The following is a 72,089-nucleotide window of genomic DNA, read 5'->3' on the forward strand; positions in this document are numbered from 1 at the left end:
TCTTTATTTTTTTATTATTTTTTACATAAATAATCAATATAAACTTTAAGTTAAATGATAATTTTTATAAATAAATAGTTAAAAGTAAGAACAATATAAAAAAATATTTTAAGAATAATTTCTGAATATATTAATATATTAAATTATATTGTGTTTTTTATATTATAAATATATATAAATAATATTTTATATATATTTAAAAAAAAAAGTTTTATATTAATTTAATAATAATTATTTGTTATTAAATTTTTTATTTTTTTTTCAGTTTATGTAAAATATATCTATTAAATATTCTTTTTTATATAAAATAAAAAATATTAATTTAATTATTTGTACTTCGTATAATTTTATTTTTTTTAATATATAATATATTAAAATTATAAATCATACAATTTTTATGATGAAATATAGTAATTAATTAAATTTATTTTAATACATATTATTTATATCTTAATATAAATAATTATATAAATATATATATTATTACGATTTCGAATAATGATAATTAACATAATTCGAAAAAAACTATATTAAAAGTATAAACTATAATTGTTGAATAATAGAAATATATTTTATATAATAAAAAATATTTAAAAATAAATAAATGAATAATGAACTTAACAAATAAATAAACAAAATGCCAATAATTTCTAAATAAATCTTTAAAAAAAAAAAGAAAACAGCTAAATTATAAATTAATAGTTAAACTTTAAATTAAGATTTATAAATATATTAGAATTACTTTTTAATCCCAAATGTAAAAAAAATAAAACAATATTTTTTTATAAAATGTGTATAATACTTATTAAGAAAATAAACTTATTATATCAACTAAATATAGGATTTGGTTATTTTTGATAAACTCTCAGACTATCCATAATAAGAATTAAATTAGGAAAATAACTTAGATAAATTAAGAATCCACTCAATATTGTAAAACTTTAAAATTATAGATAGCATTTCTACTAGCTAAAATAATGTTTCTTTTTATTTAAATAATATATAAAATGATAATAGAATTTTTTGGTAAAAATTATATTTATTATATATATATTTTATATTAGTTTTTATAAAGTAAACAAGGTACCTAACTAATTCAAAACTCAATTAACAGCTTATCAAAATAAGTACAAGAAATAAAAAAAAATATGTCAAATAACACAGGAAAAAAGGTACTAAATAAAAATAAGAATAAATATTTAATTTAAAATGTAAAAATTAAAAATAATAAACATAAAACTCTTAAATTAAAAAAAATAAAATAAGTAACCTGATCATTTCCAAATAAATTAGATATAAACTTAAAACGAAATTGATAATCTTTATAAAACTAGGTTCTAAAATAAGTAAGTAATAACTTATCACTTTTAAAGAAATAAAGATAAAATATAAGCATATTAGTATTAGATAATATCTGTTCATTATAGTAAAGAAATGATTTAATTACTAAATTATAGTATAGACGAGTTTATTTAAGAGAATATATAAAAAAGATTAATAAAGTACATTTTTTATTTAACAAAAATTATATTATTTTTGCTTTTTTTCTTAAAAAAAATAGTATTTATACAAATAAATACTATGTTAATACATTCTTAAAGATATTTGAAAATATAATTTAATTATCGAATAGTAATGGAGAAAATGATATACATTTAAACTTAGACTTAGACTAAGAATATATTGCAAAATATGGAGAAGTAAACAATCATTTTGTTTTAGAAAAAATAATGATTTTTATATTTTAGATTATTAAAAGTAAAATAAATGTAACAAATTGTTTGAAAGATAATAGACTATACTTAAATATGGAAGTAATATAAGTCTTTGATAAAAAACAAAATAATAAAATAATAGATGAAGTTAAGGTAAAATAGTAATAATAAATCTTATAAAGATTTTAATATAATTAAGAGATATTTAAATAATGAAAAATAATAATTAAATATCTATTTTATTAATTTATTTATTAAATAGCAAAATTATTGATTTTATTTAAAAGAATATATATATATATATATATATATATATATAAAAATATATATATATATATATATATATTTATATTTATTTATATTTATTTATATACAATATATATAATTTTAAATATAATATTTTTTAATTTTTCATATATATTTTCATAAAGCCTATTATTTTTAATATTAATGAAGATGATAAAAATCTTATTCTTAAGCTAAATGATAAAGTTTTATTAAATAAATTATTTTAGAGATAAAAAAATTAAATAAAGATTTGTGGATATAAAAAATTAGTAAAATGATAATCATAATTTGAAAATAAAAAAATTATTTAATGTTTCTTTATTTTATTATAAATTAACATTAAACAAAAATTATATAATATACAATTGTTTAATATTATCATTATTTATATATTTTTAATTTCATAAATAAGTTTTTAATATTTTTTTATATATATATAAAGTAAAATTTTATTTTTTAATATTTATTTTAATAAAACTTACTTTTTTATATTATATAAAGAGTTTTTTATATTTTTAATATAAATTAATAAATCAAAATAATTAACAAATATATAGAATATCATTTTAATAAATAATTATCACCGAATAGCTAATTTTTTTATTTTTAATATTTCTATTTATAATTATAGAATTTTATAATATTTTAAAATAAGTATTAATTAATTTTTTTGGATATAATTTCACAAAAGTATTTATTTTTTAAAAATAATAAGAAAATAGTTATACATATGAAAATCATCTTATCTTTAAAATATTAAAAACTTATATCATTATATTAAAAAGTTTATATAATTTCAAATTATTATTATTGCTTTTTATAAAATTAATGAAAAAATATTTTCAATTACAATATTAAAATATATAATTTATATATTAATAAAAAAAATTCTGCCTTTATTATTTTATAATATAAAATTTTATTAATTATTGAATATTCTTTTAATATTAACTCATTTATAGATAAAATATATTTTAAATTAATTATAAATAAAATAAAATAAGAAAAATGAAACATATATTTTTTGTAGTTGTAAAGTAATATATTTAAAAGAATAATTAATAAAAGAAGTTTAATTATTATTATATAAAATACATTAAAATTAGCTGAATATTAATAAATAAAACTATTTTATTCTTATAACTCTAGAAGCGAAATTTTATTTATTAAGATAATTATATTATTATAATATATATTTTTATTTATATATTTAAAATATTTTTAAAATATTAAAAAAGCTATATATTTTATTATATATTATATATTAATTATTATTATAGTAATAAGACATAATTGTCCTGTTTTAAATATTTGTAAATTGTTTTATTGAATAGTCTAAATCAAAATGTTTTTTTAATTATATTTTTTGTAAAATTCATTATTTGAGCTTATATTTGTTATAAATAATATAAAAATAAATTATATTGATTTATTTTATTTTTATTATTAATTAAAAAAATAATAATAATATCTCTTTAGTTTAAAAAAAAAATCTAAAAATAAATAATTTTTTTTTTATATATATAATAATATAATTATTTATATATATAATATTTTTAAAAAATAAAAAATTCTTATTATAAAAAAAAAATTTTTAATAATTTAATTCTATTATATTCACTTTTTTAAATTTTAAACATGACTATTTTTATGTTATTATTTTAATAAATTTAAATAACAAATATGAAAAAATAAATAAAGAATTCATAATATTTAATCATCTATTAATATTTAATTAATAAAAAATATATATATATATATATAGAAAAATATAAAATATATAATATATATATATATATATTTATATATATATAATTAGTTCTATCTAAATATTTAAATTATATTATAATATATTATAACTAGTATATATTATTCATTAAAATATATTTTATCTTAAGACTTATTATATTAAATTCTATATTTATATCAATAAATTAAAAAAACTAAATATTAAAAATAAAAATCATATTTATATTTACTTTATATATTAAAAATATAAAAAATGTAATAAATTTCTTAAAAAATATCAATAAAAGATTACTAACTCCCTGAATAATTATCATCAACTGCACACACTTAAGTATATAAATGTAAAAAAGACGAAAACTACTACGCAATAAAAATAATACTTACTAAAGAGGCAAAAAAGCGTGCCATTAAGGAAATAAATGTCTTAAAAAAATTAAAAGGTAAATTATTTATAATTTAATACATTGAACATTTCGAATATAACGACAATATATGCTTTATAACGGAATATTTTCCTAGTATAACCTTATTATAATACTTGGTAAAATAAAAATAATGCCGCCTATAGTCACAGGAAGCTCTTTTTATATTTAGAAACATTTTAGATGGTTTAAGAACTATTCACACAAACAATTTGATCCACAGAAATATAAAACTAGACAATATACTAATAAACGAAATAGAAAAAATACCCTAAATTTGCGGTTTTGGAATATCTAAAGCCCTAAATATGAATGAATTAACCTGGTCTTTATTCGGATCTTTAAGTTTTACATCTGTAGAGATATTATTTGGTATATAATTATATATAAATATAAAAATTAATATATATATATATATATATATATATATATATATATATACTATATATATATTTATATTTATTTATATAGATACTATATATATATTTATATTTATTTATTTTTAGATACTCCCTATAATTATAAAACAGATATATGGTCTTTAGGTGTGGTTTTATTTGCTCTAACATGCGGATAATTACCTTTTGGATCGGAAATGACTAAACAAAATCAATTAAAGAATTTAAAAAAAGTCTGCACACCCCTTTTTTTATTCAAGAATGTTAAAAATATATGCGAAAACCTCAATATGTTGATTTTGGTGATTAGAATGAATAATGGTAACTACTTTTTTAAAGCTTTTTTGAGTTCGATCCTTCTAAAAGGATCAACTATTCGAGTATTTTGGAAAATAGGATTCTTTATCCGGAATTAGGAGTTGATTTTCCTTAAATATAAAAAGTAGATTTGTAAAGATTAGACAATTTATTAACAAGTATTGTCAAAAAGAATTAAAGAAATAAAAAAAAAGTGGAACTATTAGAAACAATAAAAGAAGAGGAGATAAAAAAGAAGAAAATTAAATTAAAAATGAAGAAAATTCAATATAATATGAATAAAATTCAATTTAAAATGAATAAATATTAATAAATAATAGTATTTTATTTAAATTAGATGAATAAAATGAGCATTTTTAATCTCAATTAGATATTTATTATTTCGAAAACGAGCGAATTCTAGTCTTAATAGATAATTTGGAATATATAAAAGGCTAAAATTGCCTAAAATAGTTATTTTTAGAGGCTTATGGGAAAGAAAAAGGTAATTTTATGCTTGAATTATTAAAATTTTTCTTAGTTTAAAATATATCTTATTTATATTTGTGGTTAGAATTCATTTTAATTAAAAAAAAAAACGTTTTTAATATATAAAATTTCGAAAATTTCGAAAAAATTAAACAATACCAAAATATCTAGCAAAATGTGCAAAAAGGACTCTAAATATATAATAAAGAATACATTGAATTATATTAACATTTAAATGAACAAAAAGAATTTTTGGATAGTTTATAAAAAGAGTTTTTAGTACCTATTTAAGAGTATATTTTTATAGAATTTGGAAATTCTTAATATAATAAATTGCCTGATTTCTTTAAATTACCCTTTAGAGGGGTAATTATGAATGCCTTTAAACTTGTTTATATATAAAGTTTGAAGTTTTTTACTTTTAAAGCGCCATTAGAGTTCAAAAAAGGGACTGATAATAACTATATTGTCGAATAATACCTGAAATAAGGGACTATTAGACTTAGGTTGGCATTAAGATTGTTGATTTGTAGTTTGATTGGAAGGATTTTAGAAAAAAAAGAAGAAATTTAACTAAAATATGTTGAATTTAAAAATAAAAAAGGTAATTTTGATGTTTAAGTATTAGGAAATTCATTAAACTAAATAAACGAGAGATAATGCAGATTTTAAATAGAGGAAATTTTTAAAAATTTCCTTCCAAAATTAAATTTAAAAGATATAGAACAAAATAAATTTTTATGAAAAAAAAAATTATGTTTATTATCACATATATAAATCCCAAATTAAAATATTTCCATCTTTTCCGCCAGAAATAATCTTATATACATATATAAATTAATATATTTGAAATATAATATATAAATATAATAAATATACATATATTAATAAATTATAATATAAAATTTATTTTATTTTAATTTACAATTTAATATAATTATAAATATATTTTAAATATATAATTTTATTGTATTTTTATAACAATTTTGTATTTGATTAAATATAGCTTTAATAAAATAAAACTATTATAAATAAAATTGATAAATATAAATAAAAATATATATATATAAATATATATAAAAATATATATAAAATATATATATATATTTATATTTTTCTATATATATTTCTATCTATATATCTATGTATATATTTTTGTATATATATATATTAAGATTACCTATTTATCATTATCAGATATTTAGACAATATTAATTGTAGATGAATGTCCTCCTTTTCCTTCAAAAAGTAAACTTCCGTTTACTATATTCCATACTTTTACAGATTTTTCAGTGCCTCCTGTAACAAAAAAAGTTCCACTTTTTGATACACATAAAGACATACATTCATCTTAATAACTTTTAAAAGACGATGTGTCAACACTTTTAATTAATTTATTCCCATTTGTAAAATTAATTTTTTTATCTTAACCAACAATTATACAAAAATCATTATTAAGTACATCAAAACTATTTATACCTCCCATTTTTTAAACATAAGCTCCTATTCTTTTTTAATTTTATAAATCCCATTTTAATACTTAATAATTAGAAATAAATAAAAATAAATAAATTTTATATTATACATGATTTATCTTTAGAACTTGTCATTAATATTTCTTCGTTTTTACCTATTAATTTCATTTTAGTTATTTTTTAAGTATGCTCTTTTAAATGTCCTATTGATTTTTTACTTCTCATTTCCCAAATCCTTGCTTCTCCTTCATATCCTCCTGAACATAAAATTTTAAATTACTACTTAAACATATACATTATACTCCCCCTCTATGTGCATTATCTATTTACCATAAAATATTTCCATCTTAGACATTAAAAGCTCTTATTTTTCCATCTTACCATCCCGAAAATAAAATTTCATCATTTAAATTAATACATATTGGATTTCCACCATTATTTACATACAAAAGTCTAATAACTTTATATTAATTGTTTATTTTTTCCCATAATCTAATACTATTATCCTCACTACAACTCGCAAAATTATTTATTTTTCCTTAACTTTAATATTAAATATCCAAAACAGCTCCTGTATGATTTTCCGAAACCAGTATTTTTTACAAATTAGTATTGTTAACCTTATATATAAGTCCTCTATCAGTTGCACAAATAGACTCTAAAGGACCTGATGTAATACTATTGATATTCCCACTCAAATTAATCTAAGAAACCAAATTAATGCCGTTCTAATTGAGCTAATAGTTCCCTAAAAAGCCATTACCGCACCCTACTAGTATTTAACTAGGCGATATTGCTGAAATACTTTAAACTCCAAGGGCTGAGACTGTAATTAATACTAATAGTGATTTTGTTTTTGTTTAAAAACATAAAAAATCACCCGAAGAAGTTCCAGCAAACAACATATCTTCCCTATTTTTCGAAAATTCAACACATTTATATTCCCTAATAACACTTCCTGTATTGATATTTTCTGAAAAAATCTTCCCTTCTTTCCCATCGATTTTCCATAAAGAAACACTTTTCTAAGATGCACACGCGAATTAATATTTTAAGTATCTCTTAATTTTATGTCTTTTTCAAAACCACCCCATTTCATCGCTACAATTTTTTCGTTTTAAATTTGGCAAGAACTTACTATATATCCATTTGAAACGTCCCAAATAAATATCTTTCGGTCTTAATCATTCCCACAAGAAAATAATAAACGATCATCATGTGAAAATTATACTATTTATACCTCATAATCATGTTCACTTAGCCTATATTTTATCCTTTTTTGATCATAATCCCATATTATGACATCAGAATTATCACCTTGTTAACCTGAAGCTATGTATTTGCCATTATTTGATATGGTAACGCAGGTAATTTGGTTATCGTGGCCTTTTAAAAAGTGTTAAGGGGTTGATGTGGGGTTTAAGTTCGTGATTATTAGTTAATTTCCGGATATACAAATATATTCTTTTGAGTTAGGATGAAAATGGACACTACGAGACATTTTACCACTAAAACCAATGGCATAGTGGAGTTAAAGAAGTGATTATTACATTTTTTAATTTTTATAATAAAAAGTTTTTTTTATATATATTTATAACGATATGATTTTTATTTTATTTTTGTTTTTATATTTAATCTATATTTTTTTGTTTAAACTATAATATTTATAAAATTATTTTTTTTATTTTTTTTTGTAAATAATATTAATTTTTAAATAAATTATTTTTGTATATATATAAGAAAAAAAAAAAAATAATAAAGAAAAAATAGTAGTTGTTAAGAAATTAAAAAATAAATAATTATTATAATATTTTATATTTAATTCTAGAGAATAAAATAATGTAAAAATTCAAAATTTATTATTAAATAAAATAAAAAGACATAAAATAAGAAAAAATATATCTTAAAAGTCATATAATTAATAATATATATATATTTTAAATATATATTAATATTATAAATACAATTTTTTTAAGGGTCTTTTAACTTTAAAAAAAAAAAAAAATTAAGAGCAAAAAAAAAATATAAAAAAACCTTTAAATAAATAAATAAAAAAATTAAAATAAAATAATGTCAAATAAACCAAATAAAAAGTTAAGTAATTCAATAAAATCAAGAGGTGAATTATTAGAATATGAAAATGAATATTACGATAATTTAAGCAAAAAGATAATGCGTTCTCGCCGGACTAAAATAATAGCAACAGTGAATTAAAATAACTATAAATCATATGAATAACTCCGAGAAATATACAAAGCCGGATTAAATTCTTTTTTAGTAAACATGGCCTATTGTTCTACAAAATTCGTCTCAAATGTATCCTAATGGCGTCAGAGATTAGAAGATGAATTTAAAACAAAAGTTCCTATAATATGTGTATTAAAAGGTAATTTAATAAGAATAGGATAATTAAAACAGCCAGAAATATATTTAAAATAAGTATTAATAAAAATAAAAAAATTATTTATAAAGAAATATAAAAAATAATAAGGGATAAGAATATAGATTTATAATAAAGAAAAAAATAATAGGTGATAGTAATATATGTACAATAAGTGATTAAAATATAATGAAGAAAATCGGAATAGGTGCTAAAATAATAATAGATTATGGCCAAGTAGCTTTGACAGTATTGAAATAGGAAAAAAGTGACAAAACATTATAAATTTTATAATAAAAATATGGATATGGCGAAGAATTTCCAAAAGAATAATAATCCAAAAATAAATCATAAAATTTAATAGTTTAATAAATGTATTTAAATTCATGTTCTTCTACATCTGAATCTGAAATCTATACATAAAAATAGGTCAATTTATCATAAGAAGATGTCGAAACGGAAAATAAATTTGCAGAAAAATTTAAATAATTAAGAAAAAATTCTAAAGAAAAAACTTATGAGGTTATAGTCTGTTAAGTAGATGGTGATTGTATTATTAAATCTTACAAGCCTATTTTTATCTATAAAAATAGAGATGAAACTGAATAATTATTTTATGAAGAAAAAAGAAAAAGAACATAAAATAATAATAAAATGTTTAAATCAATAGATTATCAAAATTTATAAGTTGATAAATAAAGTGAAGAATATGATGATTTCTTTGAATAAATTATTTAACCAAAAGACATTTATGATATAAACAATGCTCTAAATAACGAACTGGATTGCATATGTGTATCAAATGTGTAAACAGCAGAAGATATAATAAATGTAAAAAACATTATAGGATCTAAATCTATAAAAGTAATTGCAAAAATACAAAACTTAGAAGGTAAAAATAAACAAAAAAATATAAAAAAATAAATATATATATATATATATATATATATATTATATATATTTTATATATATTTATATATATATCTATACTTATATTTATATTTTAATTTATTAGCTATATAAAATTTTGATGAAATAATGCATGTTTGTGATGGAATTCTAATTGCTCGTGGTTATTTAACAATTCATATTCCTGTAGAAAAATTACATTTTATTTAAAAATAAATGATTTAGAAATGTAACTCTAAATTAAAGCCTGTTTTAGTTTCTTGTAATATTCTTGATTCTATGGTTTCTTCATTATTACCTTCTACATGTGAAGTAAGTGAAATTTCTAATTTAGTTTCCGATCATATAGACGGTTTTATTTTGAGTGGCGAAACTAGTTACGGAATGTACCCTATATAGACTATTCAAACACTTTCTAGAACCTGTATGGAAACTGAGGCTAGATAAATTTCAAAAAATAACTTCTAAATGAATAATTTGTTTTCAGGAATTCCGCCTACATTAATTAATTGTATTGTTAAATGTACTTTATAAGCTGCTTATAATATTTAAGCTAGTCTTATTATGGTTTTCACAAGTTCAGGAAGTACTGCTCTTAAAATATCTAAACTTAGGCCTCCTTGCCCAATTATTGCAGTCACTATTAATAATAAAGTTGCTAGATATATTAATTTGGTATCTTCTATTAGAAGCTTTACGTTTAATTCTTTGGAAGGTACCTTAAATCTTATCGATTAAATATTGGATGATTTTAAGGAATAAGAAACTATTAAAATAGGAGATTTTATTATTATTACTTCAGGAGAAGTTGAAAATCTATCGGGAACTACAAATAATTTAAAAATTTTGTAAATTTAATGATTTTTTTTTTTTTTTCATTAATAGGCGTTTTGTTTTATTTATATAAAATATTTAATTTTTTAATATATATATAATTTTTGTTAAAATAAAATTAGATTTTTTATTTTTTTTAATGGATATTTTAAATTTATTATTTTCCATATTTTAATTTGTAGTTGCTATATTACTAATAATATGTATTTTATTATTCAGTTTATATTATTTCTAAAATAATATCCTCTATTTACCTGGTTTTCAAAATTATCCAAATACATCATATATATAAAAAATATACTTTTCAGTAATATAAGGGTTACCAAAATCATAAGACGAAAATCCAGAAGGAAGTAGAAACCCAAAAGATGTGTAAAAAAAATTAATATATAAAATAAATTTATTAATTTTAAATTAAAGTAATATAGATTATGAAGATATAAACATTTAAGCAAGTGATGGAATTAAACTACATGGGTTATCATATTTTATTTTTTTAAAGACTGTTATTTTATTTTTATTATTTTAAATTATATATTCTTAGATGGATTTGTAAAAAATAGAACAGTTTATAACATCCTACAGTTGTATATTTTCATGAAAACGCTGGAAGTAAAATTTGAGAATAAAATAAATATAAAATATATAGATATTGGAACAAGAATATATTATTTGTAAAAGTATTATGAATTGGCTGATATAAATATAATTTTAATAGCATATAGGGGGTATAAATAAAAAATATATAAAAACATAATTAAAATAAATACATAAAAATAAAATAAAGTTATAGTAAAAGTCAAGGAACTCCAAATGAAGAGGGAATAAAAAAGGATTCAAAAGCTATTTTGGAACATGTTTTTAGTAGAAAAGATTTAGATACAAAAAGAATTTTTATTCACGGAAGATCATTAGGAGGAGCTGTTTCTATATATGCGGCATCATAATTAAATTATAATGTAATAACTCTCTTTTTATTTATTATTTAGAAAATAAAAAAAAAAAAAGATAAAAGGTATAATTCTAGAAAATACATTTACTTCTATTGCTGATATGGTAGATTGTATATTTCCTTTCTTAAAATATATAAAATAATTAAAATATCGTTTAATTAAAAATAAATGGGAAAGTATTAAATTGATTGATTAAATAAAAAATCCTATTCTTTTTATTTCTTCTATGAAAGATTAAATTGTTCCTCCTTTCTAAATGTCAATTTTATATGAAAAATGCAAAACCAAAGCAAAATATATTGTAAAACACATAACATTTTTATATTAATTAATTTTTTTATAGTATAAAATTGAAGAAGGAGATCATAATGACAATTGGACAATAGACCCTTATAGTTATTTTTAAGAAATATAATAATTTATGAAAAAATGTAATAATTGAAAAGATATTTGATTAATTTTTATTTTTTGAATAAACATAAATAACTAAAAGTTAATAAAACAAAAAAATAATATATTCTTATTCATTAAATATTTTTATATCCACAAATTTTAATTTTTTTTTAAATATTAGTATTTTTAAAGTTTTTATTTTAGCAAGCAATCTAATCTTCATATTCTTCCATATCTTCAACAATAGGCTAATATTTATATTTTTTTTATTTCTTAAAAATTAAGAAAAAATATTTACATTTACATTAGCATTATTCGTATTTTTAAAGCTCAATTTTTTTTTTTTAAATTATTTTATTTAAAATAGTAAAAAAAATCTATTTTTTTTCAATACTTTTGTACATGTAAGTTTTGCATCAATAAGCTCATTTTTATATATAAAATAACTAAAACAATTTAAAATAATTATACTTCATCTTATCTAGATATATATTATCCGTCATGATATGTAGGATCAACAATAATATAATCCGTATTTTATTGGACTGCTTTTTCAAATATTTATTCTTTATTATTTATTTAATTGGTTTATTAATTATTTTATTTATTTAAATCTTCAATATTTTCTTTATTAGATTATTAATTTATTTATTATTACTGCATTTATTAACCCATCTTTTCAAACATATTTATAGTGTTTTATGCATGATATTTTTAACTATATATTCTTTATATTTTTACATAATTTAATAAATATATGTTTTTTATTACTCTACTAATCCTTTTTTTAAATTTTCTTAAATAAAACTATTAATATTATGACCTAATAACTGTATAATTTCCTCACTATAATGAATTGATGTTAATTAGAAAATATTTGGATTTTATTAATCTATTTCAAATTAATAAGAAAACCAAATACTATCTTTTAGATATTTTTCATATATTTATTCCATGTCTTTTTATACATTTTATTATTCATATTGTAAATTTATAACATATTCCTTTTTTAAAATTAAAAATATATATTTGATTAATTGTAAATTGATTATTTTTTAAAAAATGAAAAATTTAAATATTTAAATTAATGCTTAATAATTTTTTTTTTTTTTAATAATATATTATTTATTTTTTTACATTAAAATAAGTTTAGTAATTTGATAACTATCCTATTATATCTGCTAATTTTTTAAAATATTCATGTCCAAAACTCAAAAATCTAGCTTACACATATTAACTTTAAAATAAATTAAATAATTATATCGTTAAAATATCAAATATTAATTTATATATTAAATTGTGATATTGATAATTATTTTATCGTATTATATTTTTTTATAATTACCATGAAATTCTATGTTCATTTTATAAATTATACAAATAAATAGAAACTATTTTGCTTAATTAGTTATAATAAACACAATTTACTCCTTTAAATAACTTCATAGCTTAATGAAAACTAAATTAATTATAATAAAAATCCTCATCATTTAACTATTGATAAATTTCGCTTCTAACTAAATCTTCAATTATAAGGAAATCCTTTTATTTTGTAAATATAACAAACAAATATTATTAATTTTCCTGTATTTTTATTATAAAAATACATTAAATATTATATAATATTTCCATGGATTAATAATTTTTTAAGGACTTTCGAAGATTAACTATATGCATTACGCATTTTTTTTTTTTAATTGTTTGACTTTTAAAATAGATTTTTATATTTTATTAATTTATAATGAATTATTCATTTTATTTATAAAATAATTATTTTTCTCAATCTTTATATAAAAGAAAATTGTAATAATACTTATAGAATATGTCTATTTTTTTATTATATATATTTTAAAAATTTCTTTCATATATTAAAATTATTATTATTATAAAAATATTTAATTTAATATTTTTGTAATAATATAGATTTAAAAATAAATATTATAAAAATAATGTATAAGTAAAATTAATTATTAATTTTTAAAAAAAATATAAAATTAAAAAATATTTTTTATAATTTTAAATGAAAATATTTTTTCTTATATTAAAAAGATATTTTTACATCTATTTTATTTATAATAAATTATGATTTTATAGAAAAAATAAAATATTTTAAAATAAATTTTTATTTAAAATATTATAATATTTAAATTTTATTAATTTATATTTTTACAATATATATAATTGGATTTTTTATAAAAATATAAATGTTAACGAATGACTATTTTTTTTTAATATAATATATATTAATTGTTTTTAGAATTATTATTTTTTATACATTTTTTTTTAAACAAAAAGTAAAAAAAAAAGTACTTTTCCAATTTTTTTTAATATATTTTTTAGTTAATTAATTGCTTTTTAAAATAAAATTACAGATATAAAAAATATCTTTTTTAAAATAAAATCGATTAAAAAAATAAACAATTTAAATGTGAAATATTTTAATAATATTATAAAAAATAAAATATTTAGATATATAAAAATAAATAATATAATTATTACAAAAATTATATTATTTATAAAACACTCTATATAAAATATTATTTAATATATAACTTATTATTCAACAAATTATATATTCTTCTTATTTAATTAATATTTTTTTTTTTTTTCAAATTTATCCTTCATTTTTTTTTAAATTCTCATATAACTAAACAAACATTTTTTTTATTGAATAAATATTAACTTCATCTTTTTTTTATTTTATGAAAATTTATACACAGCACATATCAATAATATCATAAATAGTTTAAAATTTTCCTTCTATATAATTCATACAATTAGGGTAATACTCTCTATGATAAGTTAATGGGTTAGTTTTTTCCGGATCTTATAGGATTTGTATATAAATATTTTTAAGTTCATCTTTTTTTACAAAACCCCAAGGTTATTACCCAGTAAAGAGTTCCAAAAGGATACACCCAAAACTATAAATATCAAACCTAGGTGATAATTCATGATTAATAATAGCCGCAGGATGTGCATACTTAACTGTAGTCCCCAACATATTGAAAGCCTCCGTTTATTTTTCTTCAAAAACTTTTGACATAGAAAGATCAGAAACAATAATATCATCATTCTAATCAAGCAAAATATTTTAAGGCTTAAGATCCATATGCTATATTTTTTATTCATAAAATAATTCCAAACATTCTACTAACTGTAAAGACCAAACAATTTTTTGATAATAAGTTATATCCAAGAAGTTATTTTTAATAAGCTATTTTAAATTAAATTTACATAAAGGCATCCAATAGCCAATTAAAACATTCTATCTTTGCATATCTACTTAAAAGGATATTCCTTTCAAAGGCATGATTCTCATGTTTTTAAAAAGCATAAATTTTTGCATATTCTCAGCTTCTGAGAAAATTATCTAAAACCTATTTAATGCTGAATCATCATTCATTTAAATTTTGCAAATTTTCAAAGCACATAGTTCGTTTTCTAATTAAATTTTATATACAATTCCGAAATTTCCTTTATCCAATTATACACGTTATTTCGTTTACATTTTCTCATGTGGAATAATTCTTATATATTTTTAAGATTGTTCTTATAATAATTAAGGCTTTTTTATTAATCTAGTATTTATTTTACATTCTTCTTATTCAGTATTATTATCTTGTATTATTGAACTTTCTTTAAAATTTTTTTTTTATTCACTACTTTTTAAAAGACTTTCTTGTAATTTTTTAAGTATTTGGAGTTATTCATCAACTGAATTTTTATTTACGTTTATTTTTTTATTTAATATTAAGTTCATTAAGTCCGGTATTCTTTTTTTTTATTTAGAAGATACTTATGTATAGTTAATTTGTAATTGTTAACATTATTATTGTAAAAAATTTAGTTCTAATTGATTTTATTCTATATCAGATTTACAACTTACTATAATACACTATATTTATTTCAAAGGATTAGCTTTTACATAAGAAAATATTATTTCTAAAAAAGAATCTTGTTAATTTTTTAATTATGATTTCATTGATATATCTACACATAAAAGAATTGTCTCGAATTCATTTATCTATGATTTGTTTAAACGGAAATATTCAGGATCACTCTTTGTTAATCTTTAAAAATTCACTACCTTGTTTTAATATTTTACCTTAGCTTAGTTTATTCCAAAAACTTAGCCTACGGATAATAAAGCTTCTATTAAATAGGCTTTTCCTACTTTACTTTCTCCTATTAATAAGACGTTTTGTTCGTTTTATGCTTTACGATCGTTTTGATTTTCCTAGATTTCTTGAGTATAGCAAAATAAAAAAAATTTAAAACGAGATTTTTATGGATTTTCAATCATATTTTTAAATAAAATTGATTTTTTTATAAGTAATTTGTTTTATTAATAAAGTAAATAATATTTTTTAATTTCTTTTATTATTTATAAATTAAATTTTTTCATATAAAAACTTTTTAGATAATAAATTTGTGAAATTGATATTTTTTTTAAAAAAATTGGTTATTATATATTTTATTTATTTATGATAATTTTTATATATTCATTAATTATATATTTTTATTATTTTAATATGATTATATTCTAATTTTTTATTAATTGAATTAATTTAAAAAATACTTAATACAAAATAAAAATAATTTTTTTAAAATACATTTGATGATTTTTCCAATTATTTTATTTAAAAATAATCATAATATTAAAATTTAGAAAAATATAAATAATTAAATAAATATGTCAGAGAAATGAATATTAACAAGAATTTTTATATATATAAATAATAAATATTTAAAAAATTATTTTTATATATTAAAATATATATAAATACACCTATTTGTAATTTATTATTACAAAAATATATTTTTAAATTAAAATAATTTTAATATTATTTCTAAAATATTAAATAAATAAATGCAAATAAAAAAAATAAAAAACAAATCAATTTTTTTTTTATAAAATAAAAAAAGGATTTACAAAAAGAAAAACAAATAATAAATAAGGAAAAAAAAAAAAAACAAAAACAAAAACAAAACAAAAATACAAAAGGAAAAAATAAAATAAAAATATATATATTAAATAAATTAAAAATAAAAAAATGTCATTAGAAAAATAACCTTAATAAACATTTGCATATGATGTTCTTGGTAAAATAAAAAAACCATTAAAAAATGTCCTAAAAAAAAAAAAGGAACTAATTATCCATACATTAATGTAAAGTAAGATAGTTAAAGTTAATTATTGGCCGACTTCCGTAGATCAATATCTTCCATAAATCCATTTGCATTGAGATAAGTACCTTCTGAGGACAGACATGCTTTCGGATATAGATGGGGTAACTAATTTTTCACACCAAATCCATATCCAAATAACATACATTTTGACAGATTATTCCCCACTCGTAAAAAAATCAAAAAAAAAAAAATCTAAAAAAACAAAATAAAAAATAAAAAAGATTATGATCCTTTATCAGAATCAGCAAAATCAAACGACTCTTTATAACTAATGAAATCTGCCCCAAATACTTATTCTAAATTAGTATTTTCATCCGATAAATTCCCCAGACCATGCATTAGAACAATTTAATATTATCAAAGATGTAAAATGGTAAATGATAAAACTAAATGTGAATAAGAAAAAAATGATATTTTGAGTATTTGCCCTAATTGGGCACTTGATTCTATGAAAGAAAAAAAAAGATAATAATTAAAAAAACATGCTATTGATAGATAAGTCTATGAAAATGCGATGAAAGTAGAAGATTATAATTAAGGAAAATCTGTTTCTTAGATTTCTAATAAAACATGGGTATAAAAATTTATTTATTCTTTTTATATAATTTATTTTTTAAAGAAAAATGGTACTAGACATTATTTAAGACCTGATACTATGTGGCCCGATGATAGATATTCTGAAATCACTCAATAAGAGGTTAATGAAGCTAAACAAAGAATGGCTGAAAGAACAAGAAGATAAGAAGGTAAAGCTGAAAAAAAATAAGCTTCAGCAGGACCTTAACCCAATAACGACAATATTGGAGAATAACCTGTTAAATTGCCTAAATCTTTATATCCTTGAGAAGAGGCTTTTTTATTTATTTGTTTTTTTTTTTTTTTGCATTATTTTTTTTTTAAAAAAAAGTTATTATTAATAGGTTTTTTTTTTATTATTTAACATTTTTTTTTTTGTAAAAAAAAAAAAAAAAAATTAATTAAAAAAAAACAATATAGAAAAATAAATTTATTGAGCTTTTTTTTTTTATATAATATAAAAAAATAATAAATAATTATTTTTTTAAAAAATAAATACATTTAAATATTAAATTAATAAAATAAAAAAATAACTTTTTTTAATTTTATTAATAAAAAAAAATAATTTCCAATAAAAATGTCACTTTACGGAGTTGGATTAAATACTAATTTACAAAGAATAAATATAGAATTCCGTTTATATTTATCAAAATACAATGGAAAATTAAACATAAGAAATTTAATAAGATTATTTTAATAATTAGATGTTCATAATGTTCATAGACTTAACTTAGAATTAATCCAAAAAGGCTTAAATTAATTCGGATTTTTCCTTCCAAAGGTGGATTATTAATGCTTACTAAAATATTATGATAGAAATAATGAGGGATTAATAAATTATTATGAATTAGTAGATGGAATAAGGTAAATAAACAAATTATTCTAAAAATAAAATAAAATAAAATAATAGAGAAAGAATAAATGAAAGAAGATTAAGTTTAATCGAACAATTATTTGATTATGTAGATTCAGAAAAATCAGGAGCGATATGTCCTAAAAAATTAGGTAAAAAGAATTCGATTTATAATTCATTATTTTTAAATAAAAAAAGGTGAAAAATTAGATGTTTCAAAAAACAAAGATTTTTAATTGGAAAAAAAAACTAGGGATTAAATTGTTTATGAATTTTTAAGTTGTTTTAATTTAAATGAAAACGGATTAATAACAAAATAAGAATTCATCTCCTTTTATGAAGATTTAAGTCAAGGAATTACTTCTGATTAATACTTTTTGACACTTCTAGAATAAAACTGGGGGCTTTTTGAAAAAGATGAATAAGAAATTTCAAAAGAAGAAGTCAAAAGTCTTGTTAAAGCTTTAAGATTTAAACTTATTTAAATGACTTAAGGTACTAACGACGAATTCTTATTAAGAAAACTATTTAAGGAATTCGACAATAATAAAAGTGGTTATCTAACATTAGAAGATCTTCAAGCTATGCTCATTAAATTGGAAATTCCAATCTAAAAAAGATACTTATAAGCTTTGCTTTAGAAGTTTGATGTAAATAAATCTGGATTTATTGAATTCGAAGAATTTGTAGTTTACTTAGTTAATGATCCTTATCCATGATTTTTATTTTTTTAATAAAATAAAAAAAAAAAACATAAAAGTTATATTTTCTTTATTTTAAATTTTTTTTTATTATTATTATTAAAAATATTTTTTTTAATATTTAATATATATACTGATATAAAAAATATATTTATAATTAAAGAATTTTACGTGTTAATTTGATAATATTATTTTAAATTTAATTTTTAAGAATACTATATAATAATATCATTGTTTATTTTTAAAAAATGTAATTTTAATATATAAGATTACATAATGAATATAATATAAAAAATAAATATTTAAAAATATATATATTTTATTTTAAATTATAATTTATTAAACTACATATTTCTATTTTTTTTATTATTCGCAATTTTTTTTAAATAAATTAATCATAAAATATAATATTTAACTCTGTTATTTTACGAAAATAAATAAAAAAATAAAATATAATTTAAATGTCAATAGTTGAATTAATAAAAGAAGTTACTAAAAAGTAAATATATTAATTAAAAAAATTATATTAAACTTAAAATAAATCAACATAATTGAATACAATATTTGTAGTAGCGAACTCAGTGGTCGGTTAGTGTATACTTAGTTATTCATTTAGCAAAATTGAAAATTAAAAAAATAATATAATTTATAATTTTTAATAAAGTCAAAGACTAGTAATAATTTGATTATAATTTCATTTAAAACATGTTCTTTAAACATAAAACATAAAAGGGAAAATTTATATATCAGATGTATAATTGAAAAGAAAAATTAGAAAATAAATAAAATAGATAATAAAACGAATTTTTGAAAATAATTTGTCTGTTGTCATTATTTTGTGCATGTAGTATTGTTTTATGTTATTTCTAATTGTAATAGGGTTACTATTCTCCATTTCTATTTAAAAAATAATAGCAAAATTAGCCCATAATGTTTTTTTTATTTCGCTGTATTATTTTATGTGTTGCATTTATTAATAATATATATATGAATCCAAAGTTTATACATGTAATCTCCATAAAAAAATTAATAAAGTAAATTATTTATCGATTTATTATGCTGTAATATCAGGAACTTTCGCCATATCATTTATAAAGATATTTATTTATTGAATTGAATGATTTTTTTAATTTATATTTCTTGTTTTCAATTTTATTTGCTTTGTATTTTTTTATTTTTAAATTCTTATTTATTATCAATATATAAAAGAAAGCATTTTACATTTTTTTTTTTTTTTTAAATTAATTTTTTTTTAAAAAAAGGTTAAAAAATAAAGTTATTTTTTTTTTTAATGAATTAATTTTATCCAATAGATAAAATAATAAATGAAATTAAAATAGTGGAAAATATGTTTAATAAATAATTGATTATTATTATTATTATTTTAATAAAATAAGAATATTTAAAAAAAAAAAATTAAATAGAAAAAATTCCCATTTTATTATCGAAAAAATAAAAATATTTTAACAACCCTAAAATAAATAAATGTTTAAAGAATTCACAAATTTAATAAAATCATAATCAGATCATCGTGAATATAAATTAATAAAGTTAAAAGAAAACGAAATAGAGATATTATTAATATCAGACCCCAAAACAGACACAAGTTCAGCTGCTGTAAATGTAAATGTGGGTTAATTAAATGATCCTCCAGACCGTTAAGGTAATATATTCCCCCCCCCCAAAAAAATAAAAAACCGAAAAAAAATAAAAAAAATAGGATTAGCTCATTTTCTTGAACATATGTTATTTTTAGGAACTTCAAAATATCCCTTAGCAAGTGAATTCGACCAATATTTAAGTTAAAATTCTGGATATTCGAATGCCTATACATCATTAGAAGAAACAAATTATTATTTTAACTGCCTAAATGAGGCATTTGAAGAAGGATTGGATCGTTTTGTTTAGTTTTTTATAGACCCATTATTTAATGAAGAATACGTGGAAAAAGAACTAAAAGCAGTGCATTCTGAACATATAAAAAACATTTAATAAGATTCTTGGAGAGAAGATTATTTTTTAAGGTATACTAGTATTTAAGGGTCTTTTTTTAATAAATTTGGTTCAGGAAATATGAATAGTTTAAATTTTCCTTCTATTAGGGATGATCTTATTTCCTTTTATAATTAATTTTATTCCTCAAATCTTATGAAAGCTGTAATTTTATCAAATAAAACAATACAATAATTATAAAATACAGCTTGTTTTTTATTCTCTTAAATACCCAATAAGTCTTAAAATCCTCCTTAATTTACTTAGTAACCATTTGATGATACTAATCTTAGTAAAATTTATAAAATAGTGCCTTGTAAACAGGAAAATAGGGTAAAATTTGTCTGGGTTTTGAAGGAGAATTACGAGAAAAAATACAAGAAAAACCCTTTATGCTATTTAAGTTATTTGATAGGACATGAGGGAAAAAATTCACTTTTAAGTGGATTAATAGAGGAGGGATTAGCCGAATCTTTATATTGTGGCTTTAAACATATTTCTATATTTTCAACTTTTTATATAGATATTGTTTTAAGCGAATAAGGTTTTCTTGATATAAATAAAGTTTTTACTCTTGTTTTTGCATACATTGCCATGCTTAAAAATAAAGGACCTTAATAATGGGTCTATGAGGAAAATCAGCTTATAAAGATTATTAAATTTCAATATAAAGAAATAGAAGAGCCTATAGATTATACATATATTTTAGCTTCTAAAATGTAAACTTGCGACCTCTAAGATATTTTGAGATATGATGCTCTGCTAGAGAGTTTCCATAAAGAAGATATGGAAGCTACTTTGAATGATTTTTAATTAAAAAACCTTAGAATTAATATAACTTCGCCACTTTTAGTTAATTAATGTGAACTTTTGGAACCTATTTATTAAATAAAATATAAAGTAGAAGATATAGAAGATGAGTTAATAAAAATATATTAAAATCCTTAAGAAAAATACATTAAAAAATTTGATTTACCGCCCTAAAATACTTTTATTCCTAAAGTTTTCCATCTATTAAATTTAGAAGTAGAAAATCCCGAAAAAAGCGACATAAAATATATTGCAAAAGGTACAAATTACGAATTTTGGTACAAAAAAGATAATTATTTTAAAATTCCGAAAATTTCTTTACTTATAAAATTTTTTCATGAATCTTTTTTTACTTTAAAAAATTAAATATTATGTGAAGTTTATATATCCATAATACTTGAAAAAAATAGAGAATTAATTTATTAAGGCGAAATGGCTTGTATTGAGACTATTTTAGAGTTCAAAAATGAAATTAATTTCATTTTTGAAAGTTTTTCCGATAATTTTTATATATTTTTGGAATAGTTTTTGACTTAAATTGTCAATTTTGACGTACTTAAAGATATATAAAAAAGCATTTTTAATATTCAAGTTAATAAAATTTAAAAAAAATACAAAAATTTCTTTTTTAAAAGTCCTTATGAATAAGGTAGAAATTACTCAGAATATATTATGAATAGATTTTCCTTTTCTCCTGAAGATCTTTTAGAGTAAAGTATGAAAGTTAGTTTAGAAGATGTAGCCTTTTTCGGAAATTTAATAAAGGAAAATTTATAAATATAATGTTTTTTAGGAGGAAATTTAAATAGGGAAATTAGCTTACAAATAAGTGAAATGATAAAAGATAAATTTTTTTCAAAAAAATAAATAAATGAAAACTAAGAAAATGTAATTATTTAAAAAAAAAAAATTAATTTAATTTTTTTTTTTTAGATAAATATGAAAAATTGCATTTTAAGTTTTCCTTCTAAAAAAAGAGTAATATTATAAAAAAAGCTCTAAAAAAATGAAGAAAATAGTTATATATGTTCTATCTATTAAATAGAAGGCAAAAATACAATTAAATAAAAAGTTTTATTCGAATTATTAGCAAAATTTTTAGATGAGCCTTTTTATAAACACTTAAGGACTTAAGAATAATTAGGATATATAGTTTGGTGTAGCAATTATGAAATAAAAAATTAATAATATTTTAAATTCGTTATTTAATCGAATGTTGAATGTCCGGAATATTTATCTTCAAGAATTTAAAATTTTATCAATTAATAAAGACAAAAAATCAAGGATATTTCATAAAACGAATTTTTAGTTCTTAAAAAGTCAGTTGAATGTATGCTAAAATAAAAAGAATTTAGTATTTATTAAGAATCTAAAAAATACTTTTATGAAATTAATAACAATACATATCTTTTTGATTTAAGTAAATATATGTTATAATTATAATTATATTTTGTTTTTTTCTAATTTTTTTATTTATAAGATTAATAAATGATTGCGTTTTTATAAAATATTTAAATCTATGAACTTATTGAATTTTTCGAATGTATTTTTTATGATAACCCTAAAAATGCTTAAATTTAATTAATTTCTTAAAATTAATTATGTAATAATCAACATTTATTGAAATTTACTTCTACTTTTATAAAAACTGAATGCTTTGATAATGCTGAAGAGTTCAAAAAATAATGTAAGAATCTTAAAAATTTTTCGGTAGATAATTGAATAAATTTAATTCATTATTTAATAAATTGAAAAAAAAATAAAAATACAATAAAATAAAATAAAGTAAAAAATTAAAATAATTTTATTTTATTTAAACAAAAAAATAGATAAAATCAATCTGTCAAATTAATAATAATAATAAAAAAAAAACAGGAAAATAAAATTTATATCATTTTTTTTGAAGAAGAAGAAGAAGAAAAAGAAGAAAATAAAAAAAAATGTCTTTAGTTCTAAAATTTTAATAAATCTAATATAATAATAACAGAAACAATAATAAAAAAAAATACATTAAATATTTTATATTCGCTTTTTTTATTTTATTTTTAAAATATAAAAAAAACTTAACTTATATTATATTATATTATAAAAAAAAAAAAATTACATATTCAACCATAAATAATATTATAACAAAAATTTCATTTTTAATTTTTCTAAACACTTTCATCTTTGAAAATATTTTACAAATCCTGCAGTCTATAAAAACTGGCATTTTAAGATTTTTCAAATAATTTAAGAAGTAAAAAATAAAATTATTCATTATTTAAATTAATATCTAAATATTAAATTGCTTAAAATAATTAATCTTTATTAAAAACTTATAATTTTTTAGTTTCTGGATTTAAATTTAATTAAGAGTTAATAACATCAAAATTTTTATTAAAAATCTTAAAAAAAATTAAAAAATTAAAAAAATTTAAATATATTATACATCTTTCAAATATTAATAATTTTATTCTTCTTATTAATTAGAAAATATATAAAGTTTTCCTATAACATACTTAAGTCTGCTTTTAATTAAAATATTATCAGCCTCTAAATTATCGTTTATTTATATTCTATTTTAATTATTGTCTTCAACTAAATATCTTGATAATTAAAAAGCTTTTTCTTTATTTAAATTAAAAGGTTCTTTTTACAAAATTTCATTTATTTCTCTAATCGTCATTTTCCCTTTTTCTTCTACTTTTTAGTTGAAAAAAACCTAATTTTTATGCTATAAAACACTATTTTTTTTTTTTTTTACTTCATTTAAAACATATTCTAATGAATTTTTTTTTAAACTTAATTAATAATTAATATATTATTATATTTATTATATTTGAATTGTTGTTATAGGATCTAAATATTTAAAATTACTCTATCTTTTTCTTTGTTCTTCTTATTATTATAATTCTTTTTCTCTAATTTTCTCTTATAATGTTTTTTAATAAGCAATTGATGCTTGCTCTTATTCTTGTTATACTTATTCATTTCTATCAAAAATTTCTTAAAAATAGTTATTACTTTTATTTGTTTATTCATTTTAATTAGAAGATATTAATTTATCTATTTCTATCTAAATAAATTCATTACTTTAAGGTATTTTTTTATTTTATAATTAACTTTTAAGCATTTATATTTATTTTTAGTGAAATTGCATATCATTCTATTTTAAATTTATATTTAATTTTTTTAAATAGTATTTACTTTATATTTTATTTCTATATCATTATAACTTTACTATAATTTATTTATTTCATTTTATAATTAAATTATTTTTATTTATGTATTATCATCTTAAAATTAATTTTATTATTTCATATAAGTATTTATTTATTATTTATTTTCTTCTTATAATTAATAAATTTTTTCTTGTTAATGACTTATAATGCCTTTTTGTCTTTCCATTTAAGTCTAATAATTTTTAATCTGATTCTTTAAAACTAAAATTTGTCCTTATTTTGCATTAAAGTTTGTTTCTATTTCTAGTCTAGTCTTTGAATATAAAATATATAAATATATATTAATTGTTCTGATATTTATTTTTGTTACTGTTATTTTATTTTAAAAACTTAATCAAATAAAAAAAAATGGATAAAATCTTTTTTATAAATATCGAGTTTTTAAAAAAAAATTACAGGAAAAAAAATAAAAATAATTAAAAAATTAAAAAAAAAAAACAAATATTGTACTTATAATTAAGTAATTTTATCTTCTAAAATTTTAATAATAGATTTTAACTAAACCTATTCTTATTTTAATTCTTTAATCATACAATCTGATAAAAAAGATTTGTTTTCCCCTATATTTTTATTACTATTTCTATTATATTTAAATACATAAAAAAACAAACAAATAAATTTAAATATATATATTAATATATTTTAATATTTTTTAACTTTTAACTTTTATTATTATGATATCCTTATAAATCAAGCTTTGATTTCATTTTTAACATTTCTTAAATACAAACTTTTAATTCTGTTTCAAGTTCTTCAATTCGTGTTTTCAAAACACTTTTTTTTAAATTATCAATTTCATTATTTTTTTCTTAAATTTCATTTTTCAAGTATTTATTATCTTTCTTTAATTTAAAAACTAAAATTGACTATTATTTTATCTTTAAAATATATAATAAATATTTTTTTTAATACTTCAACAGTATTTTGATTTAAATTATTTAAAAAATAATCTTATTTTTAAATATTGGCTATTACTTATTATAATTTATCATTTTCTTTGTTTATATGACTAATTTTTGTTTTCAATTTAACATTTTCTCTCAACAAAAGATTGCATTTATCTTAAACTTAAAGTTAATTTTCATATAAAATTTCCTTTTTTTTAAAAAAAAAATAAATATCAATATAAGAGAATAAATATAAAATAAAAACTTTAGATTTTTTTATATTTTTGGGAAGCAATTTTTTAATGTTTTAATTAATAAATTTATTGTCAATTTCCGAAAAAAACAAATTATTATTGCTTTAAAATATCTTATTAGCAGTTCTTTTATTTTTAATAGATTTACCACTCAAATATTATTAATTTAAACTATCATAATTAATAAATTTTTAACTTTGAACTGTATTCAAAATTTAGTTCATATTTTAATTTGGTTATAAAGTATTTTGTTATATCTAAAAATATTCACTTAAATCTATACTTTTTCCTTTGTTTTCAGTAATTACTTATAACCTTTTTTTATCAAATATAATTTATACATATTTTTATGAATAAAAATATTATTTTAAACTCATTTGCATTGCTTTATTATCGAAATTTGTCAGCAAACGAATAATTAGGATTCGATAATTAATTTGCTTACTATGTGTTTTAAACTTTGGCACTAAAAGGTCTTGTATTAATTCTTTATTTCTTATTTTTATTGTTTTTGATTTATTTTGATTTTATATATATATATTACTGTATCTTAATATTTATTAAAATAATCTATTTATTAGTTTTTTTGGGTGTTTCTATTTTCATATTATGTTATGTCCCTATTCAATTTTTTTTTTATAAATGTTTAATTTTATATTTATTTAAATTATTAATTTCAACATGATCAGAAAATTAGTCTTTTATTTTTAAAATTAAATGATTTTCGAATAAATATTTATTAAAATAAAATGTATATATTTTAAAAAATAAAAAATATAATTGTGTTATTAAAAAATAATATTTTATTTTTTCTTTATATACAAAATATTATGAAAAATATAAAAAATTATAAAATTTAATAAAACGATATATAAATATTAAATAATAATCTTAAATTAAAGGTGTATATATATCATTGATTAGATTTAAAATAATAAAAAAATATTTAATTTTTAATTAAATATTTTATTATATTACCTTAAAATAAAAATTACTTTCAAAAAAAAAAATAAAACATTTTTTAAAAAATAAAACTAAACATAAAATAAAATATTATTAAAAAAAAAAAAAATAGTCAGCATATAACGTAAAAAGAAAAATATATATATATATATATAAAAGTAAAAAATAATTTAACAAAAAAGAACTATTCACCGATATCAGTAAAGCATGATGGATACGAAAAAGATATTTTAATATCGCAATTAAAATCAGAAATTTTTGAAAGAAAATAAAATGAAAGATAATTTTAAGAAATAATTTAATTAAATAAAAACTTAGAATCTCAATATTAAAACTTAAAAGAGGAAAGGTTTAGAATGGAAAATGAACTAAAATAAAAAAATCTTGAACAATTAAAATAAATATCTTAGCTAAAAACAAAAAATGATAACTTAGAAACCTAACTTACAGAAAAAAAGATAGAAATCTAAGAATTAAGAGCTGAAAATATCGCTTAAAAGGAAATATGTGATCATAGATATATGGAAAATTAAAGACTAAAGCAAGAAAAGATGCATTTGGAAGAAATAATAAATAGATTATAAAATGAATAGAACAATTAAAAGTCAGAAATTGAATTTGCTAAAGAAAAATAGCGAAAAATGCTAAATGATATTGAATATGTTACAAACAATAACGAAAGTTTAATACAGAAAAACCAAGAATAAGAAAAATATATAAGATAAATAGAATATGAGAAGAATTAACAAGAAAAAAATGCGAACTAATAAAATAATAAAGTATAAATTTTGGAAATGGAAATATTAAATAAAAATGAAAGTTTAAAAAATTAATAAAACCAGATTTTAGAAATAAAATAAATCAATATTAATTTATAATAAGAATGTCAAGATTTAGAAAAATAAAGAGATAAATATAAATAAGAAACTATAAATAATAATAATTAATTAAGAGAAGAAATTAGTAAAAATTTTAACTTAAATAATTAACTTATGGCTTTAGACTAATAATTTAGGTATTTTTAGTTAAAATATACTTTTCTTTAAAAATTATATTTTTATATAAAGAAATAAAAGTCTTTTTGTAGAAGATCTTAAAAATAAAATGGATGAACTTAAAAAGGATGTATAAGAAACTTTCGAATAAAACGATTATTTAGCAAATGAAGTTGAAATTCTTAAAAGAAATAATGATTAATTAAAGTTTTAGAATGAAGAAGTTTTATTTTATTTTTAATTTTAAATTTATATTTTTTTAGTTAGTTAGATAATTAGTACTCTTTAATGAATAAGATGAAGAAATAGTAAAAATGCTTGATAGAAAATAATAAGTAAAAGAACTAAAAAATAAAGTCGAAAACTTTATTTTATAAACTTAAGGAGATATTACTAAATAATAATAATAATATAGTTATATTTAAACTAATATTAAATAGAAAAACTTATAAGATCTATGATTTTATTTAAGTGTTTGATAAAAAATAAAATATTATTTATTAATCTATAAATTTATATCAAAATACGTATATATGTTTATTAAATATAAGGATATATTAATTAATATATGTTTTTTAATTTAGCAAGTATATAACCATGTAATACTTAAATAATAATAATAAAAAAATATCTATATAAAGTAATTATTAATTAAAAAAAAAAATATAAAATAAGTGAATACAAATATAAAATTTATATAAAAAAATGAAATAATTATTTTCAGGGGTATTTTTTATAGGGTCATCAACCTATTTTTATTCACAAAAAAAGCATTATATGCCGTCTTTTAGTACTCGATCATTGAATTATATTGATATTCGCGAAGAAATCCGTTAAAATATCCGAAATCCACCAAAAATAAATCTGACAAAAGACGAAATAGTATCTTTATTGATTCGTTTAGGGTATAATACATCAAGCACATATTCAAAAGAAGATCGAACTGGAGGATCAAATGGTTCAACAATGCGTTTTGAGAAAGAAAATAAAGATCCATAAAACTAAGGTTTAGAATATGCAAGAAATTTCCTTGAGACAATAAAAAATAGATATCCAGGCATCTCTTATTCTGATTTATGGATTTTAGCTTCTTATGTGGCAATAGAGGAAGCTAGAGGACCCAAAATTGAATTCGTTCCAGGCAGAAAAGACGCTTATTGGTAAAATAAATGTCCTCCTAATGGAAGATTGCCAGATTTAAACAAAGACAGTAAACATTTAAGGGAAGTATTTTATAGAATGGGTTTTTCAGATAAAGAAATTGTGGCTTTAATAGCAGGAGGACATCAGTTAGGAAAATAATATTATGAATTTTAAAAATATAAAACATATATTTTAAAATTATAACCAATTTAGTTTTCTAATGATTATTTCAAAAGTTTATTAGAAGAATAATGGATTGAAAAAAATTAAGATAATGGAGATATATTTTATATAAATTAAAATAATAATATAAAACAAATAAGGTTTCCTATAGATTTAGAATTAAAAAAGGATCCAGAATTAAGAAAATATTCAATTTTGTATAAGGAAGATTAATTATAATTTTAAAATGATTTTGCACAAGCATTTAAAAAATTAACAGAATTAGGATTTAAAGTATTTTGAAAAATAAATTAATAAATATTTTTTTATATTTGAATAAATTTATTATAAAATATATATTTATATATTATATAAAAAAAAAAAAAAATTTTTATATTTATATATATATATATATATTTATTTTAATTTTTATTTTAAAAAATATTTATATATGTAATATATGTAATATATTATATTAATATATATTTTTTTTTTTTTAAAGATTATTTAGATATTATAAAATATTTATTTTTATATATATATTTTTTTTATAAAATAAATTTGTTTATAATAAAGAAAAATAATAAAAAATATAAAAATTTATTAAAAATTATAATATTATTTGAAAATTAAATATATATAAATCATGTTTTTATAATTTATATTATTTTAATTTACATATTTTTAATTTTTACAATTTAAACTTTTTTAATATTAAAATTTAATTTTTTTTACAATTTTTATATATTTTATTAAGAAGATAAACACTTTTTTTATATATAATTATTTCATAAAATAAAAAAATATATAAAATTTTAAATAATTATAATATACATTAAAAATTTATAAATAAAAATTATAATTAAATTTTATTTTGTTTAAATTATGTTTTTTTTATTTAAAATATATAAATTTATTATTTTATTTTTAATTTTTTCAATTTTTAGAAAATAGATAATGGAAAAAATTAATTATAATATATCATGTTTAGGAAAAATTCTTGCTTAATCCCGCAAAAATCGTAAATAAGCCTAATAAGGTGCATTAAATCTTTCCTATTAGTTAATCTAATTAAAAAACGAAAAATAAATTTTTAAAAAATCAATTAGTTTAATAAAAAAATAGACGAAATCTAAACTAATTTAAAAGCTTGAAATTTAAATTTAAAAATAAGAAGTAAATTAAAAATTTTATTATAAAAAATAATAAAAAAAAGACATTTTAAGAAAATAAATAAAATGTCTAAAATTTAAAATTTGTATAATAAAAGAATGAAGATGAAAGGAAAAAATAAAAAGAAAATTTATAGAAAATACGTGAATTTACTTTAGGAAAAAATAAGGAAATTTATACATAAATAAAGGCTTAATCAAGGCTAAATGAAGAAAAAATAATTTTTTTTTTGAACGAATAAATTAGAAAAAATCAAATAAAGACAAATTAAATGAAATAATAATATATAAAAGGATAAATTTCCATTTAAAAATATAATGTTTCTTAAATATAAAAGTTTATGGAAAATTATAAGAATTAAATTTAAAACGAAATTTAATAAGAATAAATTATGCTTTAGAAAAATGCTTAAATGGAAAAATAAATAAATTATTTTTTATAAAATTTATAGAAATCTTAAGTTTTAGAAAAAAATACAAGTCTTTTACTTAAAGATGCTGTTTCTTTAGATTCTCGTTTACTTTTAAATAAATATCAACATCAATTTCTCAAATGTAATAAAAATTTATCATAAAAATTAATCACAGACAGTTGTAATTATAAATAGTTCAAAGAAAATAATTATTATACTTAATTAAATGATGATGTAGATATCAATAATGCCCTTTAAAATATAAAAATAAACGAAAATTATTTAATTTAGAATGTTAATACTTATATTAGTTAAAATGAATTGAATTCTTAAACTTCTAATGGTGTAATCGAAATAAATAAAAAAAAAATTCTAAAGAAAGTTCCCAAAGTCTGAGTCATAAATAATTTATGCTATAATATTTTTGTCAAACAAAAAAAAAATATTTATAAGTATATATATATATGTTTTAATAAATATTTTTTTTAAGTTATATTTTTAATTATATTATATTTTTATTTTATTTTTATAAATTAATAAATAAATAAAAAAAAAATGGAAGTAAAAGTGGGCGATAGATATAAAGTTGGTCATATTATTGGATAAGGTTCATTTTGTAATGTTAAATTAGGTTTTTTAATACAAATAAAAATATTATATAAATGTATTTTTTATAACTAAATAAAAGGATTTGATACAAAAAACGAAGACGAAGAAGTTGCAATAAAATTTGTATTTTTTAATAAAAAAATGTTTTTAATCTTAAAAAATATTAAAAAAAGGAAAGAAAAGATAGCCCTTTTCCTTAATTATTATTTGAATCGAAATTATATAAAATTTTGTAAGGAGGAGGTTTTAAATATTTTAATATTTATTTTTAATTAATTTGAAAAAAGTTGGAATTCCAAATGTAAGATGGTTTGGAGAAGAAGGAGATTTCAACATAATGGTTATAGATATATTAGGTTTAAATTTAGAGGATTTTTTCACATATTGTAATCGTAAATTTTCTTTAAAAACAGTACTTATGATAGCTGATTAAATGATCGAAAGAATAGAATATTTACATAATCATAATTTTATTCATAGAGATTTGAAACCGTCAGAATTTTTAATAGGTTAAGGTAAAAAAGCTGATGTTATTTATTTAATTGATTATGGTCTTGCAAAAAAATATAGAGATCCAAGAACTACTCTTCATATTCCTTATTAAAATACAAATAATTTAACTGGAACAGCGCGTTTTAGTTCTATAAATACTCATTTAAAAATAGGTTTTATTATGTTAATTTTTAAATGATTTTTATATAAATAAAAATAGAATAAAGTAGAAGAGATGATCTTGAAACAATAGGATATTGTCTTGTTTATTTTTTAAAAGGAACTCTTCCTTGGATGGGTATTAAAGTAGAAAACAGATAAGAAAAATATTAATATATCGAGGATAAAAAAATATCTACACCAATAGAAGTTTTATGTGAAGATTTACCAGGTTATTTAATTTTATATATAGTTAAATTCTAATAATATTCAAATAAAAAAGAGGAATTTATTACTTATTTGAAATATTGCAGAAGCCTTAAATTTGAAGAAAAACCAGATTATGTTTGGATAAGAAGACTGTTTAAAGATTTATTTTATAGATGTGAATATAAATGGGATTTAATTTTCGAATGGGCAGAAGTAGCAGTGGTAAAAAATATAAAATAAAAAATAAAAAATAATTAAAAAGCAAAAAGAAAAAGATATAGAAATAGAATAATAATATAATTAAGAGATAGATGAAGATAATAAAAAATGAAAAAAATATAAAAAAATATAAAATATTATAAAAAGAAAAATAAAAAAATAATATAAAAATAAAATAAGAAAAAAAATAATATATATATATAAATAAATAAAAACTTAATTAAATAAATAAATAAATAAATTAATAAATAGATAATTTTTTATTTATTTTCCTTTATAAATAACAAAAAACTAATTAAAAAATATTTTCGAAATCACAATAATTTTATAATTTATATATAAATATAAATTAATATAATAAAATTTTTTTAAGTTTTGAATAAATATAATAAATTATTTTTTTTCTTTTAAAGTTCTTATTAAAATAAATAAATTACTATTTAAAAAAAAAAACAATAAATATAAATTTATATATATTTAAATATAATTAATGTTTAATTTTGAACTTCAACGTTAAAAAACTTATTAAATTTACTATAAAAAGACTATAGTTAATTTAAATTTAAGAATAGTATTCTACTTCTAAAACGCCAAATAAAGGTTTTTAAAAATAAAAATAAATGATAAGTAAATAAAAAAAAATATGTAAAAATAATAATTATATATATATACATAAAAATCTTTTATAAATTAAATAAAATTAAAAACATTATAATAAATTATTTTAAAGATAAATCTAAAGAAGAAATGATGAATATTTCATCTTAATTTTTATAAATCAACTAAACGTAAAATTTGAGTTAATCAACAAATGCGACAAATGTTACACCAAATAAATCTAGAGAAAATATAGTTTTTTTTTAATAATAAAAATAAGATATTAATATTAAATATAGCTTTTCTAAATACTAGAAATTTAATGTATCTTAAGATTTAATAATAAAACTAAAAACATAAAACGAATAACACGAAAATTAAGATATCTATAATAATATATTTACTTAAAATATAGACGATTAAATGCTCAGTTTAATTATTTAATAATTAATAGATATAGAAGAATGTTTATATAATATAAACAAAAACAAATAATATGATAGTCAAAAAGCCTTTTTAATATATTATTAATAAAATATACTACTTAAAAGTATGTAAATTTTAGATTAAATACCTTTTTAGTAAAATATAAAATATGAAATTTAACTCGCACTTAATCTGTAAATGGTCTACATATAAATAATAATTTATGAACATATAGTTTATATTAAAGGTTTAAGAGAATCAGTAAAAAAATTTAAAAAATGAAAACTTGCAAAATGTATTGGATTAGTTTTAATTTATTTATTAAAGTTTTTTGCTTTTACTTTTATTTTTTGAAAATACTCCTTATTGTAACTAATAATTAAAGTCTATAATAGATTTACGAAAATAACAAAAAAAAATTAAATTTTATTAAAAAATAATAACAAATTCGAAATGATTACTAAATTCAATAAGATTATTTAATCTTTCCTATAGATTACTATAGAGACACAGATTTAATTTGATAATTAAAATGAGTTTTCAATTTATTAGGAAGTTTTTTAAATCTAAGATATGATTTCTATGTTCTCGGTTTTATAATTAGCTTCATTTTTTTTAGAACTGTCAAAATAAAACGTATTTTTTAAAAAAGTACTAATAATATTTTTTTAAAAAAATAAAGACTTTATTCATATAGAAAGAATTCGGAAATTAACAATTGGTAAAAAAAAATGTAAGTATTAATAAAGATGATTTTTTATAATAATAAGAATAAGATTAAAATGTATAATAATAAAATTAATAATAATAAGAATTAAACGAAAATCCTCCGTACATAAATTCTAAACCTAAAAAACCATACACTTTAGTACTAGATTTGGATGAAACTTTAGTACATTATTAAGAAGTAATAATAATAAAAAAAATTAAAAAATTAAACTATAAAATTAAAAAGATTGATGAAGGAGGATTATTCTTAGTAAGGCCTTATGCAGAAACTTTTATTTAATAAATGGCTCAATATTATGAAATAATTATATTCACAGCCTCTTTACAAAACTATGCAGATTTTATTTTAAATATAATAGATTCTAATAAAATAATATCTTATAAATTATATAGATAACATACTTTAAACATAAATAACACTTATATAAAAGACTTATCAAGGATAGGAAGAGATATGAAAAAAATGATTATTGTAGATAATTTGCCTGAAAATTTTTAATTATAACCTGAAAACGGGATCTTTATAAAATCTTGGTTTGGCGAATAAGAAGATAAAGCACTTTTTGAATTAATGCCATTTTTGATACGTTTTTTTTATATTTATTTAATTATATTTAAATTTTTATAGAAATTGCTAAAAAATAAGTGAAAAATACTTAAAATGCACTTAAGTAATTTAGAGAGAAAATAATGAAAAACTTTAATGAATGTAAATAAGATCCTTATTAAAATATATAATTAGATACAGAAGAAGATGAAACATGAAAATAATAAAATTAAAATATTATAATAATATGTATAAAAAATTATATATATCCAAAATAAAAATATAATCAATTTTTCTTCTTTTTTTTATTATTTGCTCATTATTATTATTTGCTATAATTTTATTTTAAAAACTCAAATAAAAAAAAGATGTCATATCGCCTTTTTTTTTTTGATTGTGCTTTTAAAAAAAAATACAGAAAAAATAAAAAAAAGATATTGAACAGAAATGCAAATATATAATTATATAATTAAATTTTTATAAATTTATTTTAATATTAAATAATAAATATGCAATTTGATATTTAAGCTTTTTTAAAATACAAATTTAAATCATAATTTACTTGTATATAATTTTTTACTGTAATTTTTTAAAAAACTAAATAATAAAAAAATGGAAAATTAATTTCTTTTTATATTAATTTTTTTTAAAAAAATAGAAAAAATAAAATTTTTGTAATTAAACATTTATTTAAAAAGCTATATAAATAAAATAAAATAATTATATTTATATTTTCTAATTAGTTTTAAAAATAAATACTAATATTTAATTTAAAAATAATATTAATATAATTAATAAAATAATTTTTTGAAAATAAAAATGCAATCAAAAATAAACTTTTTATTTATAATTATTTAAATTAAAATTTATAAAATATTAAACATTATAAAAAAATATAATATATTCTCAAATTATAACTCACAAAAATAAATATGATGTGAATTTAAACAAACAAAAGAATATAAATGTATAAAAAACTTGCTTAATAACAAATGCTACAAAAAATATAATATCGAAAAAATAGAAAAAATTTTACCAAAAGCATTGATAGAAAAATTAATATTAAATAGAGTCTTATTTTTTTACAACGCAAAAACCTTACCAAGAAGGACTCTTTATTAATTTAATAAAAATATAAGATAACAAATAAATGATAAAAGAGATTTACATATTTACATAATAATTAAAAAACAGATTTTTTATTCAATTTTTCAATTAATTATATTAAATATTAAATAATAAATGATTTCCTTTATTTAAATTTCTTACATCTATCTAATTATTTGACCCTGAAAATAAAATAAAAAATTATACTAACTTCTTTCATTTTTAAAAATAACTGTTTCTACTCTGGATATACATAAAAATTTTTTGATATAATCGCTCATATTGCTTGGGCTGGACTTCTGAAATAATTTTATAAATGATCATTGCTACATCAGTAATAAAAACAATTTTGTTACTGATAGGAATACTATTTTAAATATTTTTTGAAGGTTTGAAAATCAAATATGTTATTCTGAAATTTCATTTTACTTGCAATTGTTATGATAAAATAAAAGGAAATGTGCTTTGTAATGTAAAATTTAAAATTTTATATTTTAAAATTTATTTTATAAAAGAGACAATATTTTTTATTTATGTGCACGGTTTTCATAAATATTCGATTTTGCAATCTTTTGGCTTATTTTTTATTTCCTACTATATAGTTTAATTTGAGTATTATTTTTTAGAAATTAAAGGCTCATAGATTGAATAATTTAATAACAATGATGAAACATAGCGGAGTATCTTTTTAAAAACATTATTTTGAGGTTTAATGTCATAGTTAAGTAATAAATTACTTAAGAGACTATATTTAGAAATTGGTTATCCAAATTTTTGTATGATTTCATGTTTTTTGATTGTAGTATATATAATAAAAAGTATATTTCGCTTTTTAAAAGGAATAAACAGATCATAAAAGAATTTTAAATGAGATTGAAACATAATAAATTAATTTTTAATATTGATGTGTAAATTTAATATTTTTTATTTTTTTAAATATTTAGTGAAATTTAAGGCTAATAAATATATATTTAAAGAATTATATAAAATATAAACATAAAAATAGATATTAATAGAAAAAATACTTTTCGAAAATAGATAATAGAAAATTTATTTGCAAATTATTTTTATGATTAAGAAACACTAAATAAAATGAGTTAAATCTGTAAGAAATAGTATATTTTTCTAAACAACTTATTTTAGACTAAAATATGTAATAAGAAGAAAAGCAACTTTTTATAATTAATTTATATAAATTTTCAGACAATAAATATATTAGAAAGTATATAATTTATTTATGTGAGTATATTTTTTTATTTAACTCAAAAAAAATCTAATATAATTAATATTTTATTTTTTTAATTTTGGTTTGGGATATAAAATAATAAATTATAAAAAAAAATATCATAAATATTGCTTTTTAACATTATTTATTTCTATTTTCTCTTTAATTTATTTTTAAATATTAAAATAAATATATAAGGTTGAAAATCATATTATTAATTTTAAAATAATACTTTAATTTTCAGAATGATTTTCGTGCGAATTCTTTGATTTTATATATATATATATTTTTTTTAAAGTTAAATATCTGATATTAATTTTTTGAAATCAATAAAAAAGTTTAAATTTATTGAGAAATCAATCATTATTATACTCTAAATAGAAATAGTAATTTATTCACAATTCTTGTTAGTATAATTATACTTTAAAATATAATAATTAAATCAAAAAAATACTTAAAAAAGATAAAAACATATTAAGAAAATTTTTAACAAGAATATTTAAAATAATTATAATTTAATTTAAGAGTTTTATTTTATAAAATAATAATAAACTTATTAAGCTATTTAAAATAGACTGTAATATTTTTAATATGCTTTAAATAAAATTAATATTAGATTTTTGATAATAATATAATTAATTTTGAAGATACTTTTGCAAATTTATATTAATTATAAGAATTAAATATAATTTTATATAAAATTATATTTTAATAAAAATATATTACACATATATTAAAAAATATATATTCATCATAAATTATTCTTGCTTAAAATATATAAATTTATATCTTATATTAGTTTAATTAAAAACTAAAACATAAGAAAAATGTTTATATAATTGTACTTTTTTTACGTTTATAAAATTTTTCATTTATATTAATTTAAAATATCTTTTGCTTCATTTATTTTATATGCTAAATATTGACTTCCTTCTATTTTTTTTGTTTAAAAAGATGTATATATCATAATAATATTTACATTTATCTGGATGATTTAATTTCATTAATTAGATATATTTTTTTTATATTGTTTCTGTGTTTAAGTTTAAGTCATCATGTATTCCTAATATGTATTATGCTTCTGTTTTATCCATTTTTTAATTAAATCCAACTCCCTCTTAAAAAAATTTAGCCGTATTTTATTAATAATTAAATTATTATTGAGCTTATGATGCGGCTCTAGACATTAATTTAATATGTCTATAACCTTTTATTGTTCCTTTAATAACTAAAAAATAAAAAAGAATTAAAAAATTAATAAATTAATTATGTTATTACCTATTCCCGTAAACATTAACATTAAACCAACTCTTATCATTTTTTAGGAAAAATATTGTTTTTTTTAAAGATGTAAAATAAAAATTAAATCAATATATTTAGTATATTAAAATAATAATAAATATAAAAAATTATTTTATTAAAATATTTTTTTTTCAGCAGAGTAGATTAAATTAAGAAAAATTATGTAATCAAATTTTATAACAAAATTTTTTTATATGTTAAAGATTGATTTGTTTTTCTTTTTGCTTTAATTTAATTATCACATTTCCGATATTTTATTTCAACAATATTTAAAATATAATTTATGCATATTTTTTCTCTTTAATTCAAAAACCTTTTCATTATTCACTTTTATATATATTTTAAAGTATTTAAGATATAATTATTGCTATTGGTTTATTTTAGCACCTTTATATATTGCCTTTATACTATTTTTTAATCATTTAGTTTTTGATATTTTTAAAATAATTTAGTTAAACGCATATTCTATCATATTTAGTTATGGGGAATATGACCCATTATATAAAATAAAGACTCAAATCTTTTTCCTATTATTTTTTAAAAAAATACAAACATGTATTTTTGTATCTTGAGAAAAAAACTGTATTTTCAACTTTTATTTAATTTTCAAATAATTCAATCATCTTCATTTTAATTTATTTTTAATAGTTGTTGATACTTTTTTACGAATATATGTACTGATTTTTTTGTATTTAAATTAAATTTAATGATTTTTCATTCAAATAAATAAATTATAATTATGTTTTTTTTAATAATAAATTTAAATTTTTTAAAAAACAATTAATTATTGGTCAAAAAAACTCACTATTTCTTTATGGAGGTTTGATTACTATTTTTTTCGTGTCATATTTAATTAATAATGTTTAAATATTAATATAATATTCATTAAGATTAAAATATTAAATTAAACATAAATGCAGTTATTTAATTTTTTTACTTATTTTCCTATATTTAATAAAAATTTTAATGTTAATTGTAAAGTATTTTTATTTTTTTACTAATTATTTCTTTATTTTTTTTATGTATTTTAATGTTAATATATAAATTCATGTTATTTTAAATTTAAAATTTTTGAATATTAATTGAGTAATAATAATGTATTTGATTTGTTTAAACAAAAAATAGTATTTTTTTTATGACCATATATATTTTTATTTTTTTTATATAAATTTATTATATTAAATAAAAAATAAATCAGTCAATAGATAATTAATCAAAATGAGCTAAAGAAGTTAGGTGAATCTAATAAATAATCTTATTAAAATATAAGAAAAAAATTTATTTAGCAGAATTAATTTCTAAAGCTATAAATTCAAAATACTTAAATTCTTAAATTTTCAAAATTGAAAATAAAAAAATATAAACATTCTATTTTTCATAAATCAGAAGAACTGTTAGATGAATTACTACAAAAAAAGCCTAAAAAAGAGATGGACGAAGATAAATATCCTGATAAAATAGGCTTTGTCATGTTATAAAAATTTCGATACTTTAGATATATTAAAAATCTTTAAATAAGAATTAAATTTTTCAGAAACCTAAAGCAAAACTTAAAATAAAATTAAATTTTAATTTAAATATAAAATAATAAAAGAAAGAATTAAAATTGCAATCATCAAAAAGTTTGTAAAGTATAAGAAAAATAAAATAAAAGTAGTATGATTAATTAAAATGAAAAAAAAATAAAAATAAGAAAGGAGAATATAATTAATTACAAAATTGTAAAACAAAAAACAAATAAAATTTTTAAAAAAATGATGATATATAATGAAAAAAAAAAATTAAAAATATATAGAAATAATAAAATATAAGTTTAATTTAGCAAAATATTCGATTTTTTATATCTCAAAATGTTTATTTATATTAAAAAATATTTATTAATATATTTATTTAAGTAAAATTAAAATTAATTTATTTTGATTTTAAAATTAAATGAATAAAAAATTAATAATTAAACATATATATTATTTTTATTATAAAAAATATGGATTAAACAATATTATATAATATTAATAGAAATAAACTAACATATTGATTAAATAATTTAAATATTTTGCTATTTATATAAGTTATTTCATTATTTTACATATAACTTATATTTCTTGTCTCATTTAATTATTTTTTAAATAACTATTCATTTCAAATAAGTCCTTTCTTTAAATATTTATTAATTATAAAAAGTAAAATAATATTTTAAATACATTTGATAGTTATTACATATACATTATTTTTTTACTGAAAATTTTTTAAATTTGTTCTTGATTTGATTTTTCTATAAAAAAAATTATATAATATAATATTAAAATAATATTAAACATTTAATAAAATTAATTATTTTAGTTCTTTTTATTTCTTAAAAATCTTTTTCTAATTTCATTTTAATATTAAATCCTAAATTATATTCAGATTCAGATTCTACATGATTTTATTTTTCTTACATATTAAGTTTTTTCTTATATTAAATTTTATTTAGGTATTTTTTAATTTTAATGGTTTAAGTTTGATTAAAATTATTCAAAAACAAAATAAATTTATTAATTTATTTATCAATCAATGTTATTTAACTTTAGAAATAAAAATATATATTTTAAATATAATTTTAATCAAAATTAGATTTTAAATTATCAAGAGGAATTTCCATGGAATCATCATGCATATCATGGCTAAAACTATCAGGAAACTCATTTTCATCGTTATTAACTTAAAAGTTAAGCTAGTGTTTGATCAAATATTTTTATTAGAGTTAAAAAATTTACTTCATAATAATTAAATTAGGACATTTAGATTACTATAAGTCATGTAACATTTCTTATAAATAATCTTTTTTTAAAGTATGATTGATATTTTTAGACGCACATTTAATGAAATTTTGAATAGTTTAATTTATATTTTAAGAGTCAATCTTAGTTTTATTTTTTTTTAGTTATAAATTTCCTTTGTTTTATTCAATCTTTAAAAACTCTGACACTTATGATAAAAATGTTATATTTCTTTAAAGGGCCATTTTTTTTTATCTTTTTTAGTTATATTGTTTTGGGTTTAACCTGTTGAACAGATAGTATTGCTTCTGTTTTTTGGAGAATTCTTAACAAAAGAATCTAATGTTTTATAAATGAAATTATCTATTTTTTAATTTTGTGAAATTTCTTAGATTTTAGTTTCTATTTTTTGTTGATATTAGCTTACTTATAAAGGTATTATATTATTTGAATCTAAATTTAGAGAAAAATTAAGATTTCTTTACTTGTCTTTACCCGAAATTTCTGACATGTTTTACTAATCTTAAAAAGTTGTAATTGATAAGTCAAGAAGAACTTGTTGCTAAAATTTTTATTAGGATGAGATAGATTAATCAAGTTAGTAATTATTTTTAATTATTATTATTAAATATCGAATTCTTCTATAAAATTATCTTAATTCTAACTTTATTTAGGAATATTTTTTTAATAGTCAAGAATATAATCGTTATTGTCTTAAGTATCTGTTTAACTAACTTTTTTTATTTTTATTTTTTTTAACTTTTTATTTTTTAACTTTTTGTATGTTATTTTTCGAGGTTTTCTTATTATAATTTTTCTTAAGCAAATAAAGATATTTTTTATGCTTATTAAAAAATTGAATTCTAAATGACTGTCTTAGAAAGTTTTGCCCCTTATATATTTGCATTTATATTTTTTTTTAATTTTTGTTTTATTTTATTTTTCATTTGAATTAATTCATTATTATTTTCCTTTATTTATATTTTTCATTAATATATTTTATATTTAAATTATTTTAAATACATCAATATTAGTTTTTATTATTTTCAAAATAAAAACTTTATTTTCCTAATTTATATATAAAATTATGATTCTATATCATATATTTAATACCATTCTAAAAAAGTTAAATCTGAGTTAAGAAAATTCTTTAATCCAAGCTAAAATATGTATATTTTTTTAGATAATTATCTATAATTATTAACTGCTTAAAAATAAAGTATATAATTATTATTTTCTTCCGACAACAATATCAAACATACATTATCTATTTAAAATGCAAAACTCGCCGAAAAAGCTTCCAGCTTACAATTTTAGAAAATTCTTTTTTACATAATTTACATTTTTACCTTTAATATTTTTAAAAGTATTGATTCCTATTTAACTTTAAAGATAAACTTTTCCTTATAAAATAAAATATATCCCTCCAGAATATTATTTCTTTTTTAAAATAGAAGTTTCTTAATAAAACCTTAGATTTTTCAGGAAAAAATATGTTTTTAAAATATTTATAATATAATTTACACTTTTGGTGTTAAATTAATAATAATTTCTTAAATAATATCGTCTTAATTTTAAATAGGCTTAAAAAAAGCATTAAATTGTTTGATAATTTCATTAAACATAAATACGCCGAGTTTATTTTTCAAATCTTTTGGCAGATTTTAGTATTTTAATTCATTGCAAAATATCTATTACAAATCATTTTAATTATGAAATTAGTTAATTTTTCCCATAATTTTAATTAGATTATGATTCAATACTTACGTTGTATTTTTTTCCTTATTATAAAGCCATTAATCAAATTCATTCTTTTAATCATATTTTTTTTTTTCGCCTGCTAAAAGCGAAACTTAAACTGCTGAAATCAACCCTCCGGAGATATAGCCAAAAAGAGCAATTCCAAAATATTCACAAATGCAAGTAAATATCATTTCTTAATATATTTTTGCGGATATATCTCCATAACCAACAGTGGATATAGTTGTAACTATAAAATATATTCCTTCTATGTACAAATCATAATTTATTTTACCAACTTCTTAAATTTATTTATTTTTATGGTTCATATAATAGTTTTAAATCCAGGATATTTCTTTAAACTAATCATCATCTAAATATGTATTTGACTAATAAACATCTCCAATTTAAATCCATATACAAGCCAGAATATGGACACAAATTAAAATAATAGAAGTAATCCTAAGAAAATATATAATTATTAGTATTTTATAATTTTAATAATTACTTAATTAAATAAAATAATAAAACTTATAATTTATGTATTTATATGCATTTGAATATCAATTTTATTAAACTTCTTAATAAAACTATTGCTTTACTACAATTTCTAAAAAATATTATTAATTTTATGTAAAATAAATAATTAAAGTCGTCAATGTTATACCATGGAAGAACACTTATAAAATCAATTATTAAATATGACCTATTTTTTATAGATCAATATTGATTAATATATTTTTTTTTAATACCTTAAATACATTTTAAACAATATTTTTCTATTTCTTATTAATTCTCCACCTTTTTATATTCCTGTAATACATTCAAAAAAAATATTTAATAGAAAAATACAATCTAAAGCAATATCATAAGCTAAAGTTATTTATTTTTAAAATTAAAAAGTTATTTTAATTGGATAAATTATAGGATAATATAATATAAGCAAGCCAATAAAACAATCCCATAGATGTTTGAAAATAGAATTAGGATAAATGAATAAATAAAAGAATTCTAAACAAATAATTTACATATATATATTTATATATATTTAAAAAATAAAAAATTTACACTTTTCTTTTTGTTTTATAATCCTGCAAACCTTTACGCAGATTTTGTAGATATAGAAAATCCTATTCTAAAATATTTTTAAAATAAAATCATTAATTATTCTTTATTATTATAGTAATTAAAAAAAAATACTAATCAGAAAACTTTATAGGCATATATATTTCTTTTTTAATGAGGGACCATAATTATTTTGTACGTAAATTTTATTATTATAATTTCTGATTTTCAATTTTTAATTCCTAAACATTTTAATTAATTGCTGAGTTATTTTCATTAAAAATATCGTGAAAATCATTATCATTATATTTATCTTAAATTTAAATATTTACTTCTTGAGTATTTTATTGCAAAAAATGCTAAATTGTGTTTAAGTCTTATTATCTTTCACTATTTAATTCCATTTTTTAAAAAATTCTTTAAAGTTATATAATTTAGGAAATGTAAAAATATTTATTATATTAAATGTAAAAACTTATAATTTTAATGTGTTTGTTTAAGAAAAAAATTAAATATTTTATTCCACTTTTATTTATATTAAATCAATAAGACAAATAATCAAAATTATATATATTTTTAATTATTATTAACGCAATAAAAAAAATTAAATAGACTTACAATTTACTTTTAAATAAATTATTAAATAATTAAAGTGTTTTAGTAAACACTGAGATTATATATATGTATTTAATTTTAAATATATTTTTTTAATCTAAATTTTAAAATATTTATTAATTTTTTAGTTTTATTTTAACTTATTAAGTTTTATATTTTGAGTTTTATTTATATTCATAAAAATCTTATAAATAATAAAAACATTTTGAGATTTTAATTTAATAATTATAAGTAAATAAAAATAATCTAATAGTCTATTTTACCATTAGAATATCTTAAATACTTTAATTAAAAAAAAATTATAAAATTAAAAATTTTATTCGTTATTTATTTTTATAAAAATAATTTTATTTAACTAAAATTAAATAAGACCAAAAAAAAGATATTTTTTTAAAAAAAAAAATGATAAAAATATAAATTTTTCAATAAAATCTAAAAAAGTTGGCTTAAAATTATCTTTAGGCCCCTCTTGATAATCCTGAAAAATTAAAATCTGAAATAATTAAATTATAGAAATTCAAGTAAAATAATATAAGCAAAATATTCCCATAAAAAGAATTAAAGTTTTTTATAAAACAACATTGCCCGATTCCACCAAATTAAAATTAAAATAATCCTTAAAATCTTGAAATTAAATAAACCTTTAAAAATTTGCGTTTACAAATTAAAGTTTTAGAAAAAGGCGTTTGTAATAAATGCCCAAATAAAAAAACATGCAAAGTTGCTGATATAACTCCTGAAACAGATGATTCTATTTTCTTTAATAATATAATAAAATCACTTTATTATTATTATTTATATTTAGAAAGTTAAAAAGATGAAATAATATAGACTTATAAAGAGAAAAAAAGTGTCGATAATGTACAAAAATGCATGAATATGTAAAAAGATTTCCTTGTTTATTCATCAGCACTTAAATTAACTGATTAGCTTAAATAAATTCTCGAAGATATAAAGCTAAATTAGGGTAAAGAAACAATTGATTTTCTTAATTCTTATTAATAAGAGGTAGAAAGGAAAGATTTAATAATCTAAATTTATTCAAAAAGTCAAAAGTATATAGATGAAGATATTAAATAAAGAAGAGCTTAGTTTTATCAACAATATGGTTTGCTTGAAAGTTAAGAAAACTAAAATGTCGAATAATAATAATAAGAATAAGAAGAAAAATAAGTAGAATAAAGCTTGAGAAAAAAAGGAAAGAAATATTTAGAAAAATAAACTCTATTATAAAATGAAGAAAAATTATATTAAGAATAAGAATATTAGGAAGAAGATAAAAAAGGAAACTTTAAATAAAAATTAAAAAGTAAAGTTAATAAAAATTTAAATAGTTTTCAAAAGGAAAATATCGAAAAAAAGATATTTGATAATGTAAGCAATCTAAAGGAAAAAAATGAAATAAATTTAAATAATAAAGAAAATTAAATTAATTAAGAAAACAAAGAAGATGATTATTATTAAAATAAAAAATAAAAATAAATACTGGATAATTTAATATAAGAAATTAATGAAAATAAATAAGATAAGAAAAATAAATAAAAAAAATAAATACTTCAAACAAAAAGTTTTTAATAATATATTAAAAAAGTTTAAGAAAAAAAATGATATGTAATTTATTTTAAATATTTATGAATATTTTTTAAATTAAATTTTGCTTTGTCAAAAAATTTATTTAATTTTAATTTCGTTTAATTTTTTTTTTTTTTGGAATATTACAAATAATATTTTTTATTTCTAAAAAATAAAAATATAATTAAATTTTTACTAAATCAAAAAATCTTAAAGCCTTTTTTAGTATTGCTATTTAAATATATTTAAATAATTTCTTATTTGTTCTCTTCTTTTAAGTTAAGTAAATTAACCAAAACAATTAAATGTTATTAAGCTTCATTATATTGCTGACTATTTTTACTAAATAAAATAACAAAGTTATATAATCATTGATAATAAAAAATAAAATACTTTTTATTATAACTTGCAGTAAAAAATTTCAGAAAACTATCTTGAATAGCCTAATAAGTGGATATATTATATTCTTGAAGTTATTTTTCTAATTCTTATATACGTTTTTTTAATTACCCAATCTAAAATAAAATAAAAAACTAGCATTAAATTTTTATTTACCTATAATTAATTTTTCTCCTCATCTTCATCTAAAACTTCCATTTCTCTATTTAAATTATAAATTTTTTATTTTAACTATTCGATTTCATCTTACTAGTTCCCTTTAAGAATTTACATTTACTAAATGCTTGATTTCAATTAATTGTTTTATTTTTAAATGTTATTAATTTCTAGTTATTTTTCATCTAAATCTTTTTATAATTAATTGATTTAACCCAAAAATTTCTCTTAAATTTTTAATTCCAGATTTTTTATATTTTATGAGAATTAGCCAAAAATGCTATTTGATTCATCTTCTTCTTTTATAACTACTTTATATTATTATTCCTCTTCTTCAGAAATGCTTTAGTTTATATTAGTTTTTATCTTTTATAGGCTCATTTTAAATTTCTATTGTAGAAAATTATAGAGAATTTCCTTTTTAAGCTTTTTTTTCTCTAGAAATTTTTGATGATGATTAATTTAATATTTATGAATATTGATCAAAGCTTAATTGTTCAATTAAAATAGTTAATAAATATTTTATATTATTTGATAATTAATCAATATACGATTCTAATTATAAATAATTGTCTATTGGAAGTAAATTAATTCCCATTTTTTATAATAAAGTTGAATTTTGGATAAAACTTATTATTGAATTTTCAAGTTTTTATATATATTTTTTATCTAAAAATTGATTTTCTTATTAATCTTCATTCGATGCTTATATTTATTGAATCTTTTATCCTAAGTCTTATATTGAAAGTATTAAGTTTTTATTTTCCTCTTAGATTTTTATTACATTATTATTTTAATTTTATATTTAATTATCTGATTATTTTTATAAGCGTTTATTTTCTAGTATTGTAAGAAAGTATAATAAAATAAATTTATTTCGTTCTATTAAGAAATTTTCTTTTTAAATTTGTTATTATTTTATTTATTCATTTAAACTTTTTTACTAAGTTTAAACATTTTTTTTATTTCTTAATCCTTCTAAAGATAATAAAAAAAAATTAGAATAAATTTTTTTATTAATTTATTTATTTTATGATATTATATTTTATTAATTTTTAACTTAAATATCGTTTTTATTATTAATTTCTTCTAATTATTATTCAAAATAAATTTAAGCTTCTTCTAAATTTTTTTGTAAATTTTAAATTTAATTTTAGTAATTATCATTTTCTCCTTATAGAATTTTCATTTTTTTTTCTAATTCATTTATTAAAGAATGATCACTTGAATTTTATTTTTTTAAAGTTTCAATATTTTCTTATAAAATCTAATTTTTTTATAAACAATAGTTATTTTCACATTAATTTTTTTATGGTTTTAAAATTTGTCCATTTAATAAATTTATTTAATTATTCTTTTAGTTAATAATTTCCTATTGTTTTTCCTAAAAAATTTTTAACTCTTATATTTAATTATTTAATTTCAAAAACTAGTTATTTTTCTATTCAATTTCCTTATTTTTTTATTAGTTTTCTTCTTTTATTTAACTTAATATTTACTAAGTTTCTAAAAAGGATTACTTACTTGCATCCGATTCATTATTATTTTTTATAATTACTTTTTATAAATTATTTAGTTCAGTATTTAATTTCTATATATCATGCATTTTTTCCTAAATTTCGTTTTTTTATTCTTTTAAATCATTTTTTAACTAAGATATTAAATTTTTATTTTTTAATAATTCTTCACTTTTTTTACTTAATTCGATATTAAGTTCTTATATAACTTTATTGTTTTTTAATTAATTATTTTATTCTAAAATAAATTTTTCTTTTAACTCTTAAATTTCTTTTAAATTTTCTTCTTTTACTTTATTTTCAAATACTTAATTATGTTCTTTTTAAAAAATTTCAATTTTATTATTTTCATGTTGCTAATTTTTCTTTAATTTTTCAAATTCATTAAATATTTCTTAGTTTTATTTTTCTAAAATACGATTTTAATCTTCCAAAGACTTTTTTTATTCTTCAAAATTTGATTTTTCTTTCTAAAAAAAACATAATTCTTCGTTTAAGATATATATTTAATTTTTTAGATCTCCAATTTACTTTAAAAGCTATTATTTTTCTGTTTAAAAACTTTCTAAAATGGTTTCATTCTATGAAAATAGATTTTAATTCTCTTATAATAATTATTTTTTTTCAGAATGAAAAATTTAAATTTAAGCCTAAGCCTAATATTTTTCTTCCTATTCTTCTTAAATTTTTTTATTTTCAAAAACATCATTTTTTTTCTACAGATTATCTTTGAGATATTGAATTTCGTTTTCTTTTTTAAAAATTTCTTATTATTATTCATAAATAAACTCATCTTTTTCCTAATGAACAGCATCATTTTTTTCTTAAAAAGCCCTCATTTAATCAAAGAAATTTTCTTTTAATTTGGAAACTATATTTTCATTATCTAAAATAAGATTTTATTTTTCTTCTAAAAGCAAGACTGTTTAATTTTTAAATGAATCGACTTTATTTTGAAATTCTTCTTTTTTTTTTCTTCTTCATTTAATGATTACTCATTCATCCATTTTTTTTTCTAAAATTCAAATTCAATAATTAGGATTTCAAAACTTTTAATTTTTTTAATTATTCTTTAATTTTTTCTTCCCATTTATTCTTTTCTTCTTAAAAATTTTCTTTTAATTTCTCTAATTCATTTTACGTTTTAATTAAAAGTTTTTTTTTTCTTAAACTTATTCTTTTAAATTATTTTAGGCATCAATTTATATCTATATTTGTTTTCTTGTGGATTATAAAATATGCTCATATTCTGAATTTTTAATTTGATTTTTTTCTTAATTATCAATGAGAATTCTTGTTTTTTCATCTTTCATTTCTTATATATATTTTTCTAAAATAGTCACCTTTTTTTCTATATTTTCATTATTTTTCTTTTCGTTTTTATTTTCATTTTCTTTTTAAATTATTTTTAGTTACAAATTTTAAATTTATTTTTACAAAAATATAATTTCTTCTTATTTTTCTTTTGATTCTTTTTCCATTTTTTATGTTTTTTTATAATTTTCTTTGTCGTTTTCTTCCATTTTTTTCTTTAAATTTTCAAATAAATCTTCTTATTTTTATTCTTCTTATTTATTTTCTTATTAAATTTTCATTTTTATTTAATATTACTTAATTTTAGTTTCTAAAAAATCTTCTCTTTTACTAAAATCTTCTATTTTTTTTCGAAACTTCCTATTTTTTAACTTAAATCTTAAATAATTTACTCTCTTTATATATTTTCTATTTTTTCTTTTTCGAATTTCTATTTCCAATTCGAAATTTCATCATGAAATAAATTTTCTTAAACTTGAATTTTTTAATTTAATTTATCAATAAAGTTTTCAAGTTTTAATTTTTCAACCTTTTCTTTGTTTTTTTCATCAATATAAGATTCATTTTCATAAAATATCTCTTTTTGCTTTTCAATATTAGCTATTTTTTCTTATAAATATAATTTTTATTTGTTCCAAAAAGCTTCTTATTCCTTAAATTAATTTAATGAATCTTCCAAAGCTTTGCTTTTTTAGACTTCTTTTGTTAATTTTACTTCTTAAAAACTGATTTGATTTTCTAAATATTATATTTTTTCTAAAAACTCGCTTTTATTTTATTAAAGCAATTAAAGGAATTCATTTTTGATTAAATTTTTTTATTATTCTAATTCATTTTTTTGTATTTCTATTTTTTTCCTTTCTAAATATTACAAATTTTTTAATTTTTAATTTTTTTCAATTTCTTATTTTTCCAAAAATTCAATTTTTTCAACTAAATTACTTGTTTTTTCTTCTAAAACTTTAATTTTTTCTTCATTTTCAATTTAATTTTTTATTTTTAATTCGAAACAATTTTTATCATTTTCTAAATTTTTGATTTTGATTTTTTTCTGTTTTAATATATCTTCTAAAAAATGTTGTCTTTCTTACAATTCTTATTTTTAATATTCCCATTCTTATTTTTATTATTCCCATTCTTACTTTTATAATAAAATTTCCTACATTTTTTCTACTTAAATATTATTTTTTTCTTACCAATCTTCATTTTCTTTATTTTGATTTTCAAAAATTCTTTAAAACTTAAAATTTTATTATACTTCTTAATCTAAACGTTCATAAAGCTAACAAATTTACATTTAAAGACTTTAACATTGTGAAAAATAATCATTTTTTTCGTTTAAAATTTAGTTTTTTTCATTTAAAATAATATTGATTTCATTCTCGAATTTAATTTTAATTTTTTAAATTTTCTTTTCTTTTTTTTCAACTGATTTTTTCAAAAAATTATTTTCGTTTTCAATTTTTTTTATTTTTTCAGATATATTTTCATTTGAAAATACAATTTCATTTTTTTTGTCGCTAAATTTTTAAGAATAAAAAGCTTCTTATGTAGATTAAAGATTTTTTTCGACTAAAATTTTCAAATTTTCATTTTATTTTTCAAAATAAACATTTTTTTCTAATAATAGAATATTTTATTCTTCGTAATAATTTATTTTTTGTAACAATTATTCATTTTAAACTAATAAATTTTTATAGTTTATATTCAAATCATTTATTTGTTGTAATAAAAGGTCGTTTTCTATAATTTTTTAATTTAGTTTGGATTCTTTTTCGCTTTCTCTTTCCAATATAATGTTGATTTAATTTTTTAATTGGGCTGCTTTTTATTTTTTTTCTAAATTTTACTATTAGAAGTTAATTTTCCATTCAAATTCATTTTCATTTTCTTTTTTTTGTTCATAAAATTTTGTTATTTTTTCATATATTTTATTGTATATTTACGGATTTGCTTGTTTTTTGAAAAATTCGTTTATTTTTTCAAAAATCTTTAATTTTTTTTACAATTTTCTTAGTTAAGTTTCCAAATAAATGCAATATTTGAATAAATTAATATCATTTAAAATATTTGATTTTTATTTAGTAAATAAATTTGGTTTTTATTATTTTTATTAGGAATTTTATGAGGATTAGGGAAATTTTATATTATCTGTTTCTTTTATTTTATGAAATAATTGACAGGAATTCGATTGAATTCTATGATTTTGAGGATTCGAAGAATATTCTAAAGATTTTAATGGAGACAATTAATAATTATACATATATATTTTTTTTTTCTTTATTTTTTTTTTAATTTTTTTTTTTAAATTTTTTTTTTTGTTTATTAGTATTTATTTTTATATTTTATTTTTAACGTAAAGACCAATTTTTTTTTTTTTTTTTTTTTTTTGATAAAAAAAAAAAAAAAAAAAAAAAAAATTATTAAAATAAATAAATTTGAAAAAAAAAAATATAAATTTATTATAAAATAATTATAATTTTTTTTGTATATATTTATTTATTTTTATGTTAATATTATTTATTCAAGAAAGAAATAATATAAATTGTAAAATAAATAAGCATCAAAATTTATATTTTATTAAGAATAATAAAAATAAAACAACAAATGAATAATAATTGTTAAAATCATTACTTTTTTAAAAATTTTATTATTGATTTTAATTAAAATAACAAGAATTATTTTTTAAGTTTTTCATAAGATAAAGTAAATTATATATTATTCATTTTTTAAATATTTTAATTTAATTATTATAACTATAAATAAAAAAGAATGAAAAATTAAAGAGTTAAGTTCAAATTAATTATAATTAAACCACTCTCTTCAATAAATTTAAATAATATTAAAATCATTAGTAAAATACAATTTTTTATTTTATTTTATTTTTTTTATTTTTTTTTAAAAAAAAAAACATTTTATAAAAATTAAAATAAAGTCAAACAGAACAAACAGAGTTATTCTTAAATTCTTTAGATAATTTATTTTAAAAAAGTAATTCGAATAGATATAATTTAAATCAAATTACAGCTAAGAGCAAATAAATAAATAGTTGTTTAACATAAATAAAAACTCCAAAACGAATAAATTAGCCTTTAAAAAATTTGTTATTAATAAATAATAATTAAACATAAAACGTAAAAAGCAGAAAGAAAGATTATTTTAAAGAAAATACAAATAAATTAAAATTGAATTAATAATCTTTAAATAATAAAAGTGATAATAAATAATATAAAATAATAGAAAAATCTCAAAAATAATTCCGAATTATTAATAAGTTAATATAAAATAAAAAACCTAACGTAAATTAATCGATTTAATTTTTAAAAAAAGAATAAGAAAAAAATAATGATATTATTAGTCAAATATCCAAAAAGAAAATATAAATTCCATATATTAATATTCAAAATTATCATAAAAGATAAAAATAAAAGAAAAGTTGTAATAAATATAATTATAAATTTAATAAGAAGAAGAAAGAAATATATTATATAAAAAACAAATGATTTAAAACCATCTGTAAAATCCTCATGTGATAATTCCAATTAAAATAAAATATTGTTTTAAAAAAATTCAAAATCAAAAAGCTTCGATAGATCTTAAAAATATGAATTAAATAATGTTAATTTTTTAATAAGTTCACTATAACAATTGTAATTATAAAAAGACATAAAAAATCAAGAAAATATTTATAAAAAGTAAAATAGCTATTCACCAAAAAAAATGGAAAGCCCTTTATAAAATAGATTTATTGAAAAAAAAGAAACACAAAAAGAAAAATAGAAAGATAATTAATTTTTTAAAAATTAGAAAATTAATGAATTTTAATAAATTAAAGTTTTAATTAACTAATAACATTCAATGAGAAATGAATAACTTCATAAAATTATTTAAGATTAGAAAAAAATCGAAAATTAAGACTAAAATTAAACTGAGATTATGAATAATTAAGAATAAATTAAACTGAAATTTAAAATAATATAAAGATTGAAAATTAAATATAAAACATTTAGGATGAAGAAATTAAGAAGAATATAAATAATAGAATAAAATTTAAATTTAATAATTATAAAATGATTTCGAAAATTTAAATTACAATATATAAGATTTAATTACTTAAAATTAAAATTAAAAATAAAAAATATTAAACTAAAATCAAAAACATTCAAATGTAAATCAAGAAATTTAACAAAATAAATAAAATCAATTAGAATTAGAATTAGAAATAAAAAATGATGATTATATATAAAATTTAAATTTAGGTTAAGAAAGAATACGATCGTTACCATATTTAAAAGAAGAAGAACATTTTAAAAATCAAAAATCCATTGAAGAATTTTAATATGAATCTGAATTAAATAAAATAATATCATAGTAATCAGAAAATGAAGAAAAAATACTAAAGTATCCCGAAAACAGTAATAAAAAATAAAAAAAGAGTTTAAACATGACATACTATTCTCTGAAAAATGAGTAAGTATAAATAAATGTAGTATCGCCAGATAGTTAGGCTCCTAGTAATAGTAATTAAAAGAAAAATCATAAAATGTTTTCATTTGAAAAGGAATAAATCCAAGAATTAACGAAAAAAAATTAAGAAATAAATAGTCAAACTTTAAATAATATTTCAGAAAATAAAAATGAAGAAGATGAGCATCAATAATAAGAAAATCGACTAATTTATTAAAAAAAAGAAATTTTTTTCCCTAAAAATAAAAAAGAAAATCTGATATTTTGACTCCACTATAAATATAATAAATATAAAATTCTTGGAAAATCTAAAAAAGAAATAAAAATAAAGATATTTTTGAAGAAAAGAGGTTTTCGATATAAAATTTATATGGAAATCACTAAAAAATAATATTTGATTTTTAAAAAGAGCCTTAAAATTTTCAAAAAAAAAACGATATTATATTCCACAATAACTAAATAAAAAAAGGACAAAGTAAAACATTTTTTTTCACCAAATAAATGACCTAAAACAATACAACTATTAAGAAGATTATCTAATAAAAAAATAAGACACTGAATTCGATAAAAACAGTAGAACTTTATTTAGGAAAATAAACTAATATTTTAAAACAAAACATTAAACTAATCAGACTGAAAAAAATACTAATAACTTGAATAATGCTAAATAAAATACATAAAAAGATTTTTATTAAAAAAAAACATAAAAATATTGTATAATTGATTAATTTTCAAAACTAAATTAGAAATAATAATCTTATTAAGAAAATATACATTAAATTAAACCACAATTTTAAAATTCACAAAATAAAAGGTTAAGCAAAAAAATTGTTATTAGGGTTATTAATCCACCAGATGAAGAAACTTAAAAATAATAAATTTAATAAAGTCAATAAAGTATTATAAATGCTGAAACTTATGAATTTGTACTTGAATCGTAAATTCTAGATAACAATATTTCTTCTTTGAACAGTATAGAAGATAATATTCATAAAAAATATGACTCTTTGGATCTTACCTGTGGGTATTTGGAAAACTTTAATGGTTAAAAAGAAGAAGATATAAATGATGACACAATTAATTTAGATAATAATCAGAAATAATAATCAATAAAGGAATAAATTAAGTACTAAAACTCTTTATCTTTTATTATTGAAAGTTAATAATTTTGTTAAACTAATTCTTAATTAAAAAATATTTAAAATACGAATTTTTTGCATTTTGCAAAATAAAATTGTTATAAATTTATTAAAAATTACCAAATTAATTATATAGAAAGAAATATTGATTAATACTTTTAATTTAAATCCAAAAAGTAAATAAAAAAATAAAATAAAATTAAAAAAAAAAATAAAAAGAAATGAATAATTTGTTTAAATAAATTTATAATAACTTTGAATAAAAATGTAAAAATTTAGAATAACTAGTTAATATAGAAACAGAATAAACTTAACCTTCTTAATAACTAAATTATGAAATTAATAAAATAGATTTATAATAATAGACATATAATTAATAATCTACAAACTATTTAATTCTTGAACATATATTCTAAAAAGAGCATGCAAATATAAAACTAATCCAAAGTGACAGAAATATAGCAAAGGAAACTGAATCATCATCTTAAGAATCATTAGATGATAATTTAAATTCATCAAATAATGAAAATTAAAATATATTAGGAGATAGAGATTTTGATTTCTTTAATAAAAATTAATTTGTTTATGATGAAGAAGATTATGAAAATACACGAGAATAATTTGCACTTTCAAAAGGTTATTTAGAACCATTAGAAACAAGTCAGTATTCAAACTTGTTTGAATAATTAAAAGAATTAATTGTACCAGTCTTAAGTGGAATAGATGAATAATATATTACATAGATTTTAAAAAATAATCATAAAAAATAGGATTTAGTTATCAAAAATTATATTAAAAAACATTATATGCGTAAAAAATTATTATATATATAAATATAAATGTTTAAAATAAAAAAAATAAAAAGAAAAAAAATTTGAGGAAATTAATAAGTTAATTGATGATTTAGATATTAAAACTAAAAGAATAAATACAAAAAATATATAGCTTAATGAAAGCGAACTTTTACACGGAGAATTTTATGACTTTGTGCAAATAGAACATGAATTTTATAAATAAGATTTCATAAAATAATAATATTAAGAATATAATAATTTTATGAAAAACGAATAAAAAAAAAACGAAACAAATTAATCAAAAAAATTAGAATATAATTAAATATGTAGTAAAGAAAAAATTTCTTCTACTCCGAGAAATAATAAAAATGAAACAAAAAATGTAAATAATAATAATAATAATAATAATAATAATAATAATAATAATAATTATTATAATTTTAAAAATAATTTTCATTAAACCTATATTTAAAATACCATAAATCCAAGCTAAATTGAATTAAATAATAATTAATAAATAAAAACTATTCCTTCCATCAAAAGTTCTAATACTTCAAGTCATAAAAGTACTTAGAGATAAAACCAATAAAGTAAAATTAATATTCCTTAATAAACAGAACCTACATTTAAAAGTTAATTTTCTTATAAAATTGAAGAAGAATAATCTATTAGAAATTTCAAAAGTTTATAACCCTATCATGCATTGACTATTAAAACAACGTTTTATTAATTTAATTTATATTTTTTATTTATTATTATAAAAGTACTCCTACAAGTTTGAAATCGAAATCGGGATAGGTCTATAATTCTACTATTCCGACAAGCAATAATTACCAAAAGACTTCAACTTTGCAATCTTAATAATCAATACTCAATATTTCAGAATCATTAAAAAATAAATATTAAGTATTATAAATTTATTATATTAATAATTATATAAATGTACTAATATTTTATTATAATTTTATATAAAAAGGACATTATCTAAAATAGTAATGAAAAAAATAAGTATTTATATTTTTAAATATGTATAAATATATAAATATTTTTTTTAAATATAATTTTTTCACAAACAAAAGAAACGTATCTGATGATTAGAAATAAAATAATATGTTATTAAGTAAACATTAAAATAGATCAATAATTAGTTAAAACGAATAAAAATAGTAATAAGAGAATTAAGAAACATAAGATTTAAAAATTAGAAGAAAACAATTAACTGTACCGCATTCAACTCAATATAAATTAAATAATTTAAAAAATTTGCAATAAGGAAATTAATATAATCAATAATCTATAATAAAAAGTTAATAAAATATATCAAATAAATATTATGAGTAGAAAGAATTAGAAGATAATTATAATAAGTAAGATGCTATAAGATAAAGTTCTATTTAATAAATAAACGAATAATAAATAGAGTTTCAATAATAAAACTAATAACAATCTTAAAAATAAAAACATTTATAATATACATCATTATAAAATGTTGAGAAAGTATATAAAATTATTAATTTATTTTATTTGTAAAAATTATTAATTAAAAAAGAAATCTATGGATAGATAAGATTTAGTTATGAGAACACATTTTTAATAAATAAAAAAGCGGAAAAATTTAACTCCTATATAATAAGTTTTTGAAGCAATAAAAGAAAATAATATTTATGAAGTTATAAAAAAATTAAAATTAATTTTTTTTTATTTTTTAAAGATTGAAGAGTTATTCAATAAATATTATAATATTCCTATTGATTCAAAAGATGAAGATGGAAATACATTTCTAATTGTAGCTTCTTAGGTAGGTAGTAAAGAACTTATAGAACTTTTAATCTAAAAAGGAGCAGATATAAATGCTTATAATGTTTTTTATTTTAATAATTTTTTAAATTTTTTATCTATTGTTTTATATATAAGAATGATGGAGATACAGCTTTACATAAAGCCAACTTTTATTAATACCATAATGTAACAGACTTATTAATTTAAAGCGGAGCACATCAAATAAGATAAAATAATAATGGATATAGTCCTTGGTCATTTTTCTAATCAAAATGAAATTATCATTGATAAAATATTTAAAAAAATAAATGTTTATGTAAATAATTAAAGATATATATTTTTAAGTATATTATTTTTTATAACTTTTTTTAAAAAAAATTACTAATATTTCATAAAATAAAATATTAAATATATTATTTTATTTATTATTACCAAATAATATAATAATTATTAAAATATTAAATATCTTAAATTTTGTATATTCATTATTCTTGATTAATATATATAATCATATTTAAGAAACCTTCATTGTTTTTAATTTTTTTTTTTTTTCAAAATAAAGGCTTTTTAAACATAAATAAAATTAGATATTATTCTTAATCTATTTTAAAATAATTTTTTATTAATTAAACAAAAGTTATATATTATATTAATTTTAAAGTCCTAATTTTAATTTTATATTAATATTTTATTAATGTTATTTTGTAACTTTAAAAACTATTATTTTATATTTATTATATAAATAAATATTTGGATTAATTTTTTTAATTAATATCTTAAAATCTTTTTATAACATAACATTTAAAAAATAATAATAAGAATTATATATCATATAAATTAATTTACATGTTTCAAAATATTTTAATAAAATATTAACAAATTATGTTATCATGAATATAAAATTTGTTAAAAAAGAAAATTGTTATTATATATTTACATAAAAATTTTAAATATTAAAATAAATTATAATATATTATAAAAGATTTTATATTTTTTTTAATTTAAAATAATTTATATAAAAAAATATAATATCTTTATATTATTTAATTTATTAAATTTAATATAAATTTAATTATTACTTTTTCCACACTCTTTAGGCTAAATAAAAATAAAAAATTCTTTATGAAAAAAATACATATAAATATGAAATATGAGAGATGAAAATAATAATATAAAAATGGAAAATATAAATTATAGATAAGGTAGTAAATAATAGAATCATTATATTTATTCTTAAATTAATATATACTTACTTATTAAAAAATATTTAATAATTATATTACTTTTTATTTTATTAAATATATAAAAATGAAAATAATATTATTAAGAGCATTATTTAAAAAAAAGTTAAGTTAAAATGTATTAATCAATTAAAACTTATGATGTATATATTTTTTTAATATTTAATGTAATAAACAAATACATTTTTTTTATAATTTTGTAAATATAATTATTTACTATAAAATAAAATTTATTTATTTAATAATTTATTTCAGCAAATTTTACATTCTTATACAATTTTAATATGTATAAGATTGCTTGATTTGCTTTAAATTATAATATTTTATTTTTAAATAATTTTAAATAAATTATTCGATTAAATTTTATGGGTTTATATATAAAAGTTTTAATTAATAATTATGTTTATTTATAAATTAATATATATTATATATTGCTGTTACAAATTAAATACTGAATTTATTATTTGACTATTAGACAATTTGTAAATATTTTTAAGATAAAACTTATAAGGAAATTATTTAAATTTAGTAACGCTAACATAGTTTAAGTTAAATATTAAATTAGAGGGTAAACTTTTAGTTTTGATTAAAAATTTATTAAAATTATAAAATAAATGGTAAAAAATAATTAAACTTAAAATTTAAAATGAATAAATAAAAATAAATATGACAAATACATTATTTTTTTTAATTAAAGAAAAAATATAATATAATTAAATTCTATATGAATATATAAAAAAAATATATTAATGTAATTATAATAAGTAAAAACTTTTAATTGAATTGATATATAATCAAAATTAATTCAAGGCTAAATATTAACAAATTAAATAAATAAAAATTTTATTTATTTAAAAAATATTTAGAATATCATATATAATTATTCTTAATAAATATTTTATATTTTATTTCAATAATTTAAAAAAAAATAGAAACTATGGAATTATAGAAAAAAATAAAATTATATATAAAAACAACTTAAAATAGAAAAAAAAAGAATTTAAACATTATATATAGAATAAAAACATTAAGCAAGTAAACAACAAAAATAGCTTTAAAATCACGATTAAAGAACATATAGTTTTAAATTAAAAAATTCAAAAAAGAATATATATTATTAAAAAATTCAATCGAAAAAAAATAATAAAAAAAGTAAGAAAAATAGCAAATAAAATGTAATCTTGTAAAGAATTAAATAATTTAAAAACATAAATAAAATTAGACAAAAAATATTAGCGAGATATAAATAGAAAAGTTCATGTATAAGAATACTATAAAATCTATTAAATTAATTAATAATATAAAAATATTAAATATAAAAAATATATTTAAATACCTGTTATTTTTTTTAAAAAAAATAAATAAATTATGTCGTAGTATTTACAAAAAATATTAAAAAAATATAAATAGAATAATTATAAGATATATATATAAATATAAAAAATATAAATATTAAATTAAAATATAAAAAAATATATATATATATATATATATATTTATTTATATATATATAATTATATATAAAATATTATTATATATATATAAATTATTCGTATTTAGTTTTTTATTTTTATGAATTTTTTTATAATAATTTATTCTTTACATTTCGATAATTTTCGTATGGAGATTTTTTTTTTTTAACACTCATCATTAATTTTTTTTTATTTTTTTACAAAAATATTTTTTCAGGCATTGACTATATTTTATTCTTATATATAAATTAATTATAATTATATATACTCCTTTTTTTTTCTTTCATTTATAAATTATAATTTTGAAGAAAATGTAAATATTAATGCTATGGAATCTTTACGTATATAAATTTAGATTTATTTCCTATTAAAGATCAAACAGATGCTGATTTTCTGTATAAAGTTAAATTGCTTAATACTATAAGAAGATTTGAAATATATAATACGATATCATATAATATTAATAAGTATATAAATTATATTAAATAATAAAATAATTAAAAGAAAATAACTCATACAAATATACTAAGTTTAAAAACTTGTAATAGTATTTTAGTTAAATATATGTATGTAAGATTCTTGGTTTTTAAAATATAGAATAAATAATATTTTAAAAAGCAAAATTTAAGTAATTAATAGATAATATGATAACAATTAAAACATGAAGAAACTTTATGAGGTAATAATAATATTTATAGATAATTAATTATCATTATAGGAATAAAAAGCAGACTTTTTTATGACTGTTCAATAAATATATAAAAAGATAGAAAATTAAGAGAAAACAAGATAAAATATAACTATACAAAAATATTTTAATATAAATATAATATAAAGGAAACTAAATAATAAAAATAATAATAAATAATATGCAAATAAAAATAATGATAATAGTAAAAAAATAAGAAATATAAATAAGAGAGAAAAATGTGATTAAAAGTAATTTAACAAAAAATAAGCAAAATAATTAAGGAAGTATTTAAAATATAATTTATAAAAAAAAAAAAAATTATAAAAATAAAAATATATTATATATAAAATATACTAAAATAAATGAGAAAATTACATAATGATTATTTAATTATAAAGAATCGAAAAAACTATTTATAAAATATTTATATAATATATAAAATATAGTTAAATATATATTATATATTAATTTATTTATTAATTTATTTAAATTTATTTTATTAATTTATATATTAAATATATATAATATATATTAGAGGAATTTTTATATTATAAAATTTATGATTAAATAATTATATTAGAGCCGAAAAGGGAAAATTTAAAAATAAATTAAAAATATATAAAAAAAATATATTATTTATAAATAATATAGCGAAAATTAATATTTTATTTAGTATAACAAAAATTGATATATAATTTATTAATATTTGATACTAGATACTAAATATAAAAATACATATTTTCATTTGTATTAATGTAAAAAAATACATATATACTATACTTAATTAAATTTTAATCTTGAGTTAATTCTTATATATTAGTTATTTTAATTATTTAAGTTTTCAAATTTATTTATAAATAAAAAATTAGTATTATATATTTTTATTATTTTTGCTTTATTTTTTTTTTAAATCTCATAAATAAAAAAAGGTCATCATAATCCATTATTTTTGCAATTTTTTATTATTGAATCATCAATTTTACATTAAATCATGAAAAGCCTATGATATCTTTTAAAAACCGATCTTAAAAATAAGTAATAAACCTATATTAATAATCTAATTAATAATTATAAAATATAAATTTCTTTAGTAAAAATAAAAGGATATTTCTAAATAATATTTACATACATATAATAAATTATTAAATAAAAAAAAAAATTTTATAATAATGTAATAGAATTATAAAATTATTTTATATAAAAATTTCAAAATATTTCAAAATATTTATAATTATATTTATAAATCTATTTATAAATTTATATTAAAGTGTTATAAATTAAATTAAAAATGTATATTTAATAAATTAAATTAATAAGTTTAATCCTTATTATTTGCTTTATTTAAAGTACCTTCCATACTTAGTGTCCTAATATAAAATTATTTACAAGTAAAACTTTAATAATTTAAAAAACAAATCAAAAAATATAAAATAGAGAATAAAATTTCAAAATAATATGTAGTTAATAACATTATATCTATCCCAAATACTAATACTATAATAATCGTAAGTAATTATCTATAGAGTATTTCAAGTGTTTATTATTTAGATTATTTTACTACTGAAACAATTCAAAACATTATACGTAAATTAAAAAAAATAAAAAAAAAATTAAATAAATAAATTAGCTGATTATTTTATTTCATAAATATACTTTGTTCAAAAAAATTAAAATTTAGTAATAATTAGTAATAATAGTATTATTTTGGCTAATCTTTATACATTAAAACCTTTATATATAATTAATTAATAAGTAACATTATTAGTTGTTCTAGAAAAATCAAAATTTATCTCTTTTTTTGATACTAATAATAAAAACATTGTTTTATATGACATAGATTAAAATTAAATATCAAATTTACTAAACATAAGTAATTAATATAATATAAGAATGTTAATTAAAATATAATAAAAAAATATATTTAAATTAAACTGATTTTCTCTTTAAATATTATCGAAAAATATATTAATTATTTCAATAATATAATATATAATTTTTTAATTTTTTTAGAAGATTTGACATTTAACCCTTTATTTGTTTATTCAACTACTTTAAGTGATTAAACGACTTTAATATTTTATTAGGAAATAAACAGAATAAGTGTTTTTGATTCTTAAAGTTTAAAATAATACGGATATTTTCCATTAAGTATAATTTTTTAATAAAAAATAAATTATTATATTATAAAAAAAGGTTTGAGTAGCTAAAAATCAATTTTTAAATATGAATATTTAGATATGAAAAAACATCCTATGTATGATATATTATTTGTTGCTGCAGATTTCTTAACTGTAGTTAGATTAGATAGTTATAAAGACTCTAGATATCCTATATTATTAGAACAATGTAATTTTTTAAAAAAATTAGATTATTTTACTTAATTTGACTTTTTAAGAAAATAAAGAATTTGGATTTTCAAATAATTTACTTTTTTTTAACTATAATGATTCTGTCATATTAATTTTAGGTGAAGGAAATGTTAATATTTTTTAGTATAATGTTGAATATATTTAAGAAAAAATTATTTTAAATCTAATATAAAAACAAGTTCTTAAAGCATATTTTGGAAGATTTTAAAAATTTTCTGAAAGTTAATATGGATTAAATGCAGGTATTTCATTATTAATTTATAGTATTAATCCGAAATTTGTACCTTAGAGATTTTTTTGTAATAATATTTTTCTTCTTTTAAAAATATATATATTTTTTTTCGTTTTAAAATAAAAAGATATGTAGCATCCTATAAATTATAAAGGATTAATAGTCAAAATAAACTAAAAATAATATTTATTGAATTATTTTCCAAATAACATATAAATAAATGAAAAGTATGATTTTTATAATTCAATAAAGACATATAGTGTTTCTACTCCTTAAGAATAATTTACAATTATTCTTAGCACGTCACATAGTTCAATGATGAAAATTGTAGGCGATGAAAATTCATTTTTAATAAAATATTTTATAACCAAAAGCTAATTCTCAGATGAAGAAATGGGAGTATTATTATTTAATGTACTCACAGAAAAAATATATAGAATAAAACTAAATATAAAATAATATTAATCATGGAACAAAATATATTTTTTATCTAGTGCTTACTATTTTTAAGAGAAATATTATTTAATAATATCAAATATAGTTGCAAATGTACTTTTTTAATAATTAGTCCTCGATTTGAATTCTCTAAATGCTATATTTGTTAAATAATTAGTTTCAAATCCTCCTTTAAATGGGCCACCAGCACCTGTGGTTGGACGTACAATTTTAGGTGTGTATTCTATTACTTCTGATATTACTAATTAAATTATTGGCATAGATAACTATGGGTGGGTTTATACTTGGAATTTAGATGGAAGTTTTAAGAGAAGGTATGATAAAGTTTTCAGAGGTTAATTATATATATTTAATCATATTTTAATAAGAAAAAATAAATAGTTTGTTTTTCATCAAGTTATGGTATTTTATATGAAGTTTAAGGATAATACTCCTATTTTATAATGTAATGTAATGACAGAAGTATCCTTTAATATGATTATGAATAAAATAAGGTGGATTTAATAATAAAGCATACTCAATAAGTAGTTGCTTTTGAGAAAAATGAAAATAAAGGAGTCTTATTTTTAGGTGATTTAGCTAGTGCAGGCGAATTATTAGCCTATAAATATAATGAAAAAACAAGGATTTTTACTTTATTTTTAAGATTACTACCTGGTTTAGCTGCTGAACCAATATTTGGGATAAACTATTTCTTAAATAATGATATTCTAATATATTATGATAATTATAAAGTTTATATTAATCTAACTGATTGTATTGATGACCCATCTTAATGCTTAGCATGTTCTTAATAATATTTTTTCAATACCTAATAAAATTTTAGTATTTCACCTGAAGTTAGATTCAATTATGGAGATGGAGCATTAAATAACCCTTATAAAACTTCTAATTTAATTCCAATGAGTATTTTGAAGGTATAAAAAAAAGTATATATTGATAAATTTTTAAATTTTATAAAGGCTAGATTATATAAATTTTTATTAATAAGTAATGGCTAGAATTAATTAATATAACCTATAGTTGATTTAGATATAAGTTTTGATGGCGTTCTTGATTTAAAAGAATAATTTATAGAACTAGAATTTTCTTAAGAGCTAAAAATTTCATTTACGGGATAAAACGCATTATTAGAAAATAACAAAATTGTATTTCCAAGTTTAATGAAATTTATGAATTACTAGAAAGTATCACTAAGAAATTTCCAGATTTTTTTCTAAAAAAATTAATAAAGTCAATGTGGATTATATTTTAGTAAAATATTAGAGCAAATATATATTGAAAATATCGAATTTTTAAGTTAAGACGACAGTAGAAATTGTATTTATTTATAATTAATAGAAAGTAATATAGAAATAGGAAAATTAGTATTGTAAAAAAACAAAATGAATAATTAGGATTTTATTAAAACATAAAATGTAAAAAAAATAAATATAAAAAATCTTGAATTTAAAGAGAATTTTGTAAAAAATTTTCAGTTTATTGATAGTTTTGAGGGTGACTTATAAATAGAAAATGCTTTTTTCGAAAATAATTAATGTTTATCTTTTTAAAATGAAGAAAATAAAAATCTTTTTGCTTTTTTCCATTCTGGAAATTTGCAAGTGAATAAATTTTATGTAAAAAATAATTCGTTTTGTAACACAGTATTTTTTTAAATTGATTCTAATGCCAATTAATCTAAATTTTCTTTCTTTTTTTAAGAAGTTATATTCCAAAATAACAAAATTTAATCAGTTTCAGATAAAATTTTTTTCTTTGGGTAATATTAAATGATCTATTTTCCTCAGCATTAGCTTTCTATGTAAAATATTTAAATTTCAGGAAACTAATATATTAATGCATTTAAATAAGATTACTAAGGATATTTTATTAGCACATTTAAAGTTAAAAATATATAACTTTCTCAAATTTCGTAAATAAATTCATCAAATTTAGCATTCGGGATTTTTGATATTGCAGAAATTTTAACCACAACCGATTTTATTTGCCAAAATGAAGATCTTTATATCCAAAAACAATAACAAAACTTCTCATAAGCATACTTTAAATGCTTAGAAAATCCTGAAAATTGCAGTTTTAATTAAGATTTTTCAAATAATAATGACTAATTACCAACATCATAATGTTTATAATTAAAGGATATTAGAAATGTAGAATTGGAAAAAATATAAATAAAAAATTAAATATCCAAAAACAAAAATTTGATAATATATGTGAATTAATATTGGGAACTTGATGTTATTTTTTCCTTAAAAGAATCTATTTTTGAAAAAAACTATTTAATTTAAGAAATAAATAAGTAATCTAATATACTTTTTATATCTTCAAGTTTCGAAATGTAAGTTATTCTTGAAAAAAATTAATTTTTGAACAATCATCTATAAGGAATTTCCAATTCTTCAATTTTATCAACTTCTGGAATACTTCTATTTAATTATTTAGGCTTCACTTCTATCAAAGATTCTATATTTGAAAATTCTACTTCTAATACAGAATTTAATATGATTATATTATTCTCAAAAAAAATATTATTATTCAAAAATACTTTCTAAAATACTAAAAAATATGTTTTTCCAAAAAATATTTACTTAGGAGGATTTATTAAGGTTAAAACTGAAGAAATAATAATTAAAAGTTCCTTTTTTGGATATTAGAGGGCGCTTTTAGGGGCTTTTATATACTTAGAAATTCTTTCTAATGAAATTTCAATAGGATTAATATCGAATTTGTTCAAATTTGGTTTTGCGAATGAAAACGGGGGATGTATTTATATAAATAATTAAACTTCTGACAATTTATAGCTTAATATTATTGATAGTAAGTTTTCTAATTTAATTTGTGGAGTTGATAATTGTTCTATTATTTTTTTAAAATAAGAATTTTTTAATACTCAAATTAACACTTAAAATAGTTTTAATAAAAAAATAAGCCTTTATAAAGTAGAAATTACTAATATTTATTCTTTAAATACAGGTTTTTTTATTTAATTAATTAATGGCGATTTGAATGTTAAATTGGACTAATTAATAATTTAAAAATACCAAATTTAAAAATAGAATTCTTATTTTGAAAGCTTGTCTGAATTTGAGAAAAGTCTTATTATTTAGGAAAATACGGAACTTCTTGAAGAGTTTAAAGCCTTTTTTAATATAAAAATTTGTTTTTTTAATGGATTTTTGAAAGCAATAAATTCCTCTTTTTATATTGAAGAAAGCAAACTTTAAAATATTAAAAATAATTAGAATGTTCCGCTTTTTGCTTATATTTAATATTCTAAAATTAGTATTTTTAGGCTAAATATTTCTAATAATAAGTTTGGAAGTTAGGGTATATTGTAAAGTTCTTTTAATAAAATAACAATATAAAATTCTTTGTTAGAAAATATGGATTAGTTTTTGCAAGAAAGTTAAAGGGTATTATAATAAAATGTTAATTTGGGCAATTTATTATAATTGTAAATTTTTCCTTTTTTATTTGATGATTCAGTTATCTATTTTAATTAAGTTAATATAAATAATATTTCTTGTAATAATTAGTGTACTGCCGGCATTTTAAATTTCAGAAATTCATTTTTTAATATACTTGAAAGCAATTTTTCTTCATTAAAAGTATTTCTTTTTTTTTCTTTTTTTAATTTAAAACAAAAAAAGTCTTCATAAGGAAGTGCTTTAAATATTAAAAACTACAAAGAAAAGTCCTCAAATTTAATTTATAATTCCAAATTTATTAATAATGAGTCATTTTTAAATGGTGGAAGTATATATATTCTCAATTAAAGCCCTAAAGTAAAAAATTTAAAATTCATCAAATAAATATAAATTTATAAAAAAGTCTTATAAAATGTAAATCTAATAATGTTAAATAAGTAAAAATAAAGCTTAAGCTGGAGGAGGTTTATACATAGGAACAGATGCTGAAAATTTCAATCAAAATCAACTATTTATAATTGAAGATACAATAATAAGTGAAAATATAGCTTAAAAAGGAGGTGGAATATTATATTATAATACCATAATAAACATGATAAATACTTAATTTGCAAAAAATAAGTCTATTATTGGTTAGGATTAATTATTATTACCAAGTATTTTAGTACTGGAAAACCTAAAAGAAATAAAATAATAATAATTTTAATTTGAACAAATTAATTAAAGTAATACATTTATCTTAAAAAATATAAGAAGTGGAGATAAAATTCCAATATTTATTTTCAGTTTATATGACTCTTTGGGTCAAAAGTACTTTTTGGAAACTTCGGAAGAACAAAAAAATGAAAAATTGGAAATTTAAATAAGTCCGAAAACCCAAAACATTCAGAAATATTATATTAGAGGACCTACATTAGCCTCATACGATGTAAAAACAGCAACTTTTTAATTTTTAGATATGGAATTAATTGGAGAACCAGGAAAAAAATGTATATTGTAAATAAAATCACTATCAAATCTTATAAAAATAACTGATGTTTAAAAAAATACAATATAAGATTATTCCTTTGAAATATAAGTGGAAATTAATCCTTGCAAAATGGGTGAATATCCTAAAATATATAATTAATTTACTGAATGTATAACTTGCCTTCAAGGGACTTTTTCCTACGACTTAAAAGATTGCTATTTGTGTCCTAAAGAAGCAATTTGTGGAAATTAATAAATTATTAAAGTCCTACCAGGATATTGGAGGAAAGGATTTACGAGCCAAAATATTTATAGTTGTGAAGGACAAAAAGAAAATTGTATAGGAGGACTTTACGGAGATTCTAAAGAAGATAATTTATGTTATGAAGGTCATTTAGGACCTTTTTGTATTGAATGTGATGTAAAAAAAACAAAAAATATAATTTGTTTTATTTTTTATTAGATTTAAGGAAATATTTGGGGAGAAAGTTATTCAAAAGAAGGAAAATATTCATGCTCTAAATGCTCTGAAATGAAATATAATTATATTATTATTATTATTTTGACAATATGGACTTTTATTTCAATGGTTGCGGCTGTATTAAGTGAATTTAAAGATATTTAGAAATAATAAATTTTTAGAACTATCAAAGTTTTAGATGATAAAAGATTATATTTAAGAAATAATATTAATAATATGACTTCGGTTTATGTCAAAATATTCACTAATTATTTTCAAATAGTTTCATGTATTTCTAAATTTGATATTGGTGTATAAGCAGGTATTTACATTTTTTTTTAAATTTTAATTTAATCAAAAAAAAAAAGATTTTCTACTTTATTTATCTTCAATTGGATAACCTATATAATAAACAATGAATTCATTCGATTGTGCAATAAAAGATATTCCAACAGAAATACCTCTAATCTATTTAAGACTAATATTTTCATTAATTATGCCTATATTTTATGTTATATGTTTCATAATTTTCCTTTTTGTAAAAAAACAATTTTAAAGTAAAGTAACATTCCTTGGAAAATAGTTTTATCTTCAATGATGTTTTTGTTTATTTATCTATAACCAGATTTAGTAGGATAAATGATTGCTCTACTTTCTTCAAGATAAATAGATGGAACTTATTATCTTTTAGCAAATTTAAGTTATGCTTATGATGAATCATCTAACTTATATTATAGGTTATGCTTAGTTATACCTTTATTGTTAATTTGGGTTTTCTTTATTCCTTTAATTGTTATTATTCTACTGTATTATAATAGATTTTAATTAAAAAAAAATATAATTAAAGTTAAATATGGGTTTCTTTATAAAGAATATAAATAAGGCCTTTATTTCTGGGAGTTTGTAAAAATGTTTCAAAAAATACTTATTATTATAATTTTGAATTTTTTTTCAGAAGAAATAAAAGTTAAAGGATTACTTGTATTTTTTGTAATTCTTATTTATTCAATTTTGACTCTTTTTGGAAAACCCTATAAACAAAAAAATCTTAATTATGTTGATAGTTTATCTTCTAATATTTGCGCATTGACAGTTCTTTTAGGCATATTTGCAAATGAAAATCGATATGACTATCTTAAATATACAGGTATTGCATTAATGGCTGTCTTTAATCTATTTTTAATTATCGAATTATTATATAAGATTATTAAAATATACATTATTAGGTTATATATTTATATTAAGGATTATTTTTTAAGAAGAAAGTTTAAAGTTTTTTCAATGCTAAATTAAAGAAAGAAAGTAATTAAAACTAGAAAGCCTTTCGATCCTTAATTATGGGCAAAAATAAAAGATGCTTTATTAAATTTTAGTAATAAAAGCACTGAAATTTAAAAATAAATATTTGAAAAAATATAGATGGAATATGTTTGTAAAATAATTTTTTTTTATGTTATTTAATTATTAATTTTCTATTTTTTTTTTTAAAAAAAAAGTAATATAAAGAAAAAAATTAATAAAGCAAAATGAAAAAATCTTAAAAGAATAAGAAAATTTAAAAAAAGGCCTTATTGTAAACTATAATACAGCATTAAGTAGTAGTAGTGATGAAATATCAGATTCTTAAGAAAATAAAGAAAAAAGTAATAATAGTAAAAATATTAAGGAAGCATCTTAAAATAAAAATAGTAATAAAAGCAATTTACAAATAAATAAAAATTAAAGCATTATTAAGGAAGAAAATCAATATTCAATTATTTATGATAAAAGTAGCATAAAAAATTAAAATATTAAAAAACTAAAGGAAAATGATCAAAACGAATTTAATTGTTAATAAATAAAAAGCTTGGAATATATAAAAGAATACAAAAATGAAGAAAATTAAGTTAAATCATTTGGAAATACAGAAGATACTCTAAAAAATAACATTTTTTTTTCAAACTATAACTTTTTATAAAACAGTTAATAGAATATACTCTAAAACATTAAAAAAAACAAAAGCCAACTATAAAATTAGAATATAGTGAAAGTAATTTAATTTAGAAAAAAATGAAAATTAGAATAAAGAAAGTGTAGAAAACTTAGAAAAAAATCAATATTAAGAGATTAATAATAAAAACTAGCAAGATAACGATATTGAATTAGAATAAATTTTAGAAAAATAATAAAATAAAGATTAAAGTAATTATC

The 72,089-nt window shown here is 16.6% G+C and overlaps 12 protein-coding genes across 12 annotated transcripts, besides 75 other annotated features; 10 read left to right on the forward strand and 2 right to left on the reverse strand. All coding sequences in view use genetic code 6, as the record gives it.

Annotated features, from left to right (window-relative positions):
• The first annotated feature begins 2,003 nt into the window (after positions 1-2,003).
• Positions 2,004-2,099: a microsatellite.
• Positions 2,098-2,139: a microsatellite.
• Positions 2,140-2,422: 283 nt separating this feature from the next.
• Positions 2,423-2,504: a microsatellite.
• Positions 2,426-2,504: a microsatellite.
• Positions 2,505-3,242: 738 nt separating this feature from the next.
• Positions 3,243-3,282: a microsatellite.
• A 466-nt stretch (positions 3,283-3,748) lies between these two features.
• Positions 3,749-3,817: a microsatellite.
• Positions 3,818-4,005: 188 nt separating this feature from the next.
• Positions 4,006-6,102, forward strand: IMG5_146180 (protein kinase domain protein; the record flags this gene model as incomplete). The annotated part of the gene is made up of 3 exons (XM_004031087.1): positions 4,006-4,546; positions 4,681-4,893; positions 5,963-6,102. 3 exons carry the CDS (start codon positions 4,006-4,008, stop codon positions 6,100-6,102), a joined length of 894 nt encoding a protein of 297 aa, XP_004031135.1.
• Positions 4,548-4,666: a microsatellite.
• Positions 4,584-4,674: a microsatellite.
• Positions 5,120-5,190: a microsatellite.
• Positions 5,129-5,194: a microsatellite.
• On the reverse strand, positions 5,504-7,001 carry IMG5_146190 (WD40 repeat protein; the record flags this gene model as incomplete). Its single annotated transcript, XM_004031088.1, has 3 exons — positions 5,504-6,177; positions 6,539-6,897; positions 6,944-7,001. 3 exons carry the CDS (start codon positions 6,999-7,001, stop codon positions 6,124-6,126), a joined length of 471 nt encoding a protein of 156 aa, XP_004031136.1. The 3' UTR covers positions 5,504-6,123.
• Positions 6,187-6,248: a microsatellite.
• Positions 6,385-6,462: a microsatellite.
• Positions 6,385-6,464: a microsatellite.
• Positions 6,399-6,449: a microsatellite.
• Positions 6,401-6,460: a microsatellite.
• Positions 6,415-6,529: a microsatellite.
• Positions 7,002-7,709: 708 nt separating the features above from the next.
• IMG5_146200 (WD40 repeat protein) lies at positions 7,710-8,385 on the reverse strand (the record flags this gene model as incomplete). Its single annotated transcript, XM_004031089.1, has 2 exons — positions 7,710-7,745; positions 8,074-8,385. 2 exons carry the CDS (start codon positions 8,383-8,385, stop codon positions 7,710-7,712), a joined length of 348 nt encoding a protein of 115 aa, XP_004031137.1.
• Positions 8,386-8,756: 371 nt separating this feature from the next.
• Positions 8,757-8,796: a microsatellite.
• Positions 8,797-8,903: 107 nt separating this feature from the next.
• Positions 8,904-12,351, forward strand: IMG5_146210 (pyruvate kinase, putative; the record flags this gene model as incomplete). Its single annotated transcript, XM_004031090.1, has 10 exons — positions 8,904-9,272; positions 9,325-10,105; positions 10,229-10,970; positions 11,176-11,328; positions 11,377-11,433; positions 11,501-11,568; positions 11,606-11,684; positions 11,744-11,915; positions 11,965-12,210; positions 12,253-12,351. The coding sequence occupies 10 exons, from the start codon at positions 8,904-8,906 to the stop codon at positions 12,349-12,351; spliced, it is 2,766 nt and encodes a 921-aa protein (XP_004031138.1).
• Positions 9,265-9,304: a microsatellite.
• Positions 10,138-10,215: a microsatellite.
• Positions 12,352-12,869: 518 nt separating the features above from the next.
• Positions 12,870-12,913: a microsatellite.
• A 1,387-nt stretch (positions 12,914-14,300) lies between these two features.
• Positions 14,301-14,348: a microsatellite.
• A 685-nt stretch (positions 14,349-15,033) lies between these two features.
• On the forward strand, positions 15,034-16,513 carry IMG5_146220 (hypothetical protein). The gene has a single exon (XM_004031091.1). It carries the CDS (start codon positions 15,614-15,616, stop codon positions 16,160-16,162), a length of 549 nt encoding a protein of 182 aa, XP_004031139.1. The 5' UTR covers positions 15,034-15,613; the 3' UTR covers positions 16,163-16,513.
• A 723-nt stretch (positions 16,514-17,236) lies between these two features.
• Positions 17,237-17,302: a microsatellite.
• Positions 17,266-17,302: a microsatellite.
• Positions 17,303-17,333: 31 nt separating this feature from the next.
• IMG5_146230 (hypothetical protein) lies at positions 17,334-18,411 on the forward strand (the record flags this gene model as incomplete). Its single annotated transcript, XM_004031092.1, has 4 exons — positions 17,334-17,408; positions 17,453-17,662; positions 17,717-18,069; positions 18,115-18,411. Coding segments are annotated over 4 exons (837 nt in total), but the record flags the coding sequence as incomplete, so codon positions are not given.
• Positions 17,665-17,715: a microsatellite.
• A 237-nt stretch (positions 18,412-18,648) lies between the features above and the next one.
• On the forward strand, positions 18,649-19,643 carry IMG5_206926 (EF hand family protein; the record flags this gene model as incomplete). Its single annotated transcript, XM_004031093.1, has 3 exons — positions 18,649-18,935; positions 18,982-19,076; positions 19,123-19,643. The coding sequence occupies 3 exons, from the start codon at positions 18,649-18,651 to the stop codon at positions 19,641-19,643; spliced, it is 903 nt and encodes a 300-aa protein (XP_004031141.1).
• Positions 19,644-20,120: 477 nt separating this feature from the next.
• Positions 20,121-20,168: a microsatellite.
• An 890-nt stretch (positions 20,169-21,058) lies between these two features.
• On the forward strand, positions 21,059-24,185 carry IMG5_146240 (insulin-degrading enzyme, putative). Its single transcript, XM_004031094.1, has 3 exons — positions 21,059-21,288; positions 21,346-23,847; positions 23,908-24,185. The coding sequence occupies exons 1-3, from the start codon at positions 21,111-21,113 to the stop codon at positions 24,147-24,149; spliced, it is 2,922 nt and encodes a 973-aa protein (XP_004031142.1). The 5' UTR covers positions 21,059-21,110; the 3' UTR covers positions 24,150-24,185.
• Positions 24,186-24,805: 620 nt separating this feature from the next.
• Positions 24,806-24,855: a microsatellite.
• Positions 24,856-25,936: 1,081 nt separating this feature from the next.
• Positions 25,937-25,975: a microsatellite.
• Positions 25,976-27,608: 1,633 nt separating this feature from the next.
• Positions 27,609-27,647: a microsatellite.
• Positions 27,648-27,773: 126 nt separating this feature from the next.
• Positions 27,774-27,831: a microsatellite.
• A 131-nt stretch (positions 27,832-27,962) lies between these two features.
• IMG5_146250 (hypothetical protein) lies at positions 27,963-29,211 on the forward strand (the record flags this gene model as incomplete). The annotated part of the gene is made up of 2 exons (XM_004031095.1): positions 27,963-28,770; positions 28,823-29,211. 2 exons carry the CDS (start codon positions 27,963-27,965, stop codon positions 29,209-29,211), a joined length of 1,197 nt encoding a protein of 398 aa, XP_004031143.1.
• Positions 29,212-29,347: 136 nt separating this feature from the next.
• IMG5_146260 (hypothetical protein) lies at positions 29,348-30,358 on the forward strand (the record flags this gene model as incomplete). Its single annotated transcript, XM_004031096.1, has 3 exons — positions 29,348-29,390; positions 29,655-30,039; positions 30,217-30,358. The coding sequence occupies 3 exons, from the start codon at positions 29,348-29,350 to the stop codon at positions 30,356-30,358; spliced, it is 570 nt and encodes a 189-aa protein (XP_004031144.1).
• Positions 30,359-30,736: 378 nt separating this feature from the next.
• Positions 30,737-30,789: a microsatellite.
• A 1,327-nt stretch (positions 30,790-32,116) lies between these two features.
• Positions 32,117-32,165: a microsatellite.
• A 30-nt stretch (positions 32,166-32,195) lies between these two features.
• Positions 32,196-33,441, forward strand: IMG5_146270 (hypothetical protein; the record flags this gene model as incomplete). Its single annotated transcript, XM_004031097.1, has 5 exons — positions 32,196-32,256; positions 32,537-32,914; positions 32,962-33,132; positions 33,184-33,332; positions 33,418-33,441. 5 exons carry the CDS (start codon positions 32,196-32,198, stop codon positions 33,439-33,441), a joined length of 783 nt encoding a protein of 260 aa, XP_004031145.1.
• Positions 33,334-33,364: a microsatellite.
• Positions 33,428-33,502: a microsatellite.
• Positions 33,428-33,520: a microsatellite.
• Positions 33,430-33,538: a microsatellite.
• Positions 33,430-33,570: a microsatellite.
• Positions 33,444-33,505: a microsatellite.
• Positions 33,451-33,513: a microsatellite.
• Positions 33,461-33,519: a microsatellite.
• Positions 33,479-33,585: a microsatellite.
• A 1,526-nt stretch (positions 33,586-35,111) lies between these two features.
• Positions 35,112-35,167: a microsatellite.
• Positions 35,139-35,170: a microsatellite.
• A 763-nt stretch (positions 35,171-35,933) lies between these two features.
• Positions 35,934-35,974: a microsatellite.
• A 273-nt stretch (positions 35,975-36,247) lies between these two features.
• Positions 36,248-36,277: a microsatellite.
• A 2,364-nt stretch (positions 36,278-38,641) lies between these two features.
• Positions 38,642-38,684: a microsatellite.
• Positions 38,669-38,721: a microsatellite.
• A 2,969-nt stretch (positions 38,722-41,690) lies between these two features.
• Positions 41,691-41,729: a microsatellite.
• A 1,023-nt stretch (positions 41,730-42,752) lies between these two features.
• Positions 42,753-42,801: a microsatellite.
• Positions 42,757-42,801: a microsatellite.
• Positions 42,802-46,848: 4,047 nt separating this feature from the next.
• Positions 46,849-46,883: a microsatellite.
• Positions 46,884-46,954: 71 nt separating this feature from the next.
• Positions 46,955-46,995: a microsatellite.
• A 3,456-nt stretch (positions 46,996-50,451) lies between these two features.
• Positions 50,452-50,485: a microsatellite.
• A 148-nt stretch (positions 50,486-50,633) lies between these two features.
• Positions 50,634-50,670: a microsatellite.
• An 821-nt stretch (positions 50,671-51,491) lies between these two features.
• Positions 51,492-51,551: a microsatellite.
• An 805-nt stretch (positions 51,552-52,356) lies between these two features.
• Positions 52,357-52,401: a microsatellite.
• A 264-nt stretch (positions 52,402-52,665) lies between these two features.
• Positions 52,666-52,752: a microsatellite.
• Positions 52,669-52,719: a microsatellite.
• Positions 52,670-52,752: a microsatellite.
• Positions 52,679-52,753: a microsatellite.
• Positions 52,754-52,793: 40 nt separating this feature from the next.
• Positions 52,794-52,819: a microsatellite.
• Positions 52,802-52,881: a microsatellite.
• A 383-nt stretch (positions 52,882-53,264) lies between these two features.
• Positions 53,265-53,298: a microsatellite.
• Positions 53,267-53,300: a microsatellite.
• An 871-nt stretch (positions 53,301-54,171) lies between these two features.
• Positions 54,172-54,222: a microsatellite.
• Positions 54,223-54,308: 86 nt separating this feature from the next.
• Positions 54,309-54,395: a microsatellite.
• A 1,782-nt stretch (positions 54,396-56,177) lies between these two features.
• Positions 56,178-56,222: a microsatellite.
• Positions 56,187-56,222: a microsatellite.
• A 962-nt stretch (positions 56,223-57,184) lies between these two features.
• Positions 57,185-57,229: a microsatellite.
• Positions 57,230-61,086: 3,857 nt separating this feature from the next.
• Positions 61,087-61,144: a microsatellite.
• Positions 61,145-61,219: 75 nt separating this feature from the next.
• Positions 61,220-61,366: a microsatellite.
• Positions 61,231-61,314: a microsatellite.
• Positions 61,292-61,363: a microsatellite.
• Positions 61,367-62,272: 906 nt separating the features above from the next.
• Positions 62,273-62,324: a microsatellite.
• A 72-nt stretch (positions 62,325-62,396) lies between these two features.
• Positions 62,397-62,450: a microsatellite.
• A 753-nt stretch (positions 62,451-63,203) lies between these two features.
• Positions 63,204-63,239: a microsatellite.
• A 4,859-nt stretch (positions 63,240-68,098) lies between these two features.
• IMG5_146280 (hypothetical protein) lies at positions 68,099-70,497 on the forward strand (the record flags this gene model as incomplete). Its single annotated transcript, XM_004031098.1, has 5 exons — positions 68,099-68,650; positions 68,693-68,827; positions 68,874-69,860; positions 69,903-70,221; positions 70,268-70,497. Coding segments are annotated over 5 exons (2,223 nt in total), but the record flags the coding sequence as incomplete, so codon positions are not given.
• Between the last annotated feature and the right edge of the window lie 1,592 nt (positions 70,498-72,089).

Source organism: Ichthyophthirius multifiliis (genome assembly GCF_000220395.1).
Source record: "Ichthyophthirius multifiliis unplaced genomic scaffold scaff_1120509251131, whole genome shotgun sequence".
NCBI lineage: Eukaryota > Ciliophora > Oligohymenophorea > Hymenostomatida > Ichthyophthirius > Ichthyophthirius multifiliis.